Here is a 72089-nt window from a genome sequence, read left to right on the forward strand (position 1 = left end):
ACAAAGAAGACATGTGTCTTTTTAAAAGCTCGGAAAGCATGACGCAAGGACACTGCGAGAGTTTTATGTGTGTTTCAAGCCATGTTCTCCATTGTTGAAGGTGCAGGTTGTTTATGAGACAAGAAGTTCCTCTCAAGAATCATGACTGCATGTGTGATTCCACGCAACATGATCATCAATGATGAGAAGGACCTGTACCTAGTATTTTTCTTCGACAATGTTGATAGCCGTGTCAAACCCTAAAGAAACCCTGACCGGATCCAAGTTTTCCTTCAGACTTACCGATAGATTGAAAACCAAAGCACTCATACCCAACTCCATTATGATCTGGTTGAGCACTCGTGGCAGATATTTGGATCAACATTAATTGTTTAATTACAGACCATTCATATGTATTTTTAATTATTTGATTTGAACATTTATTGTGATTTATATTATTGTTATTGCATTGCGTGATGTTGAAACGATAGTAATTTCGATATGTATTAATGTTATATTCATATTCAATAGGCTGAAATGACTGTATAATCACCCAATTGTCTGATTAACGGTATCGGGTACAGGTTTGGGGATATGTTTCGCCACAACTCACGTGGCACCAAAAAGCGCGTTTCAGAGATACCCGTTCTGACAAACCCGGGTTTGGAATATAGAGAATCTGCTAGAGTTGCTCTGATACAACCATCAACGAAATCCAAACATATAGTCAGTGGCGGACCTACGGGGTATGCGCGGAATGCCACGATGCACCATGCGACCCTACCGTGCAAGTATATACTCTTTTAGTGAACTGACAGATTAACGAATTTGAGCGAATGCATGCAGGCATGCATGTCTCCTTCGGGAACATCCTTGATTAGCTTTGGAAGCTTGTCCATCCATCGTTAGTTACTGAATTGGTTTTGGCAAGTATGGCAATGTGCCCTCTTCCTCTCCCTCACGATGCCCCTCCAGGCGAGGGGGGGGGGGATCCTAGATCCCACCGCCACTACCTTCCCCAACCTTCCCTCTCCCTCTTGTTGCCCTTGGAGGCGCTAACGAAGGGGGCGGCAGGGAACTTCTCTTAGGCCCCTACATGCGGCAGCAGGGATGAAGGCGGGCGTTTGGGGGATGGTCTCCGCCACTAGGAGTGGACGACCCTCTTCCCTTTGTTCCCCTCTATGGCTCGGCCTCGCCAACACTTGGGAGTGGTGGTTGGTGGCTGGGTGCTCACCGGTCTGGGACCATAGATCCAGGGCGGAGGCCTTGGGCGTGGGGTGGTGCGATGTCGACTTGGCGGTGGGTGCTGGTGTTTCATTCCATGTTGTTCAGCCGTGTGGGTGGTGAAGGGGCGGCGGGCATGGGCATGGTGCGGAGGTCGCCCCGACGGCCTCCCTACGGTGCTGCTCCTCCTCCCTACGGTGCCTGTCCCACCTCCCCGGCCCCGGACTTACCTCCGATAGTTGGTGGGTGTTGTCAGATGTGGGCTCTGGACTGGGGGAAACCCTTGGCTGACGGTGGTGGCCATGACAGCGACAACACTGACGACTCCGTTCTCCTTCTTTAAGGTCACATCGAGGTTGTATCCCTGATACGTCTCCGACGTATCGATAATTTCTTATGTTCTATGCCATATTATTGATGATACCTACATGTTTTATGCACACTTTATGTCATATTCGTGCATTTTCTGGAACTAACCTATTAACAAGATGCCGAAGTGCCGGTTCCTGTTTTCTGCTGTTTTTGGTTTCAGAAATCCTAGTAACGAAATATTCTCGGAATTGGACGAAACGAAGACCCGGGGGCCTATTTTTCCACGGAGCTTCCGGAAGACCGAAGAACATACGAAGTGGGGCCACGAGGTGGCCAAACCACATGGCGGCGCGGCCAAGGGGGCCCGCGCCGCCTGTGGTGTGGGCCCCTCGTCCGGCCCCCGACTCTGCCCTTCCGCCTACTTAAAGCCTCCGTCGCGAAACCCCGATGCGAAAAACCACGATACGGAAAACCTTGCGAGACGCCGCCGCCGCCGATCCCATCTCGGGGGATTCCGGAGATCTCCTCCGGCACCCTGCCGGAGAGGGGATTCATCTCCCGGAGGACTCTACACCGCCATGGTCGCCTCCGGAGTGATGAGTGAGTAGTTCACCCCTGGACTATGGGTCCATAGCAGTAGCTAGATGGTTGTCTTCTCCTAATTGTGCTTCATTGTTGGATCTTGTGAGCTGCCTAACATGATCAAGATCATCTATCTGTAATACTCTATGTTGTGTTTGTCGGGATCCGATGGATAGAGAATACCATGTCATGTTAATTATCAAGTTATTATACATGTGTTGTTTATGATCTTGCATGCTCTCCGTTACTAGTAGAGGCTCTGGCCAAGTTTTTACTTTTAACTCCAAGAGGGAGTACTTATGCTCGATAGTGGGTTCATGCCCGCATTGACACCGGGACAGTGACGAGAAAGTTCTAAGGTTGTGTTGTGCTTGTTGCCACTAGGGATAAAACATTGGCGCTATGTCCGAGGATGTAGTTGTTGATTACATTACGCACCATACTTAATGCAATTGTCCGTTGCTTTGCAACTTAATACTGGAAGGGGTTCGGATGATAACTCTGAAGGTGGACTTTTTAGGCATAGATGCGGTTGGATGGCGGTCTATGTACTTTGTCGTAATGCCCAATTAAATCTCACTATACTTATCATGTCATGTATGTGCATTGTTATGCCCTCTCTATTTGTCAATTGCCCGACTGTAATTTGTTCACCCAACATGCTTTTATCTTATGGGAGAGACACCTCTAGTGAACTGTGGACCCCGGTCCATTCTTTAATACTGAAATACAAATCCGCTGCAATACTTGTTTTACTATTTTCTCTGCAAACAATCATCTTCCACACAATACGGTTAATCCTTTGTTACAGCAAGCCGGTGAGATTGACAACCTCACTGTTTCGTTGGGGCAAAGTACTTTGGTTGTGTTGTGCAGGTTCCACGTTGGCGCCGGAATCTCCGGTGTTGCGCCGCACTACATCCCGCCGCCATCAACCTTCAACGTGCTTCTTGGCTCCTCCTGGTTCGATAAACATTGGTTTCTTTCTCGAGGGAAAACTTGCTGCTGTGCGCATCATACCTTCCTCTTGGGGTTGCCCAACGAACGTGTGAAATACACGCCATCAAGCATATTTTCACGGCGCCGTTGCTGGGAGATCAAGACACGCTGCAAGGGGAGTCTCCACTTCTCAATCTCTTTACTTTGTTTTTGTCTTGCTTTATTTTATTTACTACTTTGTTTGCTGCATTATATCAAAACACAAAAAAAATTAGTTGCTAGCTTTACTTTATTTACTGTCTTGTTTGCTATATCAAAAACACAAAAAAATTAGTTACTTGCATTTACTTTACTTACTTCATCATGTTTCCTTTTAATTTTACCACAAAGAACATACCGGTAGGACAAGGGTCTATAATTGGGAGGAACAATATAGAAGAATTTTTCACCCATGTTAGTACCGTTGAAGATTTTGAAGATAGACACTTGGTAGAACTTGCTCCTACTTATCAAATTGCTGCTGCTGCTTTAGTTCGCTCGTTGGAAACTAAATTTGTTAATCTAAATCCTATAATCCAACACATGTTTCTTACACTTGGTGATATGGAAGAAGGGGAAAAGAAAGATTTTGTTTTAGAAACCCTTCTTAGAGAATTTGGTGGTCTAGCAAGAGAAGCTAGAAAGGTCTTTGCTAAATTTAATATGCTTGGTTCTCATACTAATTTTGTTAGTCTCCTTGAAAATATGGACATGGATAGAATAAGATACACTAATAATATTAATGATGGTGGGGAGATCAAAGCACCAATACCATGTAAACTCCTAGCTATTAATGATGCACTAGAAAATAACTATGCTTGGCTTGTTCCTGAAAATTTGTTCGATGAGAGTAGCAAGCCCAAGACTAATGAGAAGGGAGACGCTGAAACTTATGTATCCAATATACTATGCATGGTTGAGAAAACTCCAAACCCCGCTGTAGGTGCACCACCCTTCGATGTTACTTGAGATACACTTTCTGCGCCTAGCTGAAAGGCGTTAAAGAAAAGCGCTTATGGGAGACAACCCATGTTTTTACTCCAGTATTTTTGTTTTATATTTGTGTCTTGGAAGTTGTTTACTACTGTAGCAACCTCTCCTTATCTTAGTTTTGAGTTTTGTTGTGCCAAGTAAAGTCTTTGATAGAAAAGTAAGTACTAGATTTGGATTACTGCGCAGTTCCAGATTTCTTTGCTGTCACGAATCTGGGTCTATCTCCCTGTAGGTAGCTCAGAAAGTTACGCCAATTTACGAGCATGATCCTCAGATATGTACGCAACTTTCATTCAATTTGAGCATTTTCGTTTGAGCAAGTCTGGTGGCCTAATAAAATCCATCTTTACGGACTGTTCTGTTTTGACAGATTCTGTCTTTTATTTCGCATTGCCTCTTTTGCTATGTTGGATGAATTTCTTTGATCCACTAATGTCCAGTAGCTTTATGAAATGTCCAGAAGTGTTAAGAATGATTGTGTCACCTCTGAACATGTGAATTTTTATTATGCACTAACCCTCTAATGAGTTGTTTCGAGTTTGGTGTGGAGGAAGTTTTCAAGGATCAAGAGAGGAGTATGATGCAATATGATCAAGGAGAGTGAAAGCTCTAAGCTTGGGGATGCCCCGGTGGTTCACCCCTGCATATATTAAGAAGACTCAAGCGTCTAAGCTTGGGGATGCCCAAGGCATCCCCTTCTTCATCGACAACATTATCAGGTTCCTCCCCTGAAACTATATTTTTATTCGGCCACATCTTATGTACTTTGCTTGGAGCGTCAGTTTGTTCTTGTTTTTTGTTTTGTTTGAATAAAATGGATCCTAGAATTCACCTTATGGGAGAGAGACACGCTCCGCTGTAGCATATGGACAAATATGTCCTTAGGCTCTACTCATAGTATTCATGGCGAAGTTTCTTCTTCGTTAAATTGTTATATGGTTGGAATTGGAAAATGATACATGTAGTAACTCTAAAAATGTCTTGGATAATTTGATACTTGGCAATTGTTGTGCTCATGTTTAAGCTCTTGCATCATATACTTTGCACCCATTAATGAAGAAATACTTAGAGCTTGCTAATTTGGTTTGCATATTTGGTTTCTCTAGAGTCTAGATAACATCTAGTATTGAGTTTTGAACAACAAGGAAGACGGTATGGAGTCTTATAATGTTTACCATATGTCTTTTATGTGAGTTTTGCTGTACTGTTCATCCTTGTGTTTGTTTCAAATAACCTTGCTAGCCTAAACCTTGTATCGAGAGGGAATACTTCTCATGCATCCCAAATACTTGAGCCAACCACTATGCCATTTGTGTCCACCATACCTACCTACTACATGGTATTTATCCGCCATTCCAAAGTAAATTGCTTGAGTGCTACCTTTAAAATTCCATCATTCACCTTTGCAATATATAGCTCATGGGACAAATAGCTTAAAAACTATTGTAGTATTGAATATGTACTTATGCACTTTATCTCTTATTAAGTTGCTTGTTGAGCGATAACCATGTTTCGGGGACGCCATCAACTATTCTTTGTTGGATATCATGTGAGTTGCTATGCATGTCCGTCTTGTCCGAAGCAAGAGAGATCTACCACCTTCATGGTTGGAGCATGCATATTGTTAGAGAAGAACTTTGGGCCGCTAACTAAAGCCATGATTCATGGTGGAAGTTTCAGTTTGGACATATATCCTCAATCTCATATGAGAATAATAATTGTTGCCACATGCTTATGCATTAAAGAGGAGTCCATTATCTGTTGTCCATGTTGTCCCGGTATGGATGTCTAAGTTGAGAATAATCAAAAGCGAGAAATCCAAAATGCGAGCTTTCTCCTTAGACCTTTGTACGAGGCGGCATGGAGGTACCCCATTGTGACACTTGGTCAAAACATGTGCATTGCAAAGATCCGGTAGTCCAAGTTAATTAGGACAAGGTGCGGGCACTATTAGTATACTATGCATGAGACTTGCAACTTGTAAGATATAATGTACATAACTCATATGCTTTATTACTACCGTTGACAAAATTGTTTCATGTTTTCAAAATAAAAGCTCTGGCACAAATATAGCAATCGATGCTTTCCTCTTTGAAGGACCATTCTCTTTACTTTTATGTTGAGTCAGTTCACCTATTTCTCTCCACCTCAAGAAGCAAACACTTGTGTGAACCGTGCATTGATTCCTACATACTTGCATATTGTACTTATTATATTACTCTATGTTGACAATTATCCATGAGATATACATGTTACAAGTTGAAAGCAACCGCTGAAACTTAATCTTCCTTTGTGTTGCTTCAATGCCTTTACTTTGATTTATTGCTTTATGAGTTAACTCTTATGCAAGACTTATTAATACTTGTCTTGAAGTACTATTCATGAAAAGTCTTTGCTATATGATTCACCTGTTTACTCATGTCATCACCATTGTTTTGATCGCTGCATCCACTACATATGTTTACAAATAGTATGATCAAGGTTATGATGGCATATCACTTCAGAAATTATCTTTGTTATCGTTTTACTCGCTCGGGACGAGCGGAACTAAGCTTGGGGATGCTTGATACGTCTCCGACGTATCGATAATTTCTTATGTTCTATGCCATATTATTGATGATACCTACATGTTTTATGCACACTTTATGTCATATTCGTGCATTTTCCGGAACTAACCTATTAACAAGATGCCGAAGTGCCGGTCTCTGTTTTCTCGCTGTTTTTGGTTTCAGAAATCCTAGTAACGAAATATTCTCGGAATTGGACGAAACGAAGACCCGTGGGCCTATTTTTCCACCGGAGCTTCCAGAAGACCGAAGAACATACGAAGTGGGGCCACGAGGTGGCCAAACCACATGGCGGCGCGGCCAAGGGGGCCCGCGCCGCCCGTGGTGTGGGCCCCTCGTCCGGCCCCCGACTCTGCCCTTCCGCCTACTTAAAGCCTCCGTCGCGAAACCCCGATGCGAAAAACCACGATACGGAAAACCTCATCGAGACGCCGCCGCCGCCGATCCCATCTCGGGGATTCTCGGAGATCTCCTCCCGCACCCGCCGGAGAGGGATTCATCTCCCGGAGGACTCTACACCGCCATGGTCGCCTCCGGAGTGATGAGTGAGTAGTTCACCCCTGGACTATGGGTCCATAGCAGTAGCTAGATGGTTGTCTTCTCCTAATTGTGCTTCATTGTTGGATCTTGTGAGCTGCCTAACATGATCAAGATCATCTATCTGTAATACTCTATGTTGTGTTTGTCGGGATCCGATGGATAGAGAATACCATGTCATGTTAATTATCAAGTTATTATACATGTGTTGTTTATGATCTTGCATGCTCTCCGTTACTAGTAGAGGCTCTGGCCAAGTTTTTACTTTTAACTCCAAGAGGGAGTACTTATGCTCGATAGTGGGTTCATGCCCGCATTGACACCGGGACGAGTGACGAAAGTTCTAAGGTTGTGTTGTGTTGTTGCCACTAGGGATAAAACATTGGCGCTATGTCCGAGGATGTAGTTGTTGATTACATTACGCACCATACTTAATGCAATTGTCCGTTGCTTTGCAACTTAATACTGGAAGGGGTTCGGATGATAACCCGAAGGTGGACTTTTTAGGCATACATGCAGCTTGGATGGCGGTCTATGTACTTTGTCGTAATGCCCAATTAAATCTCACTATACTTATCATGTCATGTATGTGCATTGTTATGCCCTCTCTATTTGTCAATTGCCCGACTGTAATTTGTTCACCCAACATGCTTTTATCTTATGGGAGAGACACCTCTAGTGAACTGTGGACCCCGGTCCATTCTTTAATACTTGAAATACAAATCTGCTGCAATACTTGTTTTACTATTTTCTCTCGCAAACAATCATCTTCCACACAATACGGTTAATCCTTTGTTACAGCAAGCCGGTGAGATTGACAACCTCACTCGTTTCGTTGGGGCAAAGTACTTTGGTTGTGTTGTGCAGGTTCCACGTTGGCGCCGGAATCTCCGGTGTTGCGCCGCACTACATCCCGCCGCCATCAACCTTCAACGTGCTTCTTGGCTCCTCCTGGTTCGATAAACCTTGGTTTCTTTCTGAGGGAAAACTTGCTGCTGTGCGCATCATACCTTCCTCTTGGGGTTGCCCAACGAACGTGTGAAATACACGCCATCAATCCCCTCCCTCCATGCCCTATCTATCTCGGGTGAAAACCCAAAACTTCGATTTGGACGACGGTGGTGTTCTGGTGCAGTTCCCTCATTGGAGGCACCGTTTTGAGTTAGCTGGGTTGGGTGGATGAGCTCGGTGGTGGTTGGTAGCCATCGTCTTCGCCTGCTCTTGGCAACTCGGTGTGGTGTGTTGTGGCTTGGCCTGCGGGTGGCGGCACGGCTAGGTGAGTGCTCAGAGTCCTTCTCCCCGACAACAACTTCCAATTTTCATGCGTGCTCAAGGAGAGCTATCTACTTCAGACAGGTGCGGCGCCCTTCGATCCGGGGCGAGAAAGCAGGGAGCTTTCTATGGAGGTGGAAACAAATGGTGCTTGGGGTTTTCTTGACCTCTGGAGGTTGACAATGGTGCGAGTCCCTCATTGGTGGTCTTCTTCACCAGCTTCGGTGCCTCTTCAGTTGGATCGCAAGGCTGGAAAATGGTCTCGAAACTCAAGATGTGTTTCATTTCTTTTTTCCTGTTTGCTTGTTATTTTGTATCTCCTATTAGCTGGGTTTCAGCACCATGTAACAACTTTCCTGCAATGGTTTTATTAATCTAAGGCAGGAGTACGTATGGCCTAATCTGTAAACAAAAGTATGGCAATGCGCCTTGCAGCGGGCAAATAGCTCACACGCGACGTTTCTCACCGCTATTGTCTCTCATGCGACATAGTTGACGGGAATAGCTGCCATACGACGTCTGTGAGCAGCAAAATAGCTCCGACCCACCCATGTTGATGAAACGACCGTGTCACTTGTTTGGGCTGGTTAAGGAGTCATGAATTAGGGTTAGGGACTGCGGGACCCACTCCTTTAGGCCGGTTGAGTCAAACCAACCCCGACCGACCGAGCAGGAACCAACCGTGCCGAAACGGAGCGCGCCATCTGAACGGCAGATCCCTCTTCGGCGGCGGCGGCGGCGGAGCTTCCCCTCCTGGGCGTGGCGGTTCTGGCATCGGCGGTGAGTCAAATGGAGCCCATTCTCATTACTCTGACCCAATTTTGGCGAGGAGCTTCCGAATCTGACCCAATTTTGCCCGACACGCAGACATTTGAGGGGGAGGGGCGGCGACGGCGGTGGTGGCAGCAGCAGGCGGGCAGGCCAGCAGCCCTGCATTGGATGGAGCCGGAAGATTCAAATTCGAGGTAATCCATCACCCTCGTGCTGATTTAGCTTTTGATTAGAGCTCGTTCGGTAGCATTTCGTCTCACTCCCGCGCGCCGAAAACAGGGGAGATGGCCGGCGCCCGCGTAGCTTCGAATTGTCAGTCAAGTTCTTTGTATCTACGGCGAAGCTAGCTGATGGTAGCTTGAGGAACATCGAGAATGGCAGATTAGTTAGTTGGGAGGTTGAATTAGAAGAGATGGATCCACAAGAACTAGTTCTCCAACAAGAGCAAGCGGTGAGGAATGTTGTGGAGAAATTAGGGGAGAGTATTCCTTGGGGTCCGGCGCAAGAAGTGGCATTGCTATGGTACAACGAGAGTAAGGGCGAGTATTCAAGAATTGAGGATGGCGGATCGCTTGTTGATGAAATTGATCGGCAACAGGGGTGGGAACGCGAAAGTGCTACATTTCGGGCCGAGCTTATTGATCTAAAACCAGATTCACCGGTTGGATATGTGCCATCAAAGTTTGCTGTTCGGATTGAGGAGGATGAGTGGGCTGCAAGTAGACAGATAATGCCCATTGTAACCGAGCCGACGGTGTTAGCCGATGATGCACAAGAGGGCTGTGATGGTGCTGCAAATGGGGCTGTTGTTGACTGGAATTCAGTAGAACTCGCTGAACAAACTGATTTGGTCATAGCACCAATGGATGATACTGAGATGGCCAATGCTGTTTGGAATTCCGATAGATGAGAAAGACAAGAAGAACAAGAAGAACAAGAAGGGGAGGGATGCGAGTGATAGTTATGAAGATGTGGATCCAGAGTTGATGAAGGAAGCTGCAGATGATGTTGATGATGCAAATGTTGAAGAGATGGTAAATGTGTATGACAGAGATAACCCTATAATTGAAGTTGGAAAATATTTTCCAACCATGGCTGAGTTTCGGATGTGTTTCAAGACTTATGCAGTGAAGAAACAATTTGACACCAAGACCCTGTGGACAGATAAAAAGAAATTTTATGCGAAGTGCAGAGGATTTGATGGGGGTGCCAGGCCTTGCAAGTGGTACATATCTGCCAGACGCCAAACGGATGGAAGTAGCATCAGGGTTAATCAAATCCCTCATGAACATACTTGTATTACAAGCTCACAGAATGTATCAACCATGACATCACAGGCCTGGGTTGCACAAAAAATCACTCCAATTTTGGCCAAAAAACCAAACACTACTGCAAAACAACTGAAAGTAGACATGGAAAAGGAATACCCTATTAAACTCAATTATACCACGGTGTGGAAGGCAAAACAGAAGGCAATGAAAGAACTATATGGTGATTGGGCAAATACCTTCAGGATGCTGTATAGTTTCAAGGCGAGAGGTTGAGAAGAGATCACCTCGGTAGTGTTGTGGAGATAGATACCGAGGTTGCACCTGATGGCAAAGTTTATTTCTCCAAATTTTTTATGGCTTTAAAGCCTTGCATCGATGGCTTCAAAGCGGTGGTGTCGGCCATATTTGAGTATAGACTCATCTTTTTGACTCGGAAAGTGGAATGGTCAATTGGCAGCATGCAATGCTCTAGATGGACACAACTGGATGTTTCCTGTTGTCGTTGGCATGTTTCAATCGGAGACGGAGGCTTCATGGACATGGTTCATGATGCGGTTGAAAAGATGCATTGGGCCGGTGACACCTTTGGCTATACACACGGATGCTTGTAAAGGCCTAGAAAATGCAGTCGAATTGTATTTCCACATGCAGAGCGGAGGGAGTGCTTTGGTCATATGTGGATGAATGTGATCAAGAAACATAGAGGAGAAGAATTTGGGCGACTTTGGCCAGCAGCCGTAGCTTACCGTAAAGAGACACATGATTATCACCTTCGCAAAGTTCTTGCGAAGCAGATCCGAGTTTGAGCATTGGCTAAATGCATACCATTCTCTTTTGTGGTATAGGTCGGGATTTAATACGGCCATCAAGTGTGATCACATCAACAACAATCTGGCGAGAAAGTTTTAACAACAAGGTGAAGGACTTGAAAGACTTGCTCGTGCATGATATGGTTGACCAAATCAGGATCATGATCATGCGGCCGTGGGAATTGAGAAGAAGATTAGCCGATGCTCGCAAGGGATAAGCTTCCGACCGTGGTGCAGCAGGTGGTTAACAGAAGCAGAAATCTTACACATTTGGTAGTTGACTCCTCTTCATTGTGGGGTGGTGAAGTGAGAGATACCAAGCTTAGTAAGAGGCATGTGGTTAATACAAGTACAGAAAATTTTGAGGATTGCACTTGCACTTGCCTGGAGTGGCAACACACTGGAAAACCATGTGGCCATGCCATAATCTTCTTGGCTTCCAAACCAAAATTAAACATGCACCCTTATCTGCATGAATATTACTCAGTAGCAAGATTCAAGGCTGCCTATGCAACTCCAATACCAAGCACTTACGGATCAGTCTCGGTGGCCTGAAGTGGATTTTGAGTTTTCTATGTGTCCCCCTCTTGCCAAAAGAAAGCTCGTGCAGACCTAGAGTGAGCGAGATACAAGGCTTGGTTTGAGAAAGGTAGGAGTAGTAAGAAGGGGAAAAAGAAAGATGTAGAACCAAAACGATCTCGGAAAGGCAACAAAAATAGATGCAAGTTGTGTCGGAACTTGGTCACCGAGCTGGATCTCCCAAATGTCGTTACACTCCGGAAAAGACAAAGTAAGTGAGTTTAAATTGTTGCTGATATGTTACTCTGTTTTATATTGTTATACCGATATGTTACTACGTTTTCGAAGAAAGCGTGGAAGTGAGCTCTCGTTGTTGAACCCCTTGTTCTTGAAAAGTGTTGGCCAACAAAAAAGGCAAGACTTAATGGGCGTACAAAGAGAAGTCACCGAGATCCGGATGTTACGATGCGATCTGATTCTGTTTTGCTTGATGTGATGCGATCCGCTTCCGTTGTGCACGATGTTGTGCCATCCGATTCGGTTCAGCTTGATCAAGTGCCACACTGAAGCTGTTGTGCCACCTGAAGCTGTTGTGCCACCCGAAGCTGTTGTGGTGGCATCTGATTCTGTGCGGCTTGATGTACTGCCATATGACTCAGTTTTGGATGATTGGGTTCAGCTTGATCAAGTGCCACCTGAAGCTGTTGTGCCACCTGAAGCTGTTGTGCCACCTGAAGCTGTTGTGGAAGATGTCATGCAAAGTGAACTGAAACTGTCAACTGTTGAGGCATCAAATGAAGGAGAACAAGAACCTGCGTGTGTTGACGATGTGCACAAGATCTTGCAAGCTGTAGGACATGATGTGCGGCGGCCAAGTCCATCTGATGCGAAGAAAACCAAGAGCATGAGGGTTTTGTGTGGCGTGCCGGCACCATCTAGTGGTAAGAAGAAGAAAAGGTCAAGTGCTAGGAAAACCAAGAGCATGAATGTTTTGTGAAGCTATTTGTATACTTTGAACCGTGACATGTATGCCACTTACTTGTATCTGCCACTTATTTGTATCTGCCACTTTTAAATTTGAACCGAATTTGAATAATTTGAAATATTTCAAATGTATGCCACTTATTTGTATCTGTTTTTGGATTAACCGTGACATGTATGCCACTTAGTAGATGTTATGCTCCAAAGGTATGCCACTTGGATTAACCGCGATGTGTTCTCCAAAATGAGCTTAAAAAGAGCCCCAAAGGTAGCCCAAACAGACCCCATTTCTAATTGGACCATTTTTCGACCTTCTCCAATTGGCCTCAAACTCTAGGGTTAGCATCTATATGACCTAAGAAGACAATGTGCACAGGTTTTCCATTTTTTTGATTTTTTTTGAATTTTTTATACTCATTTGAAAATTGGTCAAACCTAGCTTTGACCATGAAAAGCAAGAGTTTGGCACATTGAAATGAAAAACTAAGCTTGGATCCATCTTAGTCACTCCAAAAGGAAGCCATGGCCATGTTTTGGGAAGTTTTCATGATCCAACCCAACATCACCTTTCAAACCCTCGTGACTTAGTACGGCGAGGTTCACTATATGGCACCCCAACACATGGATTCTCATTTGGCTAGTATGTAGACCATATATATCAACATGAATGCTTGCTATATGACCTAAGAAGACAATGTGCACAGGTTTTCCATTTTTTTGATTTTTTTTGAATTTTTTATACTCATTTGAAAATTGGTCAAACCTAGCTTTGACCATGAAAAGCAAGAGTTTGGCACATTGAAATGAAAAACTAAGCTTGGATCCATCTTAGTCACTCCAAAAGGAAGCCATGGCCATGTTTTGGGAAGTTTTCATGATCCAACCCAACATCACCTTTCAAACCCTCGTGACTTAGTACGGCAGGGTTCACTATATGGCACCCAACACATGGATTCTCATTTGGCTAGTATGTAGACCATATATATCAACATGAATGCTTGCTATATGACCTAAGAAGACAATGTGCATAGGTTTTCCATTTTTTTGATTTTTTTTGAATTTTTTATACTCATTTGAAAATTGGTCAAACCTAGCTTTGACCATGAAAAGCAAGAGTTTGGCACATTGAAATGAAAAACTAAGCTTGGATCCATCTTAGTCACTCCAAAAGGAAGCCATGGCCATGTTTTGGGAAGTTTTCATGATCCAACCCAACATCACCTTTCAAACCCTCGTGACTTAGTACGGCGAGGTTCACTATATGGCACCCAACACATGGATTCTCATTTGGCTAGTATGTAGACCATATATATCAACATGAATGCTTGCTATATGACCTAAGAAGACAATGTGCACAGGTTTTCCATTTTTTTGATTTTTTTTGAATTTTTTATACTCATTTGAAAATTGGTCAAACCTAGCTTTGACCATGAAAAGCAAGAGTTTGGCACATTGAAATGAAAAACTAAGCTTGGATCCATCTTAGTCACTCCAAAAGGAAGCCATGGCCATGTTTTGGGAAGTTTTCATGATCCAACCCAACATCACCTTTCAAACCCTCGTGACTTAGTACGGCGAGGTTCACTATATGGCACCCCAACACATGGATTCTCATTTGGCTAGTATGTAGACCATATATATCAACATGAATGCTTGCTATATGACCTAAGAAGACAATGTGCACAGGTTTTCCATTTTTTTGATTTTTTTTGAATTTTTTATACTCATTTGAAAATTGCGTCTAACCTAAGGTTTGATCACCTTACGAGCAAAAACGGCAAAGTGAAAAGAAATTCCAAACCCAGATCCTTGTTCCTCACTAAAAGGTGAAGCTATTGAAATTTGAAAATTTTGAAAAAGCTTTTGCAACCCTTCAAACGGTCGAATATACCCAAAACCACTCAAAAACCTTCAAAACCGTGGGCGATCCGTGGGAGCCTTCGTTCGCAACGTGGACCGTCCATCCACTGATCCTCGACCGTGCGATCTTGTCTTCTAGAAGGTTGCTCACACTGATCCGTGGATAGGCCGTTCTGCAATCTGATTGGTTAGATTTGTAAGGAGCCGGGTTGGAAAGTGGTGCACTCTATAAACCGTTACACGCATGCAAACTCTCTTTTTTTATCCTTCGTGGGCCCCGCTCCCATGCATGCACGCGCGCAGCAGCCACATGCATTCAGACGTCGCAGCGAGGCTATTTTTCCAGAGATGCCCTGCGCCGCGTTTTTTCATAGAGATGCCTCGCCTCCCCGCTAACCTTTATTCAGAGAGATGCGAGATTCCATGCGTCGCGTCGATTCAGAGAGATGCCCTGCGTCGCGTCGATACAGTGAGGCGCCCGATTCAGAGAGATGGCATCACGGGAGGGAAAAGACGAGCACGAACGACGTGAATACACGGCCGACGAAGCGGCACACGCGTGAGTGACACGTACTATGAGGGCTATTAATTCACCATTGTTTTGATGACTCGACGTTCCGCCGTCCCGCTATAAAACAGCACCCAAATCAACTCTATCTCTCACACCGCATCCCATTGCCTTCTTGCCTCTTGCCCTAGCTTCTTCTCCAAAACACATCTCGGCCGCCGTAGCCCCTCTCCGCCGTAGCCCACCATGCAGTTCAACGGCCCGACGTTCCGCCGTCCCGCTATCACCGACGAGCAGCAGTACCCACCGGGCAGGCTCGTGGAGAACACCTTGAGGTGCTCGGTCCATCTCTAGGTGGAGGCCCGCGCACGAGTTCGCCGGATTCTTCCTCACGGCCTGCTTCGCGCACCTCCCGGAGGGCACGCCGCCGATGTTCTACATCACGCAGGTCCGCCCGGGAGGCAGCGGCCTCCGGGTCACCTTCACCAACCCCTTCGACGCCTACCATCTGCTCGGCCAAGCATTTTGGTGCGGCTGCGAGTTCATCGCCTTCACCATGTGCAACATCTTCACCCGAGTGGGACTACATCTTCCCGCACGCCGGGCACATGCACAGCCTCCCCTACATCCATCCCGACGAGGAGTGAAGGGCAGAGCGACGACGAGGAGCGAGGGCGACGAGGAGTCCAAGAGAGCGAGTTTCGTACAAGTTGTTTAATGTCATCGAGTCGGTAGTGTTATCGTGTCATCGAGTCGGTAGTGTTATCGTGTCATCGAGTCAGTAGTGTCATCGTGTCATCGATCGAGTCAGTCGTGTCATCGAGTCATGTATCCTATTATGAAATATTTGCTATATTTCCTATATTTTATTGTCTATATGGTCTACTCTTCCATACACAAACTTGTCTTATTTTGTGTGCACCAAACTTGAATGATCTCCCAAATACCAAATACCAACAAGAAATATTTTCCATACACAAACTTGAAAGAAATGTGCTAAAATATATAAGAAATGTGCTAATGTGAAACTTCAATAGAATTTGTTCGTTTTTAGAAGAAAATTATTCAAAATGTGCTAATATATATAAGAAATGCCCCACTCACACCATTTGCCCCCTCTCAAAATTTTGTCGGGCTCCGCCATTGTTGAAAGATGCCTTTTGTTTAACTTGACACGTACACACATATGTCTACGTGATCCATCACAACACCACAATAATATTACAGCCAAAACGGACGCAATATGATTGAAACGAAAACAAAAAAAAAACAATTATTCACTAAGCCAAAATGACAAACAAAAAATATATCGGGTAGTACTCACGGCTTGGCCCAATAACGGGCCCAACATAGAGCCCATGAACTGCTCATGAAATTGTCACTTTTTCTATTTCGGAATGTGCTAACTGAATTTGGATTGGGCAGACTTGATAGATTCATAGCTAATTTTATTCGAATTCATTTTACAAACAACATCCTACAAACAGCAGGCCCGCAATCCACAACTCCTAAATTCAAATTGCTAATCCGAACGGAATAGAAACAACAAATAAATGGCAATAATACACATATAGAATGCTCCTGCCATCATGTTTGACTGCTTCTTCAAGTGCACAATTTCGCTCAATTGTTTGTTCAATTTACGCAACTCTCCGTTCAGCGCTCCATTCACCGCAAAATCCTCCCGAACTGCTCGTTTGAGATCACCTCCTCCACAACGGATGCGGGAGCCTGGATTGGGGGGGGCAGCACTTCAACTTTAAGTCCTCGAGTTCGAATGTACTTATCCATCCACTCGAAATGGCCGCATTCATCCAATTCCTGAAAAGAAGATCGGAAACCCTAATTCCCAAATTCCCAAATTCCCAAATCCAAATTCCCAAATCGAGTCAAATCGGGACGAAACCCTACCTTTCCATCCTGGCCCGGGTATGGCTTGCTTTCGCATTTGACGAACTCGCGACCGACGTTGCCCCTCTCCGAGCGCACACATGTCAACCGCTTCGAGTAGGTCGACGCGAGGGCGGTCGGGGCATCTACTCATCGCGATTTCTCCGTAACGGGGCCATGACCTCGCGTGAGCCGGATGCGGAGCTCGACATCCCTCGCCGCCGCCGCCACGGACCGTTCTTCGGGAGGAGCGGGAGGAAGAACTGGGAACGGAGGAGCTGGGAGCCGGAGGAAGAACGGCGAAGAAACGGGGAACGGAGGAACAGGGGATCCGTGCTGGGTCCTTATCTGAGCTGGCGAGCTGTGGGCCCTGCATAGCAACGGTCCACTGGTGGGTCCCGCGTGGATATGTGCTGGGTCCTTGTCTGAGCTGGCGAGCGATGGGCCCTGCATAGCAACGGTCGACTGGTGGGTCCCGCGTTCAAACAGATCAGCACAAGTAATCCAGATTCGTTTATTCCTTCGCTATTAATGGGCGTGTCGGGCCGTGGCTATTTGGGCCGTTCAGTCTGTCGTGCGCTAGCTATTTCGTCGAACGACGTCGTTTTCCAGCGAATAGCGGTGAGAAACGTCGTGTGTGAGCTATTGGCCCCCTTGCAGCGATGCAATATCTCGTCCTGAGACATCCGTGATGCGTTGATTAGCTTTGTTAGATTGATCATCGATCCGTTAACTGAACTGGTTTTTTAAAGTAGTTCTCTAATTGTGTACAAGAGCCAAATCCATGGCATAAACACAGATGTGAGGCATAAATTCGTAACCATAGTCAAGAACAAAAAGACATCATTTTTAAGACAGTGTAGCATCGTGTGAAGCGCGAGGCCGGGCATTGTGCGGGTTTGGACGTACCACGGTCGCATCGCCGTATAATAGTAAAGATTTAGTTCAATTTCAACTAAAACCCTGACATTCATTACGATCGGAGTAATGGATTTAACTTGATTAGCTACGATGATTAATCCATGAAAATATTTAGCTATTGTAGTTGTAGTACGTTTGGGTCGGATTCTACACTGAGTTTTAGTAGTATATATATGAGCTAGCTGCCTAGTATTAGATAATTTAGTCCACGGATAATTAACCTTCCACAGTCAAATAGGAGTATATGATTAATTTTTGAAATTGTTGTATGTACCGTTTTAGCTTTTTGTGACATCCTTTTCTACATACTTCATCCGTTCGGAAAAAGATGGCGCACCTTTATTTAGATTCATATGTATCTATACATTAAAACGCTCCTAGATACGACTGAATGTATATCATCCAGTAAGCATGACTGCGACGCACAAAACACTTTCATAACGTACCCATTCTTATATCTCCCACGGCAGCCATGTCTCAGTGATTTCGCTGGTTGTCGTATGAACCATCTCTTCTCTCTACACGAAGTCTGTTAGGATTAAGCACGATCTCACACGGCAAGGCGCCAGGTGCTCCGTCGTATACTGTATACGTGTGTTGGAGTAGGAACTGGTTTTGTCTCTACTCAGCTAGCATTGCAATCGATCCGTGCGTGTGTCCAGCGATGTGTGTGTTCCACACGTGAGCTGCTAGGGAAGCAATCTGTGTGTCTTCCACCAGATCGATATCTATAAGCAGTGCGCCTACTTGTTGTACCTATTGTGTCCGTCTTGCCGGAGTTGAACCCGTACCGCGCGCCGGAGACTACTCGATCGGCAAGTCGAAACATGGTTTCGCGGAGAAGCAGCAACCTCGTGTTGCTGGCCATCACCATCGCCCTCCTCGCCATCCTCCTGATGTACCTGCTCTACCGCCGCTGCCGGTCGCGCCTGTCAGAGCGGCGCGCTCGCCACGACGATGAGCCGCTTCCTACCCCTCACCTCGGGCTGAGCATGCACGGCATCGCTGCGCTCCCCACGTTCACGTACGGGGCGCGGGCGGCGGCGGTGGAGTGCGCCGTGTGCCTGCAGGAGCTGGAGCACGGTGACGTGGTGCGCGTGCTGCCGGCGTGCACGCACTTCTTCCACAGCAGCTGCCTCGACCCCTGGCTGCGCGCGCACGCATCGTGCCCGGTGTGCCGTGCACACCCGGAGCCAGAGCGCCTGCGACCGGGCGGGGCTGCCCTTCCGCCGCCGTTGCCGCAGCTGCGTCACTGTGAACTGTCGCCGGAGCGGCCTACATCGACAAGGATCTTCGCAGACGACATCTTCGCACGATCGCCGCTGAGGAATGAAGGCTCGACGAGCGGGTCGAATGACAGGGTCATCTCCAGGTCGCCGTCAAGGGCACCCATGGTGGACGAGGCGTGTTCATTGGAACGCACATATGCGAGCGGCATCGCCATCCCCGCCGGCGACGTTTAAGCAGGTACAGGAACAGAGGCAGCAAATGTTACATAGCCTCCTTCTGTCCATTCAGTTGCACCGTGTGCAGTGAATAAAAGGAACAATGTCACAGACACCATGCAATGCTTAGATGTTCATTTTAGATCTTTTCATCCGGGTCGCCGTTCATTGCAATTGCCCTCACAAGACCACAGAAGATCTTATTGGTGGTGAAGCGTAGACACGAGCTTCCATGTTTTTGATCGATGCTCCCACGACTCTCCATAGACGCTCTTCAGCCTCCACTTAAAACAGTCCGGTTCGAAAACATCGACATCAATGTGCATTCTGCCCTTCCACCTCAAACTCACATTTAGTCCTTGCATGCAAGACCACCACTCATTCCCTCGCAATTCTTCACAAACATATTAGGCATATCCATCAACATTCTGAATCTTTCCACTCTTCGCTCTCCAAATTTGGTTTCTGACAAGAAGGGATCTCCTTCTGGTGTGCTAGAACACCACAAAATTCCATCCTGTTACTCAAACCCTAGCAGTTCAACATGCTAATCTTCATTGGGTATTGTGTGGAGCTGTCCAGGCAGCCCCACTTCAACGGTTGTAGCCCCACTTCCCCACTCTCCTCACTATCCATGTAGCTTGCCCCTTCATTTAAGTTTTCTATCCCATCCCCCGTCTACCCCGAAAGTCCTCTGGTCTCCTCTTGTCATCCAAAATAGAAAACCCATCGAACATTTCTATCCTTATGTAGTCGTTTGAATTTGTTTTTATTTGGACACATGGCTTTGGTAGTTTGATCATTCCTCTTCACGATCAGCGGTATGGAAGCCACCTTTTTTGTCCATCATGATCGACGTCCCTCTGACATTCATGCATATTGGGTTGGACCTCTCACTATTGGGCCAGCTCAATACCCTTTCGCTATCCTTTCTTCCTTCCACCACAAGAAAAATGGCCAGGTCCGTATTCTCCTTTTCACCAGCAACATTTTCCAGCGTTGAAATGTCTATAATGAAATCCAATTTTTTTGAATTACCCTTCAGTGGCGGGTAATTATTTGTTCCAGTTTGGCTAGTCACCTCATCTTCCGTCTCGTTGCTATTCTTATCTCCATCACCCGAGCTGCTATCATCAAACAGATGAGGGGGATCCTTCCTCCAAGACGCTTGGACACTTCTGGACCGGGAATCTATGATGTCGGTGTTAAAGAAACACCAATAACTCCCCTCATTTTCTATCACCCTAGCGTTGGAAATCATTTTCATTCCTTTTCTTTGGCATAAGTGCTTTCAACCGTTTCCCATGTTGTTGTTTTTTCACCTTTTCCCAATGTAATGCTACAACCTCTGTCCTTATGACCGTTCATACGATATGTGAAACAAAACTCAATGATGTACTCATATTCAAAATTTCACCACTTCATATTATCTCAATCCCACCTAAAGCAACAAACACCTCATCAATGGCATGGAAATTTTCAGCCTCACTTTCAGACGCAAATATGCCAGCGACCCCCACATCAGCTTCCATGAGCTCACCAATTTTCTTACCTATAGCCTCTACAATAGTTTGATTCATCATTTCTAGGTGATCCCCTCGATATCCATTGGTCTCTCCAACAACATTTCCGTGAGAGCTCGCACATCCATGGCACCCACCTTCTTTCCATCCGACCAACGATTCCATAATCATTGTTTCTATGCTTAACAACCTCAAAATCACGAGCAACCCTTTTACATGGTTGTATAATGGAGGGAAAACTGAGAGCCGACCTAGGATTTTATGGTTTACAACCCTGTTCCCTAGAAAATAAGAAACATCTGGAAATTAATGAAGACACATGTACCTCTTTTCTATTCTCTCTCATTATCTGGATCGTTGGTTCTCGCTTGCATCGTTTCTATCACTCCTATTCCATCACACCTCCCTCTCTGTGTGTCTCTCTCTCTCTCTCTCTCTCTCTCTCTCTCTCTCCCCCTAAGCATGTGCCATGCAAATCAGTGAGTAATATTAACAATAAGGATGTGACTACCTGGTGGTTGCATGCTTAGGGGTGCGATCGGGCAGCTTTCCATCATGATAAAGTTCCCATGACCCCGATACCTCCAGCGCATTACATAAAAGGTTGCTCCCATATCATGTTATCCTTCCCTATTTGTCATTCTTCTCCTCAAAATGCTTGGTGAGACTCACTTCTAACCTCACTGTTCGAAGTGGTTCAAATGCTTGCAACCAACAAATTTGCATCATCTGATACCTCCTTGCCGAGATCTTTGGCACATATTATAGCTCTAGCCAAATAATTGAGCCATGGATCCATGTCACAAGAAGAAAATGCATATATAAAATAAATGCAACGGAAAGCTGATAGTTTCCATAATTTATTATTGTTTTAAGATAAAGGAGAAGCTTGGTTGATGTATGTGGAGTGGATGCCAAGCTGGCCATAGTGGGTAGTGTCATATTGTTGGATCATGCATATGATATTGATGTATGATGATATCGCTATAATGCATATATAGTATCATGTAGAAGCATCATAATCTCATTATATTTACTAGCAAAGGCTAGCATGGCGGTACGCCACACCCATCGGTACCCCGAAATTTCAAGACAACATAACTGTAGGCCCGAGCGGCAGATGTACCCTCGAGATTTACCCGTGGAGAAGAACTGGGGATGTGAGCAATCCTGGACGGCTGATGCATGTAGAATACATAACCCTGGAAAAACACCTACACTAGCTCCACCTGTCAAGCAAGTAGCTTCCATACAACCAGCATGGGTAGAGGGCACAAATGGTCCGACTCAAGAAAACTCGGGTAATCGTGCAACATCGAAAAGACAAACTAAAGTGGCGCGTGGGCTACCAAGTTCCACAGATAGAACGCCCTACAAAATTCAGGATGGGTATTGGTGTCATAGAAGCCGTCCTCAACCATAGAGGAAACACAATGGCACTTTACAACTCATATTGTTCCCAAACGATTACACGATGTGACTAGGTGTACCAGGCCACATCGATAAGCTATAGCGACAGTTGGTCACTCCAATGGGGCACTGGAGTAGTGGGAACGCCTGAGCACTTTTGGTGTGATCGACTATTTGTAGACAATCACCTTCATGACCGATGGTCTAACCAACTTAAATGTCCGAAAAAACCCAATCTTAATATCATAAGAAACATGGGCCATATCGCATAAGCACAATGGAGCACGCATGGTCTTGAATGCACTGGCAGGGCTTTTCAGCTGCTTCCGTTTGCGCGTCCAGGGCTCCTCCCCCGCCGCCCCTCCCACTGCCACTCCACACTAGATCTCGGTTGTTCCTAAGTATCCCACCCTCCGCTGCACATTTCCCCCTTCTTGGTGAGCTCGCACTTGCCTGTTATGTTCCACCCGCCACACCGACCTCGCCACCGCCATTAATTGGTTGTGGAGCTCTTGTGAAGGAAGGAGTGTGCCTGAATCAAGAGGGGCGCACTCGAGGTGGTTTTTCTTGATTTGGTCTCGCAGGACCTGACAGTTGATCGATTTGCCCAGGCATACCTCGACACGACCTCCGCGACCTGCCACCACATCTCGACCATAGGCTCACAGTATTGGAAATAAATTCAATCTAAATCGACCTACTTTACGATAGAACCTCACACGGCCGTATGTGCGTTGAGATTTTTGCTCCTATGTGAGTTTAGATGGACTCGTAGGCGGATCGATTTTTTCTCGAAGACCCGCTTCCATCGGACGGTTCCGAAATCTAGGATTTCCTTTATGACGGTGATGTGCAGAAACTCATACTTCTTTCCAATAGGCACGAGGATAAGATTGGACGGAAAAGAAGGCGCCGAGGTTCGATTGTTGGCCTTCTATGAATTCCTTGCAACTGAGATCTAGGAAACACTATGCTAATGAAAGATTACTTTGCGGAGGTTTGCACCTACTCGGCTCATCTTTTCCGTAGGGATCCAATGCATATAGAGCTATTCGTGAAAATTATGGAGGCATGCAAGGCAAATACCCTTATTTCAATCGTTGGAGAAATGCTACAGTCTTCTAGGATTTATTCCTCATCAGAAGATATCGGCCGCATAAAGGATGATGGCATTCGACATTCCGGCTGATTACTTCGATGCGTATCTTCACATTGCTAAAGCTACCTCTTTGAAGTGCGTTTGGTTGTTTGCCAAGTTTTTGATCCGGGTTTTTAGTCCTGAGTGCCTCCGAGCTCCCAACGAGGAGGGCACAAAATGATTGATGGCGCAAAATTAAAACAAGAGGATGACCGGGTATGCTTAAAAGCATGGATTAAATGCACTAGAGGTGGAATAACTGCCCTGCTTATTGTTGCGAGCAGTACACTGGACATCACCGTGATCCAACTATTGTACTTGAAGGTGGGCCTCAGAGGAATTTTGGGTTTGACATTTTTTTTGCCTGCATGGATCTCTTGGTGACATCAATGTCTTTCTGAGATGCCATCTATTTTATAGGCTTGCAAGTGGTGATGGTCCGGTTTGGAACTACAACGTTAATGACCATGACTATACAATAGGGTATTATCTTGCCAACAACATATATCCTTCATGGTCAACATTTGTGAAAACCATCCAACATCCAAAGACAGAGAAGGAATGTGTCTTTTTCAATGCTCGGGAAGCATGCTGCAAGGACATTGAGAGAGTTTTATGTGTCTTTCAAGCCATGTTCTCCATTGTTCAAGGTGCAAGTCGTTTCTGCGACAAGAAGTTCCTCTCAAGAATCATGATGCATGTGTGATTCCACGCAACATGATCATCAATGATGAGAAGGACCTGTACCTAGAGTTTTTCTTCGACAATGTTGACAGCCGTGTCAAACCCTAGAGAAACGTTGACCAGATCACAGTTTTCCTTCAGACTTACTGCTAGATTGAAAATCAGAGCACTCACACCCAACTCCATTATGATCTCGTTGAGCACTAGTGGCAGATATTTGGATCAATATTAATTTTTTAATTACGGACCATACATAATTTATTTTAATTATTTGATTGAATATGCATTGTGATTTATATTATTGTTGCATTGCATGATGTTGAAACGATAGTAATTTTGATATGTTTTAATGTTATATTCATATTCAATAGCCTGAAATGACTGTATATTCACCCAATTGCCCGATTTACGGTATAGGGTACATGTTTGGGGATCTGTTTTGCCGCAACTCGCGTGGCACCAAAAAGCGTGTTTCAGATATAAATGTTCCTACATACCCGGGTTTGGATTATAGAGAATCTGCTAGAGTTGCTCTGATACAACCATCAATAAAATCCAAACATATAGTCAGTGGCGGACTTATAGGGTATACACGGTATGCCATGGTGTACCCTGTGACCCTTTCGTGCAAGTATATACTCTTTTAGTGAACTGGCAGATTAATGAATCTGTGCCAATACATTCTGGCATGCATGTCTCCTTCAGGAACATCCATTGATTAGTTTTGGAAGCTTGTCCATCGATCGTTAGTTACTGAATTAGTTTTGGCAAGTATGGCAATGTTCCCTCTCCCTCTCCCTCACGATGCCCCTCCAGGCGAAGGGGGGGGGTCCTAGATCCCTCCCGCCACAACCTTCCCCAACCTTCCGGCCGCTAGCAAGGTCATGCGGCGCTAGTGAAGGGGGTGGCAGGGAACTTCTCTCGGGCCCCTGCGTGCGGCTGCAGAGAGGAAGGAGGCCGTTTGGGGGCTGGCCTCCGCCGCTGGGAGTCGTCGGCCCTCCTTCCTTCGTTCCCCTCTCTAGCTCGGCCTCTCCGGCGCTTGGGAGTGGTGGCGGTGGCTGGGTGCTCACCGAAAACCGGGTTGGGACCATGGATCCAGGGCGACAGCCTTGGGCGAGGGGTGGTGCGACGTCGACTTGGCGGTGGGGGCTGGTGCCGCAGTCTATGCTATTCGGCTGTGTGGGCGGTGAAGAGGCGGCGGGCATGGGCATGGTGCGGAGGTCGCCTCGATGGGCCTCCAGCATAAGATCTGAAGACTGTTGCTGCTCCTCCCTCCGGTGCTCGTCCCACCTCCCCGACCCCGAACTTACCTCCGGTGGTTGGTGGGTATGGTCGGATGTGGGCTCTGGACTGGGGGAAACCCTTGGCCTACGGTGGTGTCCATGCCATCGACAACGCTGACGCACTGTTCTCCTTCTTGAAGGTGACATTGAGGTTGTATCCCCTCCCTCCCTGCCCTATCTATCTCGGGTGAAAACTTGATACGTCTCCGACGTATCGATAATTTCTTATGTTCCATGCCATATTATTGATGATACCTACATGTTTTATGCACACTTTATGTCATATTCGTGCATTTTCTGGAACTAACCTATTAACAAGATGCCGAAGTGCCGATTGCTTTGTTTTTCTGCTGTTTTTGGTTTCAGAAATCCTAGTAACGAAATATTCTCGGAATTGGACGAAATCAAGTCCCAAGGGCCTATTTTGCCACGAACCTTCCAGAAGACCGAAGAGCATACGAAGTGGGGCCACGAGGTGGCGACACCACAAGGCGGCGCGGCCAAGGGGGGGCCCGCGCCGCCCTGTGGTGTGGGCCCCTCGTCAGCCCTCCGACTCTGCCCTTCCGCCTACTTAAAGCCTCCGTCGCGAAACCCCTGATGCGAAAAAACCACGATACGGAAAACCTTCCAGAGACGCCGCCGCCGCCAATCCCATCTCGGGGGATTCCGGAGATCTCCTCCGGCACCCTGCCGGAGAGGGATTCATCTCCCGGAGGACTCTACACCGCCATGGTCGCCTCCGGAGTGATGAGTGAGTAGTTCACCCCTGGACTATGGGTCCATAGCAGTAGCTAGATGGTTGTCTTCTCCTCATTGTGCTTCATTGTTGGATCTTGTGAGCTGCCTAACATGATCAAGATCATCTATCCGTAATACTCTATGTTGTGTTTGTCGGGATCCGATGGATAGAGAATACCATGTTATGTTAATTATCAAGTTATTGCATATGTGTTGTTTATGATCTTGCATGCTCTCCGTTATTAGTAGAGGCTCTGGCCAAGTTGATGCTAGTAACTCCAAGAGGGAGTATTTATGCTCGATAGTGGGTTCATGCCTGCATTGACACCGGGACAGGTGACGAAAGTTCTAAGGTTGTGCTTGTCTTGTTGCCACTAGGGATAAAACATTGATGCTATGTCCGAGGATGTAGTTATTGATTACATTACGCACCATACTTAATGCAATTGTCCGTTGCTTTGCAACTTAATACTGGAAGGGGTTCGGACGATAACTCTGAAGGTGGACTTTTTAGGCATAGATGCGGTTGGATGGCGGTCTATGTACTTTGTCGTAATGCCCAATTAAATCTCACTGTACTTATCATGACATGTATGTGCATTGTTATGCCCTCTCTATTTGTCAATTGCCCGACTGTAATTTGTTCACCCAACATGCTTTTATCTTATGGGAGAGACACCTCTAGTGAGCTGTGGACCCCGGTCCATTCTTTTAATACTGAAATACAAATCTGCTGCAATACTTGTTTTTACTGTTTTCTCTGCAAACAATCATCTTCCACACAATACGGTTAATCCTTTGTTACAGCAAGCCGGTGAGATTGACAACCTCACTGTTTCGTTGGGGCAAAGTACTTTGGTTGTGTTGTGCGGGTTCCACGTTGGCGCCGGGATCTCCGGTGTTGCGCCGCACTACATCCCGCCGCCATCAACCTTCAACGTGCTTCTTGGCTCCTCCTGGTTCGATAAACCTTAGTTTCTTTCTGAGGGAAAACTTGCTGCTGTGCGCATCATACCTTCCTCTTGGGGTTCCCAACGAACGTGTGAAATACACGCCATCAAGCATATTTTCTGGCGCCGTTGCCGGGGAGATCAAGACACGTTGCAAGGGGAGTCTCCACTTCTCAATCTATTTACTTTGTTTTTGTCTTGCTTTATTTTATTTACTACTTTGTTTGCTGCACTTATATCAAAACACAAAAAAATTAGTTGCTAGTTTTACTTTATTTACTGTCTTATTTGCTATATCAAAAACACAAAAAAAATTAGTTTACTTGCATTTACTTTATCTAGTTTGCTTTATTTACTGTCTTGCACTCTATATTAAAAATACAAAAAAATTAGTTACTTTTGTTACCATGTCTAGCTCTAAACCTGTTACTTCTTCGCCTGAAGAATTAGTCTTCACTTTTAAACAAGGGGATGAGGAGAGTTTTAAGGATGCTTGGTCTAGAATTTTTACTTCTTATCGTAAAACTGAACCTCAAATGACTCTAAGTTTGCTCCTTAGTAATTTTTATTTTGATCATGTGATTCGCTATAGATATGCTTTGGATACTTTAGTGGGAGGAGATTTCCTTCATTGCAATGGGGATCAAGCTTTTAATGCCATAAAGAAGTTGGTTGCATCACATGATTCAGCTAATAACTTTGATTCAGCCCTTATTAGCATTTATAATAGATTAAACAATCTCGAGATAAGTACATCTCGCACTGGATGACAACTACCACCATGTTCGTAATCGTCTTGAACAAGTTTTAGTGAACTCTAAACCTTCATTATGGGATCCTACTGTTAAAATTGTTATCGGTGATCAAACTCTTCGTGCCAACTGTGATATTATGTCTGAATTTTGCCTTATACCAGAGAGCATTTATAAATCTTTGAAACTTTGGGGAGTTGATGAAGGAGGAGAAGAAATAACTCTCATTGATAACTCCGTTATAATTCCTAAGGGAATAGCTGCAGGTGTGCATACAACCATTCTTGGAAGAACAATATCCATTGATTATCTTGTTATTGAATGTGTAGGGACAGGAAAAATCACACTCGGAAGATCCCTGCTAAAACTATTGGGAGCAGTCATAGATGTGGGAGAAGGCATCCTGGATTTCACCTCTATACCGGGGGGGAATCATACATTTCCTAAATCAAAGAGAAAGAAAAAAAACAAGAAAGGTAAGGGTAAAGCCCAAGGTAAGGATGATGCACCACTCTCCGATAATACTTGAGATACACTTTCTGCGCCTAGCTGAAAGGCGTTAAAGAAAAGAGCTTATGGGAGACAACCCATGTTTTTACTACAGTATTTTTGTTTTATATTTGAGTCTTGGAAGTTGTTTACTACTGTAGCAACCTCTCCTTATCTTAGTTTTATGTTTTGTTGTGCCAAGTAAAGTCTTTGATACTAAAGTAAGTACTAGATTTGGATTACTGCGCAGTTCCAGATTTCTTTGCTGTCACGAATCTGGGTCTACCTCCCTGTAGGTAGCTCAGAAAATTAAGCCAATTTACGTGCATGATCCTCAGATATGTACGCAACTTTCATTCAATTTGAGCATTTTCATTTGAGCAAGTCTGGTGGCCTAATAAAATCCATCTTTACGGACTGTTCTGTTTTGACAGATTCTGCCTTTTATTTCGCATTGCCTCTTTCGCTATGTTGGATGAATTTCTTTGATCCATTAATGTCCAGTAGCTTTATGCAATGTCCAGAAGTGTTAAGAATGATTGTGTCACCTCTGAACATGTTAATTTTTATTATGCACTAACCCTCTAATGAGTTGTTTCGAGTTTGGTGTGGAGGAAGTTTTCAAGGATCAAGAGAGGAGTATGATGCAATATGATCAAGGAGAGTGAAAGCTCTAAGCTTGGGGATGCCCCGGTGGTTCACCCCTGCATATTCTAAGAAGACTCAAGCGTCTAAGCTTGGGGATGCCCAAGGCATCCCCTTCTTCATCGACAACATTATCGGGTTCCTCCCCTGAAACTATATTTTTATTCCGTCACATCTTATGTACTTTGCTTGGAGCGTCGGTTTGTTTTTGTTTTTGTTTTGTTTGAATAAAATGGATCCTAGCATTCACTTTATGGGAGAGAGACACGCTCCGCTGTAGCATATGGACAAGTATGTCCTTAGGCTCTACTCATAGTATTCATGGCGAAGTTTCTTCTTCGTTAAATTGTTATATGGTTGGAATTGGAAAATGCTACATGTAGTAATTCTAAAATGTCTTGGATAATTCGATACTTGGCAATTGTTGTGCTCATGTTTAAGCTCTTGCATCATATACTTTGCACCCATTAATGAAGAAACACTTAGAGCTTGCTAATTTGGTTTGCATATTTGGTTTCTCTAGAGTCTAGATAACATCTAGTATTGAGTTTTGAACAACAAGGAAGACGGTGTAGAGTCTTATAATGTTTTCAATATGTCTTTTATGTGAGTTTTGCTGCACCGTTCATCCTTGTGTTTGTTTCAAATAACCTTGCTAGCCTAAACCTTGTATCGAGAGGGAATACTTCTCATGCATCCAAAATCCTTGAGCCAACCACTATACCATTTGTGTCCACCATACCTACCTACTACATGGTATTTATCCGCTATTCCAAAGTAAATTGCTTGAGTGCTACCTTTAAAATTTCATCATTTACCTTTGCAATATATAGCTCATGGGACAAATAGCTTAAAAACTATTGTGGTATTGAATATGTACTTATGCACTTTATCTCTTATTAAGTTGCTTGTTGTGCGATAACCATGCTTACAGGGGACGCCATCAACTATTCTTTGTTGAATATCATGTGAGTTGCTATGCATGTTCGTCTTGTACTGAAGTAAGAGAGATCTACCACCTTAATGGTTGGAGCATGCATATTGTTAGAGAAGAACATTGGGCCGCTAACTAAAGCCATGAATCATGGTGGAAGTTTCAGTTTTGGACACATATCCTCAATCTCATATGAGAATAATAATTGTTGCCACATGCTTATGCATTAAAGAGGAGTCCATTATCTGTTGTCCATGTTGTCCCGGTATGGATGTCTAAGTTGAGAATAATCAAAAGCGAGAAATCCAAAATGCGAGCTTTCTCCTTAGACCTTTGTACGAGGCGGCATGGAGGTACCCCATTGTGACACTTGGTTAAAACATGTGCATTCCAAAGATCCGGTAGTCCAAGCTAATTAGGACAAGGTGCGGGCACTATTAGTATACTATGCATGAGACTTGCAGCTTGTAAGATATAATTTTCATAACTCATATGCTTTATTACTACAGTTGACAAAATTGTTTCATGTTTTCAAAATAAAAGCTCTAGCACAAATATAGCAATCGATGCTTTCCTCTTTGAAGGACCATTCTTTTTACTTTTATGTTGAGTCAGTTCACCTATCTCTCTCCACCTCAAGAAGCAAACACTTGTGTGAAGCTGTGCATTAATTCCTACATACTTGCATATTGTACTTGTTATATTACTCTATGTTGACAATTATCCATGAGATATACATGTTACAAGTTGAAAGCAACCGCTGAAACTTAATCTTCCTTTGTGTTGCTTCAATACCTTTACTTTGATTTATTGCTTTATGAGTTAACTCTTATGCAAGACTTATTAATGCTTGTCTTGAAGTACTATTCATGAAAAGTCTTTGCTTTATGATTCACTTGTTTACTCATGTCATTACCATTGTTTTGATCGCTGCATTCACTACACATGTTTACAAATAGTATGATCAAGTTTATGATGGCATGTCACTTCAGAAATTATCTTTGTTATCGTTTTACCTGCTCGGGACGAGCAGAACTAAGCTTGGGGATGCTTGATACGTCTACGACGTATCGATAATTTCTTATGTTCCATGCCATATTATTGATGATACCTACATGTTTTATGCACACTTTATGTCATATTAGTGCATTTTACGGAACTAACCTATTAACAAGATGCCGAAGTGCCGATTCTTTGTTCTCTGCTGTTTTTGGTTTCGAAATCCTAGTAACGAAATATTCTCGGAATTGGACGAAATCAAGTCCCGGGGGCCTATTTTGCCACGAACCTTCCGAGAAGACCGAAGAGCATACGAAGTGGGGCCACGAGGTGGCGACACCACAAGGCGGCGCGGCCAAGGGGGGGCCCGCGCCGCCCTGTGGTGTGGGCTCCTCGTCAGCCCTCCGACTCTGCCCTTCCGCCTACTTAAAGCCTCCGTCGCGAAACCCCTGATGCGAAAAAACCACGATACGGAAAACCTTCCAGAGACGTCGCCGCCGCCAATCCCATCTCGGGGGATTACGGAGATCTCCTCCGGCACCCTGCCGGAGAGGGATTCATCTCCCGGAGGACTCTACACCGCCATGGTCGCCTCCGGAGTGATGAGTGAGTAGTTCACCCCTGGACTATGGGTCCATAGCAGTAGCTAGATGGTTGTCTTCTCCTCATTGTGCTTCATTGTTGGATCTTGTGAGCTGCCTAACATGATCAAGATCATCTATCCGTAATACTCTATGTTGTGTTTGTCGGGATCCGATGGATAGAGAATACCATGTTATGTTAATTATCAAGTTATTGCATATGTGTTGTTTATGATCTTGCATGCTCTCCGTTATTAGTAGAGGCTCTGGCCAAGTTGATGCTAGTAACTCCAAGAGGGAGTATTTATGCTCGATAGTGGGTTCATGCCTGCATTGACACCAGGACGAGTGACGAGAAAGTTCTAAGGTTGTCTTGTGCTATTGCCACTAGGGATAAAACATTGGCGCTATGTCCGAGGATGTAGTTATTGATTACATTACGCACCATACTTAATGCAATTGTGCAGTTGCTTTGCAACTTAATACTGGAAGGGGTTCGGACGATAACCCGAAGGTGGACTTTTTAGGCATAGATGCAGTTGGATGGCGGTCTATGTACTTTGTCGTAATGCCCAATTAAATCTCACTTGTACTTATCATGACATGTATGTGCATTGTTATGCCCTCTCTATTTGTCAATTGCCCGACTGTAATTTGTTCACCCAACATGCTTTTATCTTATGGGAGAGACACCTCTAGTGAACTGTGGACCCCGGTCCATTCTTTTAATACTGAAATACAAATCTGCTGCAATACTTGTTTTTACTGTTTTCTCTGCAAACAATCATCTTCCACACAATACGGTTAATCCTTTGTTACAGCAAGCCGGTGAGATTGACAACCTCACTGTTTCGTTGGGGCAAAGTACTTTGGTTGTGTTGTGCAGGTTCCACGTTGGCGCCAGGATCTCTGGTGTTGCGCCGCACTACATCCCGCCGCCATCAACCTTCAACGTGCTTCTTGGCTCCTCCTGGTTCGATAAACCTTGGTTTCTTTCTGAGGGAAAACTTGCTGCTGTGCGCATCATACCTTCCTCTTGGGGTTCCCAACGAACGTGTGAAATACACGCCATCAAAACTCAAGACTTCAATTTGCTCGGCGGCGGTGTTCTGGTGCCATTCCCTCATTGGAGGCACCTTTTTGAGATAGCAGGATTGGGTGGATGAGCTCGGTGGTGGTTGGTACGCATCGTCTTCGTCTGCTCTTGGCAGCTCGGTGTGTTGTGTTGTGGCTTGGCCTCCGGGTGGCGGCGTGGCGTGGCGAGTGCTCGGAGTCCTTCTCCCTGGCAACAACTTCCAATTTCCATGCGTGCTCAAGAAGAGATGTCCACCTCAGAAAGGTGCGGTGCCCTCAGATCCGGGGCGAGAAAGCAGGGAGCTTTCTATGGAGGTGGAAACGAAGGGTGCTTGGGCTTTGCTTGGCCTCCGGAGGTTGACAATGGTGCGAGTTCCTTATTGGCGGTCTTCTTCACTAGCTTCGGTGCCTATTCAGTCGGATTGCAAGGCTGGGCAATGGTTTCGAAGCTCAAGCCTGTCCAATTTGGTTTCATGCCTGGGAGGTCTACCATGGAAGCCATCTTCTTGGTACGACAGCTGATGGAGAGATACATGGAGCAAAAGAAGGACCTTCATATGGTGTTCATTGATTTGGAGAATGCCTATGATAAGATACCTCGGAATGTCATGTGCTGGGCCTTGGAGAAACACAAAGTCCCAATAAAGTACATTACCCTCATCAAGGATATGTATGATAATGTTGTGACAAGTGTTTGAACAAGTGATGGTGACACTGATGCCTTTCCAATTATAATAGGGCTACACCAAGGGTCAGCTTTGAGCCCTTATATTTTTGATTTGGTGATGGATGAGGTCACAAAGGATATAAAAGGAGATATCCCATGGTGTATGCTCTTTGCGGATGATGTGGTGCTAGTCGATGATAGCCGAACAGGGGTTAATAGAAAGTTAGAGTTGTGGAGGCGAACTCTAGAATCGAAAGGTTTTAGGCTTAGTCGAACTAAAACTGAATACACAAGGTGCAGTTTCAGTTCTACTAGGCACGAGGGAGAGGTTAGCCTTGATGGGCAGGTGGTACCGGAGAGAGACACTTTTCGATATTTGGGGTCCATATTGCAGAAGGATGGCGATATCGATGAAGATGTGGGCCACCAAATCAAGGCTGGTTGGATGAAGTGGCGTCAAGATTTTGGCGTACTCTGTGACAAGAGAGTGCCACAAAAACTAAAAGGCAGGTTTTATAGGACAGCTATCCGACTTGCGATGTTGTATGGCGCGGAGTGTTGGGCAACGAAGAGACGACATATCCAACAGTTAAGTGTAGCAGACATGCGCATGTTGAGATGGATATGTGGCCACACAAGAAAGGATCGGCTATGGAACGACGATATACGGGAGAGAGTTGGGGTAGCACCGATTGAAGAGAAGCTGGTCCAACATCGTCTCATATGGTTTGGGCATATCCAACGGAGTCCTCCGGAAGCGCCAGTTCATAGCGGACGGATAAAGCGTGCTGAGAATATTAAGAGGGTCGTGGTAGACCAAACTTGACATGGGAGGAGTCCGTTAAGAGAGACCTGAAGGTTTGGAATATCGACAAAGATTTAGCCATGGACAGGGGTGCGTGGAAGTTAGCTATCCACGTTCCGGAACCATGACTTGGCATCGAGATCTTATGGGTTTTAACTCTAGCCTACCCTAACTTGTTTGGGACTCTTTCATCTCTGGTTTTCAGCGTCCTGTAAGAACTTGCCTGCAATAGTTTTATTAATTTAAGGCCGGGTTACGATCTAATCTCTGAACAAAAGTATGGTAATGCGCCTTGCAGCGATGCAATATCTCATCGTGAGACATTGGTGATGCGTTGACTAGCTTTGTTAGATTGATCATGGATCCGTTAACTACACTAGTTTTAGCCACTATGGGAATGCACCATGCATGCATGTAGCTATTTTTGGTACTGCGTTTGATATATAATAAGTGTTCGGTTTTTAGTTTAATTCAGTTCAAATTCCAACTAAAACCCTGGCATTCATTATGATCAGAGTAATGGATTTAACTTGATTAGCTACGATGATTAATCCATGAAAATATTTAGCTATTGTATTTGGAGTACGTCTGGGTCAGATTCTACACTGAGTTTTAGTAGTATATGAGCTAGCTGCCTAGTATTAGATAATGAGAGTGGATTTGGTGATCAGGGGGATACGTGAGCACCCGGTTATCACCGTTAGATTTGGTTCACCACCATTGGATCCTGCTACTCACTAACGGTAACTCACTAACGGCCACTACCTCGCCGGCCTCCACCTCGCGCATCTGAGGTCACGTCAGTGTCTCCTCAGCCAAGTGCGTAGCCTTGCACCTTCCCCGCGTCTCTCCGCCCTTCCACTCGACGCGCTGGACCGCGTTGATGCATGTGCAGTGCTAACGTCGTTAGATACGTGCCGAGCAGAGAAGGGGTGCTCACGTATCCCCTGATCACCGGGCTTCATCCGATTAGATAATTTAGTCCACTGATAATTAACCTTCTGCAGTCATGTAGGAGTATATGATTAATTTTTGAAATTTTTGTATGTACCGTTTTAGCTTTTTGTAACATCCTTTTCTACATGCTTCATCCATTCGGAGAAAAAGATGTCTCAACTTTATCTAGATTCACATGCATGTATAGATACATGCATATTTAGATAAAGTTAAGTCGTAGCGAACCGGTACGGCGAGGCTCTCGCGGCAAGCGATCTAGGTCTCCCTCGCCTCCTGCCGGCGCCGCTGCCGATCTGCCCCGCCTATTTTATGGGCTCAGTTCTTCTTTTTTAGTGTCAAAGTTTGTAGGGGCGGCGTTCAGGTGGTGGTGGCGCCTCGTGCAATAAGGTCTCCCCGGCTTCAATCCCATCTCGGTGGCAACATCGAGAGGCTTGTGGGAGTGGTGTCATCTTCGAGGTTTTCGTCTGGCTGTGGGGATCTACCGATCGTCAAGGAGCTTCAGCGGCAGTTCATCCTTCTTCCTCGTCTTCGGAACAGATGTGGTCTTCTTGAATCGTTCGGCGACTTCCCGTCTGCAACCAACAACGTCAAGCCGACTCAGGGAGGAGCGGCAGCAGCAACGCATCGTTGCACAGTCTGAAGGTTGAAGATGAAGGGCTTCTCAAGGATCTCGTTGTAATTTCAGTTTTTCTTGGAATGGTTTGTATTGTTCGCTGTTTCTTTTATTGCCAGTGTCCTATTCGCAGAAAAATAAAATAAAGTTAAGACATCATTTTTCGAACTGAGGGAGTATTTTCTTTATTTTAGTACAATTTGATGGTATTTTAGTGTTGCTGAAATAAATATCCCACAGTTAATACTTTGAAAATTTAAGGTCGCACACAACTTGAGCATTTAGTTCAATACTAGAATGCCCCATCGAAGGTGCATGTGTCTAATAATGAAAAATGCCATTTATTTTAATATGTGATCATATATGTCACAATTATCGTTATATTTTGAGACAATATCCTTATTATAGCAGGCATGCCAAAATTTTGGTGCAACATACCCTTTACTAACGGATATAGATCATCATCAATCAGAGTTCAGCTAGCGACTCAACTGAACGTATATCATCCAGTAAGCATGACTGCGATGCACAAATCACTTTCATGACTCATTCTTACACTAGTAGAAAACATGTTTTTTGTTTGGAGTTGTCAAGAGTTTAAGTTTCGGCTGTTTTTTAAACCCAGACTAATGTGGCATTAGTCCCGGTTCGAACGGGTAGGATGCCGATTTTTTTTAATCCTAATTCGTAACGGGACCTTTAGTCCTGGTTGAAGACACCAACCGGGACTAAAGGTTTTTTGGAGTATTTTTGGCTCTCCCCTCTCCCTTGTATCGTTTTTTAGCTTTGTAAAATAAAATGAAATTGATAACAAATTCAAAAAATAAATCGTTCGAGATGCCCATGTATTATGTCATCTAGTTGCAAGAGAAATTAACAAACATGAATTTCGACTCTTTTTTTTTTGTAAAATTGCATCATGTATTGGTAAAACGAGAATATATTTTGCATACGAACTAAAAAAAGTTTAATATATGAAAATGTATCTACGCACAAAGTTACATCTGAATTCACCCAGATTTACCCGGTTAGCAAATTTTTAGATTCTCAAACAGCCAAATGGAAGTATGAAAATTTTAAGGTTTTGCAAATAAAAATTTATTTTTTTATTTGGAATTTAATTTAATTTATTTATTTATTCATGATTATTATTACTTTTGGTTATTAAAGTAATTATTTAAAATTTAAATAATAAAGAAGTGTGACATTGTGACCAATAGGTTAATAGGATTAATATGATACTAGTATCAATAACGTGCGGAGAGAGCACTTGGAAGTGGGATGAAAGGAACTGAAAAGTTAAACGTGATAGTGTTGTAGCAGTCCGAGGATGGGGGAATAGCGGAAAGTTTGACCACAAGTGAGCAATATGACCTAAGATTAAGTGTAGTTAATACTAAACTAGTCAAATAACTAATATAACTAAAATATTAGAAATTCTGAAAAAATTAGAATGAAAAGAATAAGAATAAAAATAGAATAAAAAATGGGTTTTACAAACCGGGACTAAAGGGCCTCCGTTCCGGCGCGCGCACGCATCCAACGCGAAGACCCTTTTAATCCCGATTTGCAACACAACCGGTACTAAAAGGGACGCCTTTAATCCCGATGGCAAAACCGGGACTAACGGACCTTACTAACCGGGATTAAAGTCCCTTTTTCTATTAGTGTTGTATCTCCCACGGCGACCATGTCTCAGTGATTTCGCTGGTTGTCGTATGAACCATGTCTTCTCTCTACACGAAGTCTGTTAGGATTAAGCACGATCTCACACTGCAAGGCGCCAGGTGCTCCGTCGTATACTGTATACGTGTGTGGGAGTAGGAACTGGTTTTGTCTCTACCCAGCTAGCATTGCAATCGATCCGTGCGTGTGTCCAGCGATGTGTGTGTTGCACACGTGAGCTGCTAGCTAGGAAAGCAATCTGCGTGTATCCACCAGATCGATCGCTATAAGTGCGCCTACTTGTACCTGTTGTGTCCGTCTTCCCGGAGTTGAACCCGTACCGCCGGAGAGTACTCGGCAACTCGATTGCAGCGGGTCAGGTTTAGCCGCAGCCATGTCGTCGCCGGCTTACGCCGCCCAAGCTCCTCCTCGACACAGGCTCTCGCGGAGAAGCTGCAACCTCGTGTTGCTGGGCATCAGCATCGCCTTCCTCGCCATCGTCCTGCTGTACCTGCTCTACCGCCGCTGCCGGTCGCGCCGGTCCGAGCGGCGCGCTCGCCACCACGATGCGCCGCTTCCTACCCCTCACCTCGGGCTGAGCATGCACCATATCGTCGCTGCGCTCCCCGCATTCACGTATGGGGCGGGGGCGGCGACGCCGTCGCCCCAGCGCAGTAAGAGGAGGAGCGACAGCAAGGGGGGAGCGGCGGCGGCGCAGTGCGCCGTGTGCCTGCAGGAGCTGGAGCACGGTGACGTGGTGCGCGTGCTGCCGGCGTGCACGCACTTCTTCCACAGCAGCTGCGTCGACCCCTGGCTACGCGCGAACGCATCGTGCCCGGTGTGCCGTGCACACCCGGAGCCAGAGCGCGTGCGACCGGGCGAGGCTGCCCTTCCGGCGCCGATGCAACAGCTGCGTCCCTGTGAATTGTCGCCCGAGCGGCCTACATCGACGACGATCTTCGCAGACATCTTACTGAGGAATGGAGGCTCGACGAGCGGGTCGAATGACAAGGTCATGTCCAGCACGCCGTCACAGGCACCCATGGTGGGTGGCTACGTCATGTCGAGATCTCTGTAGCAGATGCCACTGACCCATGTGTTGGTGGACGAGGCGTGTTCATTGGAACGCATAGATGGGAGCGGCATCGCCATCCCCGCCGGCGACGATTAAGTAGGTACAGGAACATAGGCATCAAATGTTATATAGCCTCCTCCTGTCCATTCAGTTGAACCGTGTGCAGTGAATAAAAGGAACAATGTCACAGTCACCATGCAATGCTTGGATGTTCATTTTAGAGCTTTTCATTCGGGTCGCCGTTCCTAAAACTACAGATAATTTCATTGCAATTGCCCTCACAACACCACAGAAGATCTAATTGGTGGTGAAGCGTAGACACGAGCTTCCATGTTTTTGATCGATGCTCTCGCGGCTCTCCATAGATGCCCTTCAGCCTCCACTTAAAACAGTCCGGTTCGAAAACATCGACATCAATGTGCATTCTGCCCTTCCACCTCAAACTCACATTTAGTCCTTGCATGCAAGACCACCACTCATTCCCTCGCAATTCTTCACAAACATATTAGGCATATCCATCAACATTCCGAACCTTTCCACTCTTCGCTCTCCAAATTTGATTTCTGACAGGAAGATAATATTCGGGATATCCTTCTTCTGGTGTGCTAGAACACCACAAAATTCCCTCTTGTTCCCCAAACCCTGGCAGTTCAACATGCTAATCTTCATCGGGTATCGTGTGGAGCTGTCCAGGCAGCCCCACTTAACGGTTGTAGCCCCCTTCCCCACTCTCCTCACTATCCATGTAGCTTGGCCCTTCATTTAGGTTTTCTTTCCCATCTCCCGTCTACCCCGAAAGTCCTTTGGTCTCCTCTTGTCATCCAAAATTGAAAACCCATCGAACATTCCTATCCTTATGAAGTCGTTTGAATTTGTTTTTATTTGGACCCATGGCTTTGGTAGTTTGATCATTCCTCTTCACGATCAGCGGTATGGAAGCCACCTTTTTTGTCCATCATGATCGACGTCCCTCTGATATTCATGCATATTGGGTTGGACCTCTCACTCTTGGGTCGGCCCAATACCCTTTCGCTATCCTTTCTTCCTTCCACCACAAGAAAAATGGCCAGGTCCGTATTCTCCTTTTCACCAGCAACATTTTCCAGCATTGAAATGTCTATAATGAAATCCAATTTTTTTGAATTACCCTTCACTGGCAGGTAATTATTTGTTTTAGTCTGGCTAGTCACCTTATCTTCCGTCTCATTGCTTATCTTATCTACATCACCCGAGCTGCTATCATCAAAAAGATGAGAGGGATCCTTCCTCCAAGACGCTTGGACACTTCTGGACCGGGAATCTATGTTGTCGGCATAAAAGAAACGTCAATAACTCCCCTCATTTGCTATCACCCTAGCGTTGGAAATCATTTTCAATCCTTTTCTTTCGCATCAGTGCTTTCAACTGTTTCCCATGTTGTTGTTTTTCGCCTTTTCCCCATGTAATGCTACAACCTCTATCCTTATGATTATTCATGCCAGATGTGAAACAAAACTCAATTAGGTAATCATATTCAAAATTTCACCACTTCATATTATCTCAATCCCACCTACAACAACAAACACCTCATCAATGGCATGGAAATTTTCAGCCTCACTTTCAGACGCAAATATGCCAGCGACCCCCACATCAGCTTCCATGAGCTCACCAATTTTCTTACCTATAGCCTCTACGACAGCTTGATTCATCATTTCTAGGTGATCCCCTCAGTATCCATTGGTCTCTCCGACAACATTTCCGTGAGAGCTCGCACATACATGGCACCCACCTTATTTCCATCCGACCAATGATTCCATAATCATTGTTTCTATGCCTAACAACCTCAAAATCATGAGCAACCCTTTTACATGGTTGTATAATGGAGGGAAAACTAAGAGCCGACCTAGGATTTTGTGGTTTACAACCCTGTTCCTAGAAAATAAGAAACATCTGGAAATTAATGAAGACACATGTACCTCTTTTCTATTCTCTCTCGTTATCTGGACCGTTGGTTCTCGCTTTCGTCGTCGCTATCACTCATGTTCTATCACACCTCCCTCTCTCTCTATCCCCCTAAGCATGTGCCATGCAAATTAGTGAGTAATATTAACAATAAGGATGTGACTAGCAGGCGGTTGCATGCTTAGGGGTGCGATCGGGCAGCTTTCCATCATGAGAAAGTTTCCATGATCCCGATACCTCCAGCGCAAAACATAAAAGGTTGCTCCCATATCATGTTATCCTTCCCTATTTTTCATTCTTCTCCTCAAAATGCTCGGTGAGACTCACTTCTAACCTCACTTGTCGAAGTGGTTCAAATGCTTGCAACCAACAAATTTGCATCATCTGATACCTCCCTGCCGAGATCTTTGCCAGATATTATAGCTCTAGCCAAATAATTGAGCCATGGATCCATGTCACAAGAAGAAAATGCATATATAGAATAAATGCAATGGAAAACTGATATTTTTCATAATTAATTATTGTTTGAAGATAATGGAGAAGCTTGGTTGATGTATGTGGAGTGGATACCAAGCTGGCCATAGTGGGTAGTATCATATAGTTGGATCATGCATATGATATTGATTTATGATGCTATCGCTATAATGCATCGTATCATGTAGTAGCATCATAATCTCATTATGTTTACTAGCAAAGGCTAGCACGGCGGTACGCCGCGCCCATCGGTACCCGGAAATTTCAAGATAGCATATGTAGGCCCGAGGGGAAGATGTACCCTCGAGATTTACCCGCGGAGAAGAATTTGAGATGTGAGCAAACATGGATGGCCGACCCTGGAAAAACACCTACACCAGATCAGGCTAGCAGCTTCCATACAGCCAACATGGGTAGAGGGCACAAATTGTCCGACTCTAGAAAACCCGGAGAATCGTGCAACATCGAAAAGACAGACTAAAGTGGCGCGTGGGCTACCAAGTTCAGCAGATAGAACGCCCTACAAAATGCAGGATGGGTATTGGTGTCATAGAAGCCATCCTCAACCATAGAGGAAACACATTGGCACTTTACAATTCATATTGTTCCCAAACGATTACCCGATGTGACTAGGTGTACCAGGCCACATCGATAAGTTATAGCGACAATTGGTCACTCCAACGTATGGGAACGCCTGGGCACTTTTGGTGTCATCGAATATTTGTAGACAATCACCTTCATGACCGACGGTGTCACTCCAACAGGGCACTGGAGCAGTGGAGCATGCATATTCTTGAATTCCGTTGGGTGTCGCTCATATAGATATCTTTAACGTGCGCCAGACGCCCCATGGCATCATCCATATTTCCGCCCTATCTGAGTGCTCTCTGGCTGGTCAAAGTATAGAACATTTCATGGTCCAGATACCCATCGTCCGAATTTTCCTCGCCTGCCAAACCTTGGTAAGTTTACAACATACAAGAGAGTCACCCTAGAGCCTAAGTCGATTAACCACCGTCGAATCCTTGTCTTGTTTTGCACGTTGACCTTGAGTAAACCGACTGGGCTTCCGAGTTGATTTGGATCCTTGCGAGCAAGTCTGCCCGGGAGGAGGCTGAGTGCGCAACCCACATGCACCATAGTATTGTGCAATGACTCACTCCGATGGGGCTACCCGCGCGGTTGGATATTCCCTGCTCGTCAAGTTTATCCGAAAATACTTCACAATGTTGGATACATGTTTAGATATAATTGTCAAATACATGGAGTGCTGCAATCCGAGATTGACCATGATTTTGTAGAACAAATGTGCAACACCAGCTGACAATGCAGCAACATATGCTTGTCTAATGTGATGAACTTTTTGGTGCTCATCTATGGAATTTTTTGCTTTGACCCTGGGAAATTGCGATCTATCAACTATCTGAGTTGTTGTTGTAAGGTCTTTGGGAATCCAAGAAATGTCAGCCCTTCAAAACCACAACCTATTGTTGTAACATTTTTCACATACAAACTTCTAAGTATATATATATAATATAATGATGCAACCACTATACTCAATTCAGACACCAAGCTTTGGAGGACGTAGAATAAAGAGGGAGTGTTTTAGTATTGTGGCAACAATAGTCCTTGAGACTCGATAACATGATACGAGTGACAAATAGGATAGTGTAAAAAAATTGCTCATTCCGCTCCTCAAAATACTCAGCGAGCCCCACTTGTGACCTAACTTGTCGAAGTGGTTCCAATGCTTAATCTATCAAATTTGCTTCACCTGACACTTCCTTGTTGATAGCATTGCCACAGATTATAGCTCATGCATAATAACAAAATGCAAATGTAAAATAAAAGCAATGGGAGTGGAGAAGTTTTGTGATATGTGACACGAGTGCAGGACCGTCGATGTCCAGTTGAATCTAGGCGTATCAACCTATACATACTGGTCCCAAAAAGTCTTACTAGGGCAACTCCATATGTGTAGCAATGTTAGGTTAAATCCCAAATGGTAAGAGTTATGATATCAACTAACTCAGCCTCACTCACATGTACATATCTCTTCTTTTTCTCTGATGGCGAACAAAAAAAAAGCATGCTTTGTTTGCCCAAGAATTTATTTATTCTTGAAATAATTTTGCATGGTTTCTTTATCCATGCTGCACACATCGATTGAGATGGAAACTATATCATCATAAATAATTTTTTCCTTATCCTGATATGTATAGTGCATACATTGATGCGTGTCATCCATTTTACACTTTAGGATGTGTGTAGATGGACATGACTTATCCTGATATGCATTTATGAGTGCCTACATGAATGTGTGTCATGCATTCATCTTACACTTTAGGAGGTGTCTAGATAGACATGAGGAAGAACCATAAATCACATGAGAAAACCTAGGCAAACATATTGGTATGCAACAGCAAAAAGGATGTTGTCAGTTAGTTTTGTAGTATGCAACCAACAAAGAAAAGCTGTATATATTGCCAACTACACAGTATAAACTACAAATGATTATAGAAAAATTGAATCTACACAATTACGTAACTTGTCATAAGAGATAAGGGTTGTAGACAAAATTTGTGCATACTTCTTTGAGAAGTTTGGAGCAGCATGTGTAAAAGTACTTAAGCAAGTGTGTAGGAAAGCCTTTTAGAAATAAAGACACATTATTTTGTCTACATCTAACATTTATAATGATTTCTAGAAAAAAAATATGCCATACGCAGAAAACGTGGAGTGGCAAGTTTTGTGTATGCTTGCATTATGTATCTAACTTACGAGAGTTGGTTATATCCATTCGACCTTTCTATTACATCCATTTGTCTCCTTTATCTTAACAAACTTCACCTTTACAAAAAACCTAGGCCACATTTCTTGGCTATAAAATCTCTTTAGACTAGGGGTATCATAGGTAGTATCATGCAGTATATGCATGCAAAAAAGTTGATGTGCCACTTCAATTAGCAATAAGAAAGATAATAGTGACATCATAGGTAAATAATGCATCATAGCTCATAAAACTAAAAAAATTAATGTGAAATATATCTTCTACACAATTTGCATTGATATTCTACAAATTATATAATAAATACAATAAGACTGTGATACTACTACATAATACAATGCATTATAAAGATAATATCATACACTAGTATCATATTTATGATACTACTATATGATACTGTCCACTATGACCAATTTTACATCCCACGCCACATTCATCAACCAAGCTTCCACATTCCGTTCAAACAATTATGGCAACTACCCGTTTCCCATTGCTTTTACTTTACATTTGCATTTTTCTTTATGTAAAGGTGGAGTTTGTTAAGATAAAGGAGTTGTGATATGGTCATATGGACATAATAGAAAGTTCCAATGGATATAACCAACTCTTACAAGTTAGATGCATAAATGGAAGTATACACACAAAATGCTACCCGTTTCTGTGCATGCATTGTTTTGTCGACGTCTCATTATATACCTAAAATGTAGAAAAATCAATGTGTCTCTATTTTTGAAAAGGTTTTCATACAAACTTGGTTAGTATTTTTTTCACCTACTGATCCAAACTTTTCAAACAAGTATGTACGCATGTCATGTACAACCCTTGTCTCTTATGAAGGGTTAAGTAATTGTGTAGCTTCAGTTTGCTTATAATCATTGTAGTTTCTACCATGTAATTGGCGATACCCGTTTCTTGGTTGTTTGTTTACTACAAAACTAACATATAACATATTTTTGGTTTTTTGCGTAACAATATGTTTGCACAGGCTTTCTCATATGATCTGTAGTTCTTCCTCATGTGTATCTAGAAAAATCCTAAAGTGTAAGATGGATACATGACACACATCTACGTACGCACTCATAAATACATATCAGGATAAGTCATGTCTATCTATACACATCCTGAAGTATAATATGGATGGCACACATCAATGTAGGCACTCAAAAATACATATCAGGATAAAAAAATTATGATGAAACAATACGCATCTTAATCGATGTGTTAGTGTGGATGTAAAATTCCATTAAAAACTACTTAAATAATATATAAAAAATTGGGCAAACAAATCATGTGTTTTTGGTAGCCAACAGCGAGAGAGAGAGAGAGATAAGAGACATGTACATGCAGATGAGGCTGAATTATTTGATATCATAACCCTTACAACATGGGCTTTAACCCAACGTTGCTACCCAAATGGAGTTGTCCCACTAAGATTTGTTGGGGCCGGTATGTATAGATTGATAAGCCTAGAATCAGCTGCGTCTATGGTCCTCCATTCACGCCCCAGATCAAAAAATTCTACGATGAAAAAATTGACTGATGCGCACTTCTCCTTACAAATTTTCCTTTGCACGACATTGTGCTTGTGTCGCCACAGATCATCCACCGCCGCGTCACCATTTTGTTCCTTTGTGCGACTCTCGGATCAACCATGCGCCTCGGTCGCCCTCCGCATCCCTACTACTCCCCCTCACAGCATGTCTCCCCGTGTGGCTCTCAGGTGTAGTGGCTGTGGGTGGGGAAGATAGGAGCGTTGTTGAGGCCCATGGGAAAGGATCTCGGCAAGGGAGAACCTCCTAATGGGAGACCGATGGAGGTGGAGACCGGCTAGGGAGGTAGAATGAGACCATGGGGAAGAGTCGAGAAAGAAATATTAGGTGTAGGGTTACGCACGCCTCAGTGCCACAAACATGATCCAGAACTGCTCGATGGTTTGATGGTGGGCTCTACCGTCGCTTTAACCGAGCTGAACCAAACATGTGAGGAAAGAGAAGCACGGTCACTGGGATCAGATCACAATGGTACATAGAGGGGGAGCCTAGCAACCGGTGGCTGGTAGGCCGCAGCCAAAAAAAAGGTAATTGGAAGCAACCGATCCAGCGAATCAACCAAGTGACAAAGAAGGGGGCTACATGTAATGAAACAAATAGAGTAATGAAAGGATAACTAGGACTTCCATCGAGCCCAAATCACTATGGAGGGGTGCAAAGTGCTTGGCCATTATGTGGTGTATTAATTATGTGGCACCACATCACCAATTTATCCATTGGCTATAGCACACAAAAATGGCAACTATATGTGTTGTGATGATGTTAAACACGATACAAGAAATAGGGTTCACGATGCTCACACGGGATCCCAATAAAAGGAATGAACAACTATAACACAAGCAGCAGCGAAGTAAAAAAGTAGGAAACGTCTAGGGATCAAGCGATGTGTAGCTATTTAATACCAACCACCGCCCTGATTAGGAATTTTCCCTAGCCCCACATACCCATAAATGTAAAGAACCAGCCCGAACCAAAAACGGGCATTCCCCCGACCAAGTTTCCTCCACGCTGTCTCAGGCTGCTCGTGAGCAAAAATTGTCATACCAAGTCATCAAATACCCCCTCCCAGAAAAGGTGACGCCCATCTCCCTCTCTTGCCATCTTCTTCCTCGGCAAGGGCAACATCTATCCTTCCTCTCCCTTTAGATCTCCAACCGAACCTGCAACTTTCCTCAAATTGCGATGAGTCTAAAAGCATTGATGAAGAGGAAGAACAAAGGAAGGTAATCCACACACAACCCTGTTTTGCTACCATCACCACCATTTTAAACATATTTCTTGGATCTCCATGTAGTTCTAGGTTCTGGAACGAATTTGTTAAAGGATTCATCTTTTTTGAGTACATACAACCATAAAAACCCATACTTATAGTATATTTAGGGTATTATATGATCAATAACAACTTAGTTTTAGGTTCTAACTACCATCTACATAACCTTAGTGAATTCTACATAAATTGTTCCACTACGTGTCACATATGCAAACAACTTAGGTGTTCTTATCTACAATTCAGTGATGTGTCTAAGGTCACGGATCGAGTGTAGCCAGTATTCAAAAGTAAGAGTATCGAATTCACGATGGATCTTGATTATTAAAGGTTTTATTGGCTCTCGTTACCTTCACTTAGATGTACCTAAAAGTTGTCCTTAAATCCAAAGCAAAGTAATAATTAATGGTTGTTTTTGAGAGTTTGTGAATAAAGTAAAGAAACAATTAAAGTAAACGAGACTATGTGAATGATAGTAAGGTAAATGATACTCAATAGGGTAAAGCGTTCTCGGGGAGTTGTGGTTCCATCGCTAGCCTAGGTATGGTGATTAGAAATATTGATTTTGTCTTTTATATATCTATGTGTGTGGCAAGGTTCCTCGTATGTTTTTTCCTGTCGTTTGGTTTCCTGTGACATCTGCTATCTGTTGCCATCCTGTGACATCTGTTGATCCATGGTGAAGTCAGAGGTAGAAAATGTCATGGAAGCCGAGAGCTGAGGACTAGTGATGGTGGTTCGAGTCTTTGCGACGATGGGGAATTTTCTTGGTGACTTAGGACTCATAGCAGCGGTGTGCAAGTGCGGGCGACAGCACATGAGAAGTTTATAGTCTGACCTATCAGGCTCAAAATCCAAGGTCTAGCCTTAAATGATTGTGCTTGGCAATGGCCTTGTTGAAGGCATTGTTTCGAGAGAGGGGACTATCTCTAGGGTGAAACCTAAGATTTATGATTGGGCGGAAACGGTGCTTGGTACACTGTTTCCTCCTGGAGGCGTCGCTTTTTGGAAAATTTAGACTTAAGGTGTTGTCTTGGTGGTGGTTGTATTGCTGCTACGAGGAATAGATTATTCTAGTGGGAATTTTATTTTTTTTAGCTTCTTCTTCTCTTTTGAGGCTATGTGCATATGTAGTGTCATTAGGGTGTTGCAATGTTGAGGAGGCAGAGTGTAATTGGTAACTTCGTGATATTAATATATTTCCTTTATCGAAAAAGGACTCAAGTAATGTCCTTCCTAGGCCCAGGGCTAGCGGTCTCAATAATGATGAGTAAGGCGCAAAGCTCTCTATCAAAGAGAGGGTTAGATTTATGGTTCAACGCACATATCTAACTAATCTTGTCGCCGGGGTGGCCAGGCTCCACCGGTAGTAATGTGGAAGCCACCACTGAGGTGCCAAGCCATCCTACCTTAATTAAGATGCACCATTGACAGAGTAGGAGAGGGATCCTCACACAACTCATGTAGCCCGGGCTTAATTTGCATCACTGGAGCTATGATCTCATTGACGTCCTCACACTCAGAGTCAATCGCCACATCAGGCTATGGCGATGGGCTAGTCCTGCCAAGGGGGAAGAAAAAACCAAATATGCATTGTTCCCCAACCACTGCTGATTCTCTTGGATCTTGCCAATAATGACTTCACCATCATCCTTTTATGTCATCTCAGCAATCACATCACTATCAACAATCTCAAATGACTCTTGCTCATTGGATTCATAAGAAGCACACAAGAATGCACGCTCCAAATTAAGAAGTAGCAACATGCGCCAATGAAAGCATGATTTTTGTCGCCTCTTCACACAGAAGGCGAGCCACCTCTTTGATGCGGTGGTCGGCCATCTGAAGGAGCTCCATGCGCAAGAAGGACAACCGTGACTACAGAGTAGAGTCAAAACTAGCATCAACATGAGAATCCTTGCAGCACTGATGGCGTGTATTTCACACGTTCGTTGGGCAACCCCAAGAGGAAGGTATGATGCGCACAGCAGCAAGTTTTCCCTCAGAAAGAAACCAAGGTTTATCGAACCAGGAGGAGCCAAGAAGCACGTTGAAGGTTGATGGCGGCGGGATGTAGTGCGGCGCAACACCGGAGATTCCGGCGCCAACGTGGAACCTGCACAACACAACCAAAGTACTTTGCCCCAACGAAACAGATGAGGTTGTCAATCTCACCAGCTTGCTGTAACAAAGGATTAACCGTATTGTGTGGAAGATGATTGTTTGCGAGAGAAAATAGTAAAACAAGTATTGCAGCAGATTTGTATTTCAGTATTAAAGAATGGACCGGGGTCCACAGTTCACTAGAGGTGTCTCTCCCATAAGATGAAAGCATGTTGGGTGAACAAATTACAGTCGGGCAATTGACAAATAGAGAGGGCATAACAATGCACATACATGACATGATAAGTATAGTGAGATTTAATTGGGCATTACGACAAAGTACATAGACCGCCATCCAATCGCATCTATGCCTAAAAAGTCCACCTTCGAGGTTATCATCCGAACCCCTCCGGTATTAAGTTGCAAAGCAACAGACAATTGCATTAAGTATGGTGCGTAATGTAATCAACAACTACATCCTCGGACATAGCGCCAATGTTTTATCCCTAGTGGCAACAGACACAACACAACCTTAGAACTTTACGTCACATCGTCCCAGTGTCAATGCGGGCATGAACCCACTATCGAGCATAAGTACTCCCTCTTGGAGTTAAAAGTAAAAACTTGGCCGAGCCTCTACTAGTAACGGAGAGCATCCAAGATCATAAACAACACATGTGTAATAACTTGATAATTAACATGACATGGTATTCTCTATCCATCGGATCCCGACAAACACAACATATAGAATTACGAGATAGATGATCTTGATCATGTTAGGCAGCTCACAAGATCCAACAATGAAGCACAATGAGGAGAAGACAACCATCTAGCTACTGCTATGGACCCATAGTCCAGGGGTGAACTACTCACTCATCACTCCGGAGGCGACCATGGCGGTGTAGAGTCCTCCGGGAGATGAATCCCCTCTCCGGCGGGGTGCCGGAGGAGATCTCCAGAATCCCCCGAGATGGGATCGGCGGCGGCGGCGTCTCAGTAAGGTTTTCCGTATCGTGGTTTTTTCGCATCAGGGGTTTCGCGACGGAGGCTTTAAGTAGGCGGAAGGGCAGCGTGGGGGGCCACACGAGGGGCCCACACCATAGGTCGGCGCGGCCAAGACCTGGGCCGCGCCGCCCTATGGTTTGGCCACCTCGTGGCCCCACTTCGTGTGTTCTTCGGTCTTCTGGAAGCTCCGTGGAAAAATAGGACCCCAGGTCTTCGTTTCGTCCAATTCCGAGAATATTTCGTTACTAGGATTTCTGAAACCAAAAACAGCGAGAAAACGAGAACTGGCACTTCGGCATCTTGTTAATAGGTTAGTTCCAGAAAATGCACGAATATGACATAAAGTGTGCATAAAACATGTAGGTATCATCAATAATATGGCATAGAACATAAGAAATTATCGATACGTCGGAGACGTATCAAGCATCCCCAAGCTTAGTTCTGCTCGTCCCGAGCAGGTAAAACGATAACAAAGATAATTTCTGAAGTGATATGCCATCATAACCTTGATCATACTATTTGTAAACATATGTAGTGGATGCAGCGATCTAAACAATGGTGATGACATGAGTAAACCGGTGAATCATGTAGCAAAGACTTTTCATGAATAGTACTTCAAGACAAGTATTAATAAGTCTTGCATAAGAGTTAACTCATAAAGCAATAAATCAAAGTAAAGGTATTGAAGCAACACAAAGGAAGACTAAGTTTCAGCGGTTGCTTTCAACTTGTAACATGTATATCTCATGGATAATTGTCAACATAGAGTAATATAACAAGTACAATATGCAAGTATGTAGGAATCAATGCACAGTTCACACAAGTGTTTGCTTCTTGAGGTGGAGAGAAATAGGTGAACTGACTCAACATAAAAGTAACGAGAATGGTCCTTCAAAGAGGAAAGCATCGATTGCTATATTTGTGCTAGAGCTTTTATTTTGAAAACATGAAACAATTTTGTCAACGGTAGTAATAAAGCATATGAGTTATGTACATTATATCTTACAAGTTGCAAGTCTCATGCATAGTATACTAATAGTGCCCGCACCTTGTCCTAATTAACTTGGACTACCGGATCTTTGCAATGCACATGTTTTGACCAAGTGTCACAATGGGGTACCTCCATGCCGCCCGTACAAAGGTCTAAGGAGAAAGCTCGCATTTTGGATTTCTCGCTTTTGATTATTCTCAACTTAGACATCCATACCGGGACAACATGGACAACAGATAATGGACTCCTCTTTAATGCATAAGCATGTGGCAACAATTATTATTCTCATATGAGATTGAGGATATGTGTCCAAACTGAAACTTCCGCCATGAATCATGGCTTTAGTTAGCGGCCCAAAGTTCTTCTCTAACAATATGCATGCTCCAACCATGAAGGTGGTAGATCTCTCTTGCTTCAGACAAGACGGACATGCATAGCAACTCACATGATATCCAACAAAGAATAGTTGATGGCGTCCCCGAAACATGGTTATCGCTCAACAAGCAACTTAATAAGAGATAAAGTGCATAAGTACATATTCAATACTACAATAGTTTTTAAGCTATTTGTCCCATGAGCTATATATTGCAAAGGTGAATGATGGAATTTTAAAGGTAGCACTCAAGCAATTTACTTTGGAATGGCGGATAAATACCATGTAGTAGGTAGGTATGGTGGACACAAATGGCATAGTGGTTGGCTCAAGGATTTTGGATGCATGAGAAGTATTCCCTCTCGATACAAGGTTTAGGCTAGCAAGGTTATTTGAAACAAACACAAGGATGAACGGTACAACAAAACTCACATAAAAGACATATGGTAAACATTATAAGACTCCATACCGTCTTCCTTGTTGTTCAAAACTCAATACTAGATGTTATCTAGACTCTAGAGAAACCAAATATGCAAACCAAATTAGCAAGCTCTAAGTATTTCTTCATTAATGGGTGCAAAGTATATGATGCAAGAGCTTAAACATGAGCACAACAATTGCCAAGTATCAAATTATCCAAGACATTATAGAGTTACTACATGTATCATTTTCCAATTCCAACCATATAACAATTTAACGAAGATGAACTTCGCCATGAATACTATGAGTAGAGCCTAAGGACATATTTGTCCATATGCAACAGCGGAGCGTGTCTCTCTCCCATAAAGTGAATGCTAGGATCCATTTTATTCAAACAAAACAAAAAACAAAAACAAACCGACGCTCCAAGCAAAGTACATAAGATGTGGCCGAATAAAAATATAGTTTCGGGGAGGAACTCGATAATGTTGTCGATGAAGAAGGGGATGCCTTGGGCATCCCCAAGCTTAGACGCTTGAGTCTTCTTAATATATGCAGGGGTGAACCACCGGGGCATCCCCAAGCTTAGAGCTTTCACTCTCCTTGATCATATTGCATCATACTCCTCTCTTGATCCTTGAAAACTTCCTCCACACCAAACTCGAAACAACTCATTAGAGGGTTAGTGCATAATAAAAATTCACATGTTCAGAGGTGACACAATCATTCTTAACACTTCTGGACATTGCATAAAGCTACTGGATATTAGTGGATCAAAGAAATTCATCCAACATAGCAAAAGAGGCAATGCGAAATAAAAGACAGAATCTGTCAAACCAGAACAGTCCGTAAAGATGGATTTTATTAGGCCACCAGACTTGCTCAAACGAAAATGCTCAAATTGAATGAAAGTTGCGTACATATCTGAGGATCATGCTCGTAAATTGGCGTAATTTTCTGAGCTACCTACAGGGAGATAGACCCAGATTCGTGACAGCAAAGAAATCTGGAACTGCGCAGTAATCCAAATCTAGTACTTGCTTTTCTATCAAAGACTTTACTTGGCACAACAAAACATAAAACTAAGATAAGGAGAGGTTGCTACAGTAGTAAACAACTTCCAAGACACAAATATAAAACAAAAATACTGGAGTAAAAACATGGGTTGTCTCCCATAAGCGCTTTTCTTTAACGCCTTTCAGCTAGGCGCGAAAGTGTAACTCAAGTAACATCGAGAGATGAAGCATCAACATCATAATTTGTTCTAATAATAGAATCATAAGGTACCTTTATTCTCTTTCTAGGGAAGTGTTCCATACCTTTCTTGAGAGGAAATTGATATTTAATATTACCTTCCTTCATGTCAATAGTAGCACCAACGGTTCGGAGAAAAGGTCTTCCCAATATAATGGGGCAAGATGCATTGCATTCAATATCCAAGACAACAAAATCAACGGGGACAAGGTTATTGTTAACCATAATATGAACATTATCAACTTTCCCCAAAGGTTTCTTTTTAGCATTATCAGCGAGATTAACATCCAAATAACAATTCTTCAATGGTGGCAAGTCAAGCATATCATAGACTTTTTTAGGCATAACAGAAATACTTGCACCAAGATCACATAAAGCATTACAATCAAAATCTTTGATTCTCATTTTAATGATGGGCTCCCAACCATCCTCTAGCTTTCTAGGAATAGAAGTTTCAAGTTTTAGTTTCTCTTCTCTAGCTTTTATGAGAGCATTTGTAATATGTTTTGTGAAAGCCAAATTTATAGCGCTAGCATTGGGACTCTTAGCAAGTTTTTGCAAGAACTTTATAACTTCAGAGATGTGGCAATCATCAAAATCTAAATCATTACAATCTAAAGCAATGGGATTATCATCCCCAAGGTTGGAAAAAATTTCAGCAGCTTTATCACAAGCAGTTTCAGCGAGCTTTAGCGAGTTTCGAGTGATTTTGCGCGCTTTGCACTAGGAGTAGAAGCATTGCCAACACCAATTATTTTATCATGGATAGTAGGAGGTGCAGCAACATATGAAGAATCAACATTACTTGTGGTGGTAATAGTCCAAACTTTAGCTACATTTTCCTTTTTAGCTAGTTTTTCATTTTCTTCTCTATCCCACCTAGCTCGCAGCTCAGCCATTAATCTTATATTCTCATTAATTCTAACTTGGATGGCATTTGCTGTAGTAACAATTTTATTTTCAATATCCCTATTAGGCATAACTTTCGATTTCAAAAGATCAACATCCGAGGCAAGACTATCAACTCTAGAAACAAGAATATCAATTTTATTGAGCTTTTCCTCAACAGATTTGTTAAAGGCAGTTTGTGTACTAATAAATTCTTTAAGCATGGCCTCAAGTCCAGGGGGTGTATTCCTATTATTGTTGTAAGAATTCCCATAAGAATTATCATAACCGTTACCATTATTATAAGGATATGGCCTATAGTTATTACTAGAATTGTTCCGATAAGCATTGTTGTTGAAATTATTATTTTTAATGAAGTTTACATCAACATGTTCTTCTTGGGCAACCAATGAAGCTAATGGAACATTATTAGGATCAACATTAGTCCTATCATTCGCAAGCATAGACATAATAGCATCAACCTTATCATTCAAGGAAGAGGATTCTTCAACAGAATTTACCTTCTTACCTTGTGGAGCTCTTTTCGTGTGCCATTCAGAGTAATTAACCATCATATTATCAAGAAGCTTTGTTGCTTCACCAAGAGTGATGGACATAAAGGTACCTCCAGCAGCTGAATCCAATAAATTCCGCGAAGAAAAATTTAGTCCTGCATAGAAGGTTTGGATGATCATCCAAGTAGTCAGTCCATGGGTTGGGCAATTTTTAACCAGAGATTTCATTCTTTCCCAAGCTTGAGCAACATGTTCAGTATCCAATTGTTTAAAATTCATTATGCTACTCCTCAAAGATATAATTTTAGCAGGGGATAATATCTACCAATAAAAGCATCCTTGCATTTAGTCCATGAATCAATACTATTCTTAGGCAGAGATAGCAACCAGTCTTTAGCTCTTCCTCTTAATGAGAAAGGAAACAATTTTAATTTTATAATGTCACCATCTACATCTTTATATTTTTGCATTTCACATAGTTCAACAAAATTATTGAGATGGGCAGCAGCATCATCAGAACTAACACCAGAAAATTGCTCTCTCATGACAAGATTAAGTAAAGCAGGTTTAATTTCAAAGAATTCTGCTGTAGTAGCAGGTGGAGCAATAGGTGTGCATAAGAAATCATTATTATTTATGCTAGTGAAGTCACACAACTTAGTATTTTCAGGGTTGGCCATTTTAGCAGTAGTAAATAAAGCAAACTAGATAAAGTAAATGCAAGTAAACTAATTTTTTTGTGTTTTCGATATAGCAAACAAGATAGCAAATAAAGTAAAGCTAGCAACTAATTTTTTTGTGTTTTGATATAAGTGCAGCAAACAAAGTAGTAAATAAAATAAAGCAAGACAAAAACAAAGTAAAGAGATTGAGAAGTGGAGACTCCCCTTGCAGCGTGTCTTGATCTCCCCGGCAACGGCGCCGTGAAAATATGCTTGATGGCGTGTATTTCACACGTTCGTTGGGCAACCCCAAGAGGAAGGTATGATGCGCACAGCAGCAAGTTTTCCCTCGGAAAGAAACCAAGGTTTATCGAACCAGGAGGAGCCAAGAAGCACGTTGAAGGTTGATGGCGGCGGGATGTAGTGCGGCGCAACACCGGAGATTCCGGCGCCAACGTGGAACCCGCACAACACAACCAAAGTACTTTGCCCCAACGAAACAGATGAGGTTGTCAATCTCACCGGCTTGCTGTAACAAAGGATTAACCGTATTGTGTGGAAGATGATTGTTTGCAGAGAAAATAGTAAAACAAGTATTGCAGCAGATTTGTATTTCAGTATTAAAGAATGGACCGGGGTCCACAGCTCACTAGAGGTGTCTCTCCCATAAGATGAAAGCATGTTGGGTGAACAAATTACAGTCGGGCAATTGACAAATAGAGAGGGCATAACAATGCACATACATGACATGATAAGTATAGTGAGATTTAATTGGGCATTACGACAAAGTACATAGACCGCCATCCAACCGCATCTATGCCTAAAAAGTCCACCTTCAGGTTATCATCCGAACCCCTCCAGCATTAAGTTGCAAAGCAACAGTACAATTGCATTAAGTATGGTGCGTAATGTAATCAACAACTACATCCTCGGACATAGCGCCAATGTTTTATCCCTAGTGGCAACAAGACAACACAACCTTAGAACTTTCGTCACCGTCCCGTGTGTCAATGCGTGCATGAACCCACTATCGAGCATAAGTACTCCCTCTTGGAGTTAAAAGTAAAAACTTGGCCAGAGCCTCTACTAGTAACGGAGAGCATCCAAGATCATAAACAACACATGTCTAATAACTTGATAATTAACATGACATGGTATTCTCTATCCATCGGATCCCGACAAACACAACATATAGAATTACGTATAGATGATCTTGATCATGTTAGGCAGCTCACAAGATCCAACAATGAAGCACAATGAGGAGAAGACAACCATCTAGCTACCGCTATGGACCCATAGTCCAGGGGTGAACTACTCACTCATCACTCCGGAGGCGACCATGGCGGTGTAGAGTCCTCCGGGAGATGAATCCCTCTCCGGCAGGGTGCCGGAGGAGATCTCCGTAATCCCCCGAGATGGGATCGGCGGCGGCGGCATCTCGCAAGGTTTTCCGTATCGTGGTTTTTTCGCATCGTGGGTTTCGCGACGGAGGCTTTAAGTAGGCGGAAGGGCAGCGTGGGGGGCCACACGAGGGGCCCACACCATAGGTCGGCGCGGCCAAGACCTGGGCCGCGCCGCCCTATGGTTTGGCCACCTCGTGGCCCCACTTCGTGTGTTCTTCGGTCTTCTGGAAGCTCCGTGGAAAAATAGGACCCTGGGTCTTCGTTTCGTCCAATTCCGAGAATATTTCGTTACTAGGATTTCTGAAACCAAAAACAGCGAGAAACAGGAACCGGCACTTCGGCATCTTGTTAATAGGTTAGTTCCAGAAAATGCACGAATATGACATAAAGTGTGCATAAAACATGTAGGTATCATCAATAATATGGCATAGAACATAAGAAATTATCGATACGTCGGAGACGTATCAAGCACCAAGAAGGTGACCTTGGCAAAACTGCCACGCGCAACGACGAGAAGCTCACGATCCCATCCCAACTCCGGGTGAGTGAATGATGACAAGGCTGGGCTAGCTGGGAGTAGCTCCGCTTGCAAGGAGCACGAGTGACCGGAGAGCGGGCGCGATCGGTCAGAGAGGGATCACGAGTGGCCAGAGAGCAATCACAATAGAACCTATCATGATGTCCAGGGCGAAGACAACGGATGCATGTGAATGGCTCACGACATACCCTAGTTGGGTGGCCATGCTCAAGGCAACAGAAACACCCTCCTCAAGGCCAATGCTTAAAGATGAGGCAACACTCAAGACCTTCCCTCGATGGCTCTGGGCGCTCCTGGCTAGCGCGACACCCTCGACCCACATGCCCCTAGCCTTCCTTGGCTTCTGCATCGCTGCAAAGAACAAAGAAACTGCCGTAGGTCGAAAAGACGGATCAACCAGGCGCGCCTCCAGCTTATGTGCCATCTCGACATTGCGCACATCAAAATTGTCCATGCTTCACTAGAAACAACACATCCAGAGGCGGTCAGCGCTGCTGAATTAGAGGCCAACATGGTAGCAGGCTCAGGCGACGCCTCGAGTACCGACTCAACCGTCAAGAGAGCCGAGGGGCAGGCCGGATCTGTACCTACATGAGCATTGCCAACACGGTTGCCATCGAAAGTAACATATAAATATGGGTTTTTCTAGTTCTCAGCTAGTTCGTACTCAGTCAAGTCCTACATCATTATATTTGCTTTGTGATTCGTGCTAGTTATCTGTTGTAACATGAGTTGCGACTGACATTTGATGAAATCATCTGACTGGGAACGGTGCTATTCCTCAACCAACTGAGAAATAGCCACACCCTATAAATATTGAAGGTTTACTTATCTGCATAGGCGACTTCCGTTTACGTCGAAGGGTGTCAACAAACGTCTTGAGGTACAGTTCTGTTCTGGGATGCCTGATTTCGTTGTGAAAGGTCTCGTTTAGGGTTCTTATGCAATAGTATTATTTCATGAATTTTTCTATATAAAGTACCGTGTTATCTTGTTCTTCTTCTAGACTTGCAAATTTCATCCACTAATAACTTAAGATAGTGAGACGCGCAGACTATGGTTCAAGCGGCGAGGCCAAGAACAGGACGTGACCTAGCCACCGCTCCTCCACCCTCCCAGCGCCGCCGCCCCTCCCTTCCTCCACCACCGCCCCCTCCCATCCCCTCTCCTCCCTTCCCACCTTCGCCCCAGGTCATCTCGCGCGAGGTGGCTCCGAGCAACGACCCGAACCCAAGAAGAGGCAGCCCATCTTCTTCCTCCTGGTTGCTGCCGTCGTCAAGGTCGGCGGTGGTGGCCGCGTCCGGCTGCCAAAGGTAGGGGCGGTTGATACGGGCATGGAGGCCTATGTGGAGCCCAGATTCAGGACTCCACCAGCTTAATTATCTTAGTTTATGTAATGATCATATGTGGGCCAATTAGGGTTTTTAATAAGTTGAGTCGGTTTTGGTTTGGGCCTGTGCAAACCAAGTTAGAGAGGCCCACAAGGGCTGGCCGGCCACCACCCCCTCATATAAGGTGGAGGGACGGCTAGGGTTTAGGATAGAACAAGTTTAGTCTCAAGATTAGGGTTTTCCCCATTGCGTGTGTTCATGTGTATCATCCCTCCGGGGGTACGGCGCTGCCGTTTATCTATTATATCCGCTGCGAAGGTTCTTGTGTTCATCAAGGATTGTCTAGCTCAAGGTTTGAGGCGTATCGTTCATCGATCTGTTGCTTGCTGGATTGTTCCCTCTTCTCCAGGCTGCGTTCATCGCATTGTTGGGAGGATTTACTACCCCAGGTTCTCGCTGTGAAAGATCGGGCATCAACCAAGGAGGATCCACTGGGTTCCCCCTGATCATGTGGTATCAGCTTTCTGGGTTGCTCACGGCGAGGTTTTGTTGATCGATCTCTTTGGATCGGTTTGCATTGGAGAAGATTGGCTCTAGATCGGAGGAGATTGGCTCTCGGTCAAAGGAGGTATCGTTGGACGAAGTTTGGCATTGTTTGGTGCAATTTGGAGGTCATCCATGGCGGTTTCGGAGGTCAAAATCGCGAAAAAATCGCGTCTGGAATCGGGAAGAGGAAGACGTTTCGCGACGCGCCCCGGTTGCAGGGCCGGCCGACCGGACCCAGGACCGGCCGGGACGGTCCACCAGCCGGTCAACCGGGCTCCAGACCGGGTCCAGCCGTTCTGGACCGGACCAGGCGCTGACGCCAACCGGAGCCGGTACTGTGCCGCCCAGACGCGCGGCCGGCCACCAGGCCGGTCTGACCGGGCTCCAGGCCGGTCTGACCGGGCTCCAGGCCGGTCGTGCCGGCGCCCTGGCCGGTCCAACCGGACCCTGGGTCGGCCCATCCGGTTCCCAGGCTGGTCCAACCGGGCTATGGGCCGGGCGAGCTCCTGCTGTTTCTCCGCCGACATTGGCTGTTGCTGCTGGTGATGCTACTTCGTTTCCGCGCGATGTTCTGGGTATGAGGTGTACTCTTCCGAAGAAGTCTAGTAAGGTTTTCAATGACTATCTGGACTGTTTGAAGGGTGAACAGCGTTCGCCGTCCAGTCTTCGTTGGTACCTACACCGTCTTGCGACAGTTCAGGAGTATGAAGATTGGGAGAGAAACATGAAGTTGGGTTTTCCTCGATGTCCCACATACAATAGGAAGTTCAATAGTTCTTATGCATATATTCTTGCTCTACGGCGTGTGGACGAGGCATTATAACGTTGCTGGCATGATGCGGTGGACAGAGGTGAATTTGCTGAAACTTGGGAGGATTACAAAACTTTTCTTCGTAGTGGGTTTGTGTTACCATACATGGAGGAGAGTGAGCAGCCATCCCGAGTTGTACATGCAATAGAGAAAGTGGACAAGTGCATAGTTCCTATTCAGGAGATTGTTCCACTACCAACAGTCACTAAGGTCGAGGTGAAATCTTCGAAGAGAGGAAACCTGGCTCGATACCAAGAGCGCTATCGTGGATCGTTGAGGAGGATGTACCATTGAGCGGGCTGAATATGCAACTCAAGAGGGTACAAGATGAAGCTTGCAAGATAGTTGACAAGGGTCAGCGGTGGAGTTTGTTTCAGACTAAGTGCATTATCAAGGGCAAGGATTGCAAGTTTATGGTTGATGGTGGTAGCTGTACTAATGGCATTAGCAAGGCGATGGTGGCAGCGTTGGGGTTGTCTACATGGCGTCTTCCTGAACCTAAACATCTTGAGTGGTTGAATAGCAGTGGTATGCTGAAGATTGCTCATAAGGTGCGTGTGCCATTTACAGTTGATGATTATGTTGATGAGATAGATTGTGATGTGTTGCAATTGGAGGTGTGTGGATTGCTACTTGGGCGTCCTTGGTAGTATGATCGCAATGTGACACATGCTGGGCGAGCAAATACATATTCTTTTATGCATGGTGGCAAACAACGGACTTTGAAGCCTCTGGGTGATGATCATATCAACTCCGATGTGGAGTTAGTAGTGCATAAGGAGAAGTTGCACAAATCTAAAGTGCAACATAAGTTGCATGATGTTCTGAGCATTGATGTTGGTGATGTTTCAGCCAAGCCTGTAGATGACAAGCAAGTTCTTGTTGGTGACAAGCCGGATGAAGCTACACTTGTTGTTGATGTGCATGTTGCAGCATATGCTACAGTTCCAGTTTGTATTGATGCCAGTATACAGACTGATGATGTTTGTGCTGATGATATTTCAGTACATGTGGCGCAGATGCGCGTGGGAGGAGTGGGAGGCGAGCGCGTCAGTGGAGACAGTGGGCAGCGGCACTACCGTGCTAGGAGTACTGCAGTCCAGTTTTCCGCGACACCGCGGATGCATCGAGGCAAGGATGGACGTGTGAGACATCTATGTGGCCCATGAATTACTCATCTTGTGCAGGGTCATGTGCAGCGACACAAGGGTCCATCAAAACCTCGCAAGAAGAAGCAATTGGCGCAGAAGTCCAAGCTCATGTGGAGAAGAAAGGAGGCGCCAAGTGATGTATCAAGTCGAGAAGGCCGCGAGGGAGGATGTGGTGTGGAAGGCAAGCAAGACTTGAGGACGCCGAGGACGTTTCATGTTCATATCACGTCACTTTTTCCAGAAGTCCCTCACGCGTTGGGGACAACGCTTCTTGAAGGGGGGAGGATGATACGGGCATGGAGGCCTATGTGGAGCCCAGATTCAGGACTCCACCAACTTAATTATCTTAGTTTATGTAATGGTCATATGTGGGCCAATTAGGGTTTTTAATAAGTTGAGTCAGTTTTGGTTTGGGCATGTCCAAACCAAGTTAGAGAGGCCCACAAGGGCTGGCCGGCCACCACCCCCTCATATAAGGTGGAGGGACGGCTAGGGTTTAGGATAGAACAAGTTTAGTCTCAAGATTAGGGTTTTCCCCATTGCGTGTGTTCACGTGTATCATCCCTCCGGGGGTACGGCGCTACCGTTTATCTATTATATCCGCTGCGAAGGTTCTTGTGTTCATCAAGGATTGTCTAGCTCAAGGTTTGAGGCGTATCGTTCATCGATCCGTTGCTTGTTGGATTCGTTCCCTCTTCTCCAGGCTGCGTTCATTGCGTTGTTGGGAGGATTTACTACCCCAGGTTCTCGTTGTGAAAGATCGGGCATCAACCAAGGAGGATCCACTGGGTTCCCCCTGATCAGCGGTGGTGGCGCGTCCATGGACTCCCTTTCGCGTGGAGGCGGGGTCTTCCAAGGGCGGCGACGGTGGACGGCGGGTCTGGTGGCGGTGGCCTTCCGCTACTTCACCTAGATCATGGCGGGAGACGCGCTTGTGTGGCGGAACTCGGCGGGGAAAGGGCGGTAGCGGGATCACTGCTGACCTTCACCAGCCGGGTTGGAGGGGGGAGATGGACCGCGGTTCCTAGCCATGGCGGCAGCGTGGAGGCCGGCCGTTACGGCTTTCATGGTGGTCCTAGGGTTCTTCTTTCGTGATGATGAAGACGTTCCGGATGCCGACCTTTCTTCATCTAGCCGGAGTGACGAGTTCCGGAAGGCTCTGATAGCGAATGGAACAATGCATATTTTATCTGGAGTTCACATGATCGGGTGGTATTCGGTTGCGCGCACCTATGCTTTTATTCCGACCTTTTGGTTCCGGAGGGAGCGGTGCGAAGCTCTCTTCTGTGTTGACATCAAGAGACTTTTGATCCATGGTAAAGTCAGAAGCAAAAAAAAATTATGAAGGCGGGATTGGGGGATTAGCTAAAGAATCTTCAAGTCTCTGCGATATTGAGGAACTTGCTTGGTGTTGCGGGATTCGCAGTGGTATGAAAGTGGAGACAGCAGCACATGTAAAGTTCAGAGTCCTACCTTTCAGGGTGAAAACCCAAGGTCTAGCCTTAACTGGTTGTACTTGGCAATGACCTTGTTGGAGGCATTGTTTTGAGAGAGAGGACTATCTTCAGGTGAAAACCTAAGATCTTTGATCGGGCGACGACGGCGCTGGTGCACTGTTCCCTTCTTGGAGGTGTCGCTTTTAAAGTGGCTGTATTTCAGGTGTTATCTAGGGGTGGATGTATTGGTGTTGTTAGGCCTAGGATACTATAGCGGGACTTTTCTTTCTTAGTTTTCTTTTATATTTTTTCGTTGTGTGCATCTGTACTGCTATTAGGGTGTTGCGTTGTTGCATCGATGTAACTGCAATTTTTTGATATTAATATATTATTTTTATCAAAAAAAACTTAAGATAGTAATCTATTACTCCCTCCGTTCCTTTCTATAGTGCCTATAGATTTTTGGCATTTGTTTCAGAATATAAGGTTGTAGCATAGCTTTTTTTCAATTACCCCCTCCCCGTTCAACTCTCAAATCGTTCAGCTCCCAAAATTGTTATGGTAAGTTAGAAAGATATGGATTTCCCAAATTTTACGTTGTTCTCAAATCGTTCAGCTAGGGGTCTTGTGTAAAAAATACTTTATGCTAATTTCCGCGCTAAAAACAATAAAGACTATAGAATCTGAACGTAGAGAGTACATAATAATAAAGCGAAAAGGGTTCCGTCGTCCATTTTTTTAATACCCCTATGTTTCTGTAGAAATTACATACCCTGCCACCGCTCAAGTCAAATTAAAATCGGTTCGGCCGACCGGTCCAACCGGGAAAAATGAAAGGATGGACGGTGGGAGCTCGAGGACAGTGCGGCGGCACAACGGAGGCGGTGGCCACGGCCATCGCGCAGCCCCTGCATCACTCGCGGCACAAGAGGGTTCCTTCGTGCGATGGGGGCGACAGGAGATTGAGCCTGCTGCAGGGCCGCCGCCGGTTCCAGGCGAACGGCAGGATCTTGAGGACGGTGCGGTCCTGGCGGTCGGCGGGATCTCGAGGACGGTGCGGCAGCACAAAAGAGGCGGCGGCCACGGCCATCTCGCGCAGGCGCAGCCCCTGCATCATTCGCGGCACCAGAGGCTTCCTTCCTGCAATAGGAGACTAGGCTGCTGCAGATTCCAGGCGACGGCAGGAGCATGAGGACGACGCGTCGGCCTAACGGATTCGGCGGCCGCGACCGTCTCACGCAATCTCTGCATCACCCGGGGCGCCATGGGCCTCCTTCCGGCGACCGGGTCCTTCTGTAGGGCTGCCGCCGGGAGGCGCGCGGGGCTTTGTCAGGGGAATTCTCGAGCGCCGCCTGTGGGAAGGTGGTTTGGGGCTCTGATGCTTCCGTCGTCGGTAGGAAGGGTGGGTTGGGTCCCTCATCCCTGCTGCGGTCGGTGCGGAAGATGAGGTGGGATATCTCCATGTACATCAACAAGCAGGCTCGTACCTTGGGCGTCTACCTGAGGAAATTGTTTACCACGCTGAGAGCCTCGGCCATGTCGAGATCAACTTTGGCTGAGCGGCCCTATCTCCAATCGACTACCAAGGTATTGGCTTCGCTGGTGAAGTAGATAATCATCCCAAAGCCGCTGAGCTCAATACTGAAGTTGCCGAGCTTGCATATGCAGGCGGACACTGCTTGCGTTGCTTCCCCTTCGCTGCATTTTTCTTCTCGACTGGAACCTACAAACTGCAGTAAAATATACACAACGATGGATGTGATGCCTGATGTATGTATCCTGTATCCACGACATAAAAATTCACAAGTCGCCCGCCATTTTTGGTCTATATGCCACCCACCTACAATTCTCTCTCTCTCTCGCATTCATCAAAAAATTATGACTGAAACTGACTAACATGGTTAACTGAACCGGGCCCAACACCAAGCTCAACATCTCCAAGTTCCTCACGGACTCCATCATCTACCCAACTCTGCAGCAATGACCTGCTCCAGGACATCCTCGGCTGCATGAACGCACTGGCCTCACTTCGGTTTGACTTTTTAGGAGGCAATTTGCAAAATTAATTGATCACGTTAGCAAACTAACATTGGCCCTGACGGAGTCTCCAATACACTCGGACGGGGCAACTTCTTGACCCACAATTTGAAGATCTTCTGTTTATAAATCGTTATAAATAATATGGCTTGATCCTACTAAATGTTACAAAAAAATTCTTTTCATTCTTTCTTTACCATCAAATGAGAGAGGAAAATTATGTGGCTCCTATTAGTTGTGTTCAGTCGATTGAGATGTGCTAATCATCATGTCTCTATTTGGTACAAAAAGTAAGTATGAGATTGATACATGTTTTGATTACATATGAGATTCCATAGCAACACACTATATTTTACTTTGCATTTTTCAAAGATGTGATGTGGTGTTGGTAGAAATAGCAACTCACCTAAAGTACAATAAAAAGTTTTGAGTATACAAACTTAAAATGATTCTCAGTGCCAGTTTCAGTTAGAGCATTGCATTTTGTGTTTCTCTCCTAGTGCAGCGCATGGGTTTTTTTGTTAGTAGTCAATCAAGAGAATAAAGAGACATCACCGAACGTGCTGGAAATCAAGACGTGTCTCTTGTCATGCACGGCCCGGGTGGCCCGTTGGAAAAACAATTACCACAAACGGAACCTCGTTGGCGAGTTACTCGTGGCCGCTGGAATATATATATAGTCGTAAATATGAACCGACCTCCCCCTTTGGTACCTAAACCTAGATCATCTTTTTTGAAACAGCTAAACCTAGATTATCGATCCTCTTGTTCTACAGCAACGGAAAACGTACTCAAGCTCGCAACAAGCTTACAGAAAATCGAAGCCCTTGAGATTTGAGACATGGGCATGCAGCCGATGACCGGGATGGACGACGTTAAGAGGCAGACGCCCCATGGAGACACGGCGATCCTGGACAAGAAGATCAAGCTTAATGCCGCTGGAGACTGCCGGATCTTGTGCATCATCATGATCGCCGCAGCCGTGTTCACCGCGTGCGTGATCTTGCCGCTTGAATACTTGCTGAGCGACACGCATTACTACGTCGCCATAGACTCCGCCTCCGACCTCAGCCCCACGGAGGGCCTCTCCTTCAACCTCACGCTTGGCGTGGCCTCACGGAGCTACGGGACCAAGGCGTGCATCGAACCTGGCATGTTGTACTTGGAGGTGTCCTATCATGGCGTCGAGCTCGCCGCAAGTGAGGCGGAGGTGGGGCGGCTCTGCGCCGGGCCGAGAAAGTCAGCTGAGCAGCACGAGCCCGTCGTCGCCAGGGCAGTCGCCGTGCCCGTGGGGGACATGCTGGACAGGTTCACAGCGGACATGAAGCAAGGGGCGGCTGTGTTCGACATCACGCTGTACCCTCCACCTGGGCCATACGGCATAGGAGGCGGGGTGTCCGCCTTGTGCAAGGGCAGCCAGGTGGGCGCTGCTGCCGTGTGGTGCGATGGCTAGGCCTAGGTATGATGATGCTCTCGATCAGTTCTATAGCATGTTGCTGTTTCAACGATCGTGGCAGCAGCATATATGATTGACTACGGTTTTGTTAAGATTTGAAACAACTTATTGTCTTTTTTAGAATGCAACAACTTATTGTCGATGGTCAATGTTTTGCTTTTATGTACGTATGGGTTTGCAAAATTTTCGAGTTGGTACCATAAAACTAGCACGTTTCTTCGCCATAAATTCCAAAAAACTATCAATTTACGTTTCTGACGAATTGGGTGGACTAGGGGTGCATATTTCATATGGTTGTAACTTTTGGGCCTTTTGAAAATATTAGCGGAAAGCAATTTAAAAAATAAGAAAAATATATGGAAGATTGTCTTCATGTCGTGACCACCATGATGCCACCACGCCTCCGGTACCATCTCCGCATGCCCCCGGCAAACTCGCCGCCCCGGCCTGCCCTCCCGTGTTGAGCCCCCTTCTCGTAGCGTTCGTCCGGGTATCTGAGCTATGCCAGCCACGACCCGGCCACCAACAGGAAGGTGCAGAGGCCTTTGGATCCGGGTGCTTGCAGCGGTGGATGGCGGCAACTGACCAAAGATGGAGAAGAAAGGCGAGCAGATGCGAGCCACCTGCGGCAATTGCGACGGTGAGATTTCTCGTTGGTCTGCTCTGATTCCGGCGACGTCCGTCCACGCGATGCCTTTTATACGAGTATAGAGGAGCGGAGGCGGCACTTGGCCACCAGAGAGGCAAGGCGGCGAGCATGCATGGAGGTACGATGACGCTTCTAGGTGGATGGGGAGGGGATCGGGGTGCCGAGGGGATGGGTGTACGACGGGGTGGAGTTGAGCGGAAACATACGGGCGGGAGAGGGGATGGAGACGGCTAGGTGGATGGGGATGACGGCCTACTCGGCGGAGCTACACGGCCTGCTTGCCAGAGCTACGGGAGGAACGAGAGGGGTGATAGGGTTCTTTTTTTTCTCCAAAAAGGATTAAAAAAATCATCTGACATATGCACCTGTAACTCTTTCTCTTGGTGTTTCTCTTGGAGCCACGTCAACCTAATGGGTGGGACCACAAGTTAGAATCGGTGTCAGCCCGTATTTAATTTGAGTTCAGTGCACATTGAAAAAAGCACTAGAGTGTTAGCATTTCCAAATTTATGTAGAAATATGGTCGTTTTATGCTAAGACCTTCTAAATTTTCATATAAAGTTGTGTTGGCAGCCCAAATCGCTAGATAAATATGATCGGTAGATAGATAGAGTTTTTCCTAAACTTAACGTGGATCGTGTAAAACCAGGAACTAATCCTAGCCATATTAATTATCTGCTTAGATAGATAGAGTTTTTTTAAAATGATTTATTTCTCAAAACGTTAACCGGATTGACTTTCACTGCTAGCTTTCTCGCATCAATCTTCGAAACTAGATCACATGTCGGTATATTTCGACAAAATTATTTTCGTTAGTAATTGCCAGATTGTTGTCACATGCTTGCTAGATTGTGAGTACACAGTTGCCAGATTAAAAAAACACTTGTCTGTCTGTATTTGTCATATAGTAGTCAAAATTATGCATTACTTAATTGCTTGATTAAAACAACTATTTATCAGTAATCACCAGATTGTTGCGACAAACATGTATGATTATACTCTCCTTAGTTGATGCAGTTAAAGAATGATTTGTATGTCTTTTTCATCATTATACATTGATATAATACCAGATGATACTATATTTTGGTTGAGTGATATCATCGATGTAAACAGAACACAAATTGGATAAATTATTTGCGAGAAAATCATTTCAATTTTGAATTATACTATTAATGCGATGATGTAATCATGGACTACTAGCTTGCTCGATGCATTAGCTTCTACAGCGAAAGAGCAACAAAAGGTTGATGTCGCACGGACTTGCACCATGTGCGCGCTTCCACATAGATTTCTCTTTTAATTTTGCACTATGGAGTTTATAATTAGCCATATAGGTGTGTCTCTCTTTCTCCCGTTGGCCCGAGGTAGCCAGCCAACAATCACCACATGGGGAATTTCAATTACTCCTTCTATCCATATACATTCTTTTGTGGCAAAGGTTTTATTGCCCATCCCCCTCGTAGCTCCCAAGTGGAGTGGCTCGGGCAGAACCCTAAAGCTATCATCGGTCAAAGGCTGTGCGGTAGACAACGGTGGCACGCTATTATCCCTGAGCGTGACTGGCAGCGGCAGGGCCTTGTCCTCCTCGTGTAAAGGGCCATCAAATGGCCGAACAATTCATTGGTGGTGTACCGCACAATCGACCGAACACGGTCCTATGCGTCGAGGTTGGTGGGGCTACCAACAGATGCACGGCCAACAAGGACATGAGCAATGCAGCTAAGGACTCTCCCCTACCTGGCACCGAGTGTCGACTCTGGCAAGTCGTGGTCCGAACAGAGCTTGGCTACTACAGCAATGGGGAGCGCGTGACGACAGGATGGCGGTGGCGCCCTAGGGATGCAAAGAAGGGTACGTCACGCGAGCTGTCTCCGCGCTGGCGCATTCACGATCCAAATTTTAGCCAGCAATACGTCTTAGAGGTTAATTTAATCAATTTACATTAGGCCACTGAACTGGAGGTAGATCCAAATTTTAACTGCGCGAACGCAAATGGCCAAAGTCAGGATGCTAACCCGACTTGGGAACGAGGTGGAAAGGTGGTACTATTTCAACTAAAAAAAAAAAATCAGCGCGTTCTCTCTTATCAGGTTACTGCATCGCTACGACGGGCCGTATGACGTCGCTCACCTTGGGCATCCACGCGTCCACGCGACTCTGCTTGTCATGTCTGATCAGACAGGTGTTCATTGGGCAATTAAACAAGACACTCAGTTTACAAAGCTAGGTAACCGTTTGGCGTTAAAATCCCAGCGATCGTTACGTACACAAGTACGTACGCTGTACGCACGCACTTGCTTGGATCTGTATATATACGCCACCAGTTCACAATGCCACAACCACATATATACCTACCCCTAAACCAGTCGCTTGACATTTTCGTCATCTTCCTATTCTCAGGTTGGAATAAATCAATATACGTGTACGCGGAAATACCGATATCGTTTTCTTTTGTCAACTTATGTGTGTAAATATACTTGTTGCTGATTTGCTCCACGGGTAGTGTGTCAGAATCAAGAGCAGGAGCTAGGTTGGATGGGGAGAGCAATGGAGCCTGTGGACGGTGGAGGCGACCATCTGAAGAAGACGTCGTGGCCGGAGGTCGTTGGCATGGCCGCGCTCGCGGCTGGTGGAAGATCAAGGAAGACCGGCCGGACGTCCACATCCAGTTCCACCGCCTCGGCTACCACGCGCCGCCGGGCCACAACGGCCACCGCGTCCGTGTCATCCTCGTCGCCGATCCCGGAACCACCGTCGCCCTGACGCCCTGCGTCGGCTAGATGTTCCCAATATGCATCAAGTCGATGTACTGCAAAAAATACAATAAATGAATAATGCATGCAAGCTTAGATCAGGCGCTGCATAGATGTGTGATGTGTGTCACCGTCTTGTGTAAGGAATCTATTAGCTGCACTACTACTTTTCCAATACCGTGTACTCCGATCCGCACATTCCCTTTTTATCAGTGGCGCTCCCCAGGGCGTCGTCGGGGGGTCGATCTCCCTCCTTCCACCGCTCTCTCCCTCCGTTTCTCTTCCTCCGCCGCTGCCATCGGCGCTGGCCACGGTGGCGGCGGACCCCGGCGCCAAAGTGCCCGGGGGGTTGTTGGAGGCGGCGATCGGCTGGGGCGGCGACCTCCGGCTTCGGCGTGCTCCGCGTCTAGGGCGGCGTCCCTGGATGTGCGGCGGCGGCTTCTCCTCCACGGCCTCCGGCGATGGATGGTGGTGGCGGCGGCTGTTGGATCTTGTGCCCGCGGAGATCCATCGTCGGCTTCTGCTGGCGGCACGAGGAAGGGGTCGGCGATGTGCGGGGCGATGATGGTGTGGTTGCGGCTTCCGCCGTCCACGGAATTCTCCTTCGTCATCGTTGGTCAGCGGATGGCGGCGTGGGGGCCTGTTCGTCTGCTTCGGGTTTGAAGGTGGTGGTCCTAGGGTTCTTCTTCTGTGAAGATGATGACCTACCGGATGCTGATCCTTTTCATCTAGCCAGAGTGTTGAGTTTCGAAAGGCTCCGCCGGCGAATGCATCAGCGCATCTTTTGCCTGTAGTTTGCTGGATCGGGTGGTATTCGGTCGCGCGCACCCGTGCTTTTATTCCGACCGTTTGGTTCTAGAGGGAGCGGCGCGAAGCTATTTTTCTGTGTTGACATGAAGTGACTATGGATCCATGATGAAAGTCGGAAGAAGAGAATTTCATGAAGGCCGGATGGGAGGACTAGCTAAGGGAGGTTCAAGTCTCCGCGCTCTTGAGGGACTTGCTTGGTGTTCCGGGCTTCACAGCAGCCGTATGTGGGGGCGATAACACATGTGAAGTTCAGAGTCCTACCTTTCAGGGTGAAAACCCAAGGTCTGGCCTTAACTTGTTGTGCAATGACCTTGTTGGAGGCATTGTTTTGAGAACGGGGACTATCTTCAGGGTGAAAACCTAAGATCTTTGATCGGGCAATGACGGTGTTAGAGCATTCTTGAAGGCGTCGTTTTTGGAGAGTCTGTATTTCAGGTGTTGTCTTCGTGGTGGATGTATTGCTGTTGTTAGGCTCGAGATACTGTAGCGGGACTTTTGTTTCTTAGTTTTCTTTTCTATTTTTTGGCTGTGTGCATCCGTAGTGTCATTAGGGTGGTGCGTTGTTGTAGAGGCTAGGTATAATTGGTATGTTTTTATATTAATATATTCCCTTTATCGAAAAATATGCGCATGTATATACATAAAAAATAATTGTAGACATATCTATATTTAGATAAAACTGCAACATTTATTTTAGAAGGGAAGTAGCATACTTCTTCATTCAGGATTATAATACCGGTGTGTATCCCTAGCTCGTAAATTAAACCAAACATAACGCATGGTATATATTTTAAAATATATATCATAAGAAAGTTTAGATGTTCTATTTTAATTTTAGAACTATAATGCAACGAGAACCATAATATGAATAGGAGATTAATTTTAGATAGACAATTGATCGAGGGTCGCATTTTAATCTGTTCTATTGAGAATATTATTAATTTATTGTGCCTTGCGGGAACAACATTAAGCAGAAGTCATCTAAAGAAGGTGAAAACTCCAAATAAGATTGAGATCGAAAAATTCCAAAATGACAAATGCCAAAAATGCATAATGTACGATGCCACCACGGTGCTCAAGTTCACTATTGATCTATACTAGAACGATACCCTGCGCGTTGCAGCGGATATCTCTTTAAGAGATCTAATAAAACACATAAAACTTGGTTTATAGAATATGCAATATTTAGTTGGTCATAGTAGCTAAGACACTAAATTTAATAGCCATGAAATGGATAAGTATTTGAAAATGTCAAGATTGTTATATTCCATAAGTGTACGTGGTTGATTTATATAAGGTGAAATCAATCGACTGTAGAACCAAATGATATGGATGCCTTGCATGAAAAATGCATGCACATTGCGGCATTACGTTTAAAAAAAAACATGTATGGTTATGTATATAAGAGCTTATAATTAACACCGAGTTTAATTCGCAAAGAGTTTATTTGGTTGCCAAAACTATTTGGTGTTCAGTTGCACATGACTTAACTATGTAATGATATAGCACGAGGGTGCGATATTATCAAGCGAGCGGCAAATAAAAAGAATGACATTGCTAGTTTAATGGTTAAACATAGATAATCTAAATATCTTGCATGTAGATATAGATAATAAATAAGGACTACTATTAGTGGGATGAGGTGGACAAATGATTGGCTAAGGAAGTAGGTGATGTGGATAGCTTGCATGTTGAGATAGACAAATATTAATTGCACTTAGTGGGGCATTGTTTTATAAGAAATATAGATATGTCACCTTGGTGTCACCACCATTGCCGCATCTACAGGTGTAGCCGTCAGCGTTGCCGCCCGCTGAAGATTCATCGACCACGAGAGGTAGATAATTATTGGGTGAGTCAACAGCCCGACGGTGGTGGGACACAACAGTCAACACATCATGCCTGACCATTCTCCGTGGTATAGAAATGTTTTTGGGTTTTTTGGTGGAACATAAATATCTATTGTAATAGAGTTTAAATGAAGCTTTATCATTTTAGATAATTATGGTGAACCAAGAAATCCGAAACTATTTATGTCCAGTGTAGTACTCATGTATTGTTGGCATATAGTCTTTCAAGTCTAAATGCTTTTAGTTTGAAGAAACAGAAAAAGAGAAATTTCTAAGGACATATCTTGACACGAACCTGGAGGGCCTAGATAAGAAGTGCACCTGCATGGGTACTCAATTACAGGATTCCATAGTTACTACTATATTTTTCTAGATTAATGGTTTGGAGTTTCAAATTGATCAAATTTCAATGTATTTCTCATGGTTGCAAATATGGGATCACCGACCCAACTCCCAAGGGGAAAGACACGCTAGGGACCCAATTCATATCCAGTAGCACCTAATAGGATTCCACCCCGACCCCTTCACGAAGAGGGGATAAAAATCTATATTCGTCTCAGGGTTGCAGATTAGGTATCCCCAAGCCTCTTGAGCAGGACCCGAAGGCGTTAAAGATCGGATATCTCAGATTGAGGACCTAGCAAGCACCTAGGGTCTGAGAGAGGATCGAAGAGATTTGTGTTGTC

The 72089-nt window shown here is 44.9% G+C and overlaps 1 protein-coding gene and 1 pseudogene across 1 annotated transcript; both read left to right on the forward strand.

Annotated features, from left to right (window-relative positions):
• Nucleotides 1-18801: 18801 nt before the first annotated feature.
• On the forward strand, nucleotides 18802-19437 carry LOC124689634 (E3 ubiquitin-protein ligase ATL23-like). Its single transcript, XM_047223131.1, has one exon. The coding sequence runs from the start codon at nucleotides 18802-18804 to the stop codon at nucleotides 19435-19437; it is 636 nt and encodes a 211-aa protein (XP_047079087.1).
• Nucleotides 19438-37720: 18283 nt separating this feature from the next.
• Nucleotides 37721-38497, forward strand: LOC124689635 (annotated as a pseudogene).
• The last annotated feature ends 33592 nt before the right edge of the window (nucleotides 38498-72089 follow it).

This window comes from Lolium rigidum, chromosome 2 (genome assembly GCF_022539505.1).
Source record: "Lolium rigidum isolate FL_2022 chromosome 2, APGP_CSIRO_Lrig_0.1, whole genome shotgun sequence".
NCBI lineage: Eukaryota > Viridiplantae > Streptophyta > Magnoliopsida > Poales > Poaceae > Lolium > Lolium rigidum.

Coding starts and splice junctions, on each gene's coding strand:
- LOC124689634 (XM_047223131.1), top strand. CDS start 18,802: ATGGTTTCGCGGAGAAGCAGCAACCTCGTGTTGCTGGCCATCACCATC.